The 67,438-nt window shown below is 59.2% G+C and overlaps 3 protein-coding genes across 8 annotated transcripts; 2 read left to right on the top strand and 1 right to left on the bottom strand.

The window, feature by feature from the left end:
* The first annotated feature begins 9,220 nt into the window (after positions 1 to 9,220).
* On the top strand, positions 9,221 to 35,704 carry CACNA1H (calcium voltage-gated channel subunit alpha1 H). 3 transcript variants are annotated; one of them, XM_036303181.1, is made up of 33 exons: positions 9,221 to 9,329; positions 9,447 to 9,580; positions 9,984 to 10,081; positions 11,436 to 11,595; positions 11,944 to 12,262; positions 12,473 to 12,565; positions 13,791 to 14,580; positions 15,771 to 16,213; positions 17,736 to 17,887; positions 18,614 to 18,799; positions 19,407 to 19,524; positions 19,839 to 19,994; positions 20,188 to 20,278; positions 20,422 to 20,630; positions 21,871 to 22,281; positions 22,781 to 22,881; positions 23,029 to 23,152; positions 23,230 to 23,298; positions 23,442 to 23,626; positions 23,792 to 23,918; positions 24,105 to 24,230; positions 24,491 to 24,580; positions 24,799 to 24,991; positions 25,549 to 25,566; positions 26,769 to 26,920; positions 27,833 to 27,942; positions 28,267 to 28,400; positions 28,556 to 28,626; positions 29,782 to 29,860; positions 32,459 to 32,580; positions 32,654 to 33,080; positions 33,203 to 33,363; positions 33,945 to 35,704. In XM_036303181.1, the coding sequence occupies exons 1-33, from the start codon at positions 9,237 to 9,239 to the stop codon at positions 34,914 to 34,916; spliced, it is 6,714 nt and encodes a 2,237-aa protein (XP_036159074.1). In that variant the 5' UTR covers positions 9,221 to 9,236; the 3' UTR covers positions 34,917 to 35,704. The 3 variants fall into 3 exon arrangements, with proteins under 3 accessions (XP_036159074.1, XP_036159075.1, XP_036159076.1); XM_036303182.1 differs by lacking the exon at positions 25,549 to 25,566; XM_036303183.1 differs by lacking the exon at positions 33,203 to 33,363 and having other exon boundaries at positions 33,945 to 34,121.
* A 3,185-nt stretch (positions 35,705 to 38,889) lies between these two features.
* LOC118652903 (tryptase-like) lies at positions 38,890 to 64,380 on the bottom strand. Of its 3 annotated transcripts, XM_036303162.1 has the most exons (7): positions 64,118 to 64,380; positions 42,193 to 42,297; positions 40,320 to 40,380; positions 39,991 to 40,162; positions 39,609 to 39,874; positions 39,290 to 39,453; positions 38,890 to 39,215 (listed from the first exon to the last, which is right to left on the bottom strand). In XM_036303162.1, the coding sequence occupies exons 3-7, from the start codon at positions 40,378 to 40,380 to the stop codon at positions 39,051 to 39,053; spliced, it is 828 nt and encodes a 275-aa protein (XP_036159055.1). In that variant the 5' UTR covers positions 42,193 to 42,297; positions 64,118 to 64,380; the 3' UTR covers positions 38,890 to 39,050. The 3 variants fall into 3 exon arrangements, with proteins under 3 accessions (XP_036159055.1, XP_036159052.1, XP_036159054.1); XM_036303159.1 differs by lacking the exons at positions 42,193 to 42,297; positions 64,118 to 64,380 and adding an exon at positions 40,582 to 40,650; XM_036303161.1 differs by lacking the exons at positions 42,193 to 42,297; positions 64,118 to 64,380 and adding an exon at positions 40,493 to 40,599.
* Positions 48,251 to 51,114, top strand: LOC118652902 (tryptase beta-2-like). Of its 2 annotated transcripts, none has more exons than XM_036303158.1 (6): positions 48,251 to 48,440; positions 48,930 to 48,990; positions 49,148 to 49,319; positions 49,429 to 49,694; positions 50,553 to 50,716; positions 50,791 to 51,114. In XM_036303158.1, the coding sequence occupies exons 2-6, from the start codon at positions 48,930 to 48,932 to the stop codon at positions 50,953 to 50,955; spliced, it is 828 nt and encodes a 275-aa protein (XP_036159051.1). In that variant the 5' UTR covers positions 48,251 to 48,440; the 3' UTR covers positions 50,956 to 51,114. The 2 variants fall into 2 exon arrangements, with proteins under 2 accessions (XP_036159051.1, XP_036159050.1); XM_036303157.1 differs by having other exon boundaries at positions 48,388 to 48,529.
* Positions 64,381 to 67,438: the final 3,058 nt, after the last annotated feature.

The raw sequence follows: 67,438 nt of genomic DNA, 5'->3' as shown, positions 1-67,438 counted from the left end.
GCCCAGCGGCCCCAAGATCTGCATCTGAACATCCTGACCTGGGCTGGGCCCCATCAATGCAGTTGGAGTGTAATTAATTAATTACCTCACTGATTAACCAAGAGCTCTATGGAATAATTGTCCCCAGCCACTGGGGAAGGCCCATCGAACCTGGGGGCTGTGCTAGTGCTTCAGGGGGGGCCAGCTCCCCCAGACGGGGGCAGAAGTGTTAAGGCCTCAGGGGGCTCTTCCTGGACCCACTGGTGACAAGATGGAGGCGGGCAGTGGGGAATGGGTGATAACCCACCCCACGGGGTGTAGGCAGGGTCTACACCCTCTGCCCAAAGGGGGTTTTCAGTGTCTCAAGGATGGGAACCTCCCCCCAAGGTTGCCACACAGGCTGGGTCCCTGAGACCAGGAGCAGAACCCTGCCTGAGGCTCTGGCCAGGTCTGCGTCCCGAAGTCTTTGGGCATCACTTGCAGGAGCGGTGAGGCCTGCGAGGGCCTGGAGTGCAGGGCTGGAGCCTGGGACCTGCTGGGACTGGGGGACCACACCTGACTCTGGGGTCAGAGGGTGGATGCCACGCGGCGTGACCTCGGCACCCTGCCTGCAGCTACGGCTTCACCTTTGAAGGCGCAGAGGGCCTGGCCCCCCGTTGGTTAGACTCAGCCCTGCCTGCTGAGAATTAGCTGCAGCCCAGCTGCTTGTCACACTCCCGAGCCCCTCACCCTGGCTGGTGGCCATGGAGGTCTGGGGGGCGTCACTGGACTCTGCTGCGGGACCTCACCCTCCCTGGGCATCTGGACCCACCCGTAGGAGGCAGATCTCAAACAGCATCACCATCACCCAAGGCTGGTTGGCGAGAGGCCACCAGGAGGGTTCTGGGGTGCTGGGGGCTCCCAGGGCATGCTGGGGAGCACATCACCTAGAAGGTGGCATGCATTCAGGTTAGGGGGCTGCTGCACCCTGTGCGGAGGCCGCATGGCAGAAGAGCCAGGGCGAGCCCCCTCTGTGCTGCCCAGGTGCTGGGTCTCTGTGTCTCCATCCTAATGGTGGGGCGTGCACCGCCAGGCCTCCTTCAGGATCCCTGCAGGTGTGAGGCGAATGCAGGCCTGGGGTACAGGCAAGACAGAGTTGTTGAAAAGAGAATTCCAAATACACCAAGTCTGACGATTGTTCAGGTGAAATTCATATACCACAGTTAGCCATTTTAAAATGAGCAGTCCAGTGGCTTTTAGCACAGTCACAATGTCCTGTAATCACCACCTCTGACTGGTTCCAGAACATTGCCGCCACCCAAAGGGAATCCCATCCCCAACCTCAGGAGGCCACGAATCCGCTCCCTCTGTGGATGCCCCTGTCTGGACATTTCATGTCTATGGCATCATATAATGCGTGTCCTTTTGTTTGGCTTATCCCACTGAGATAACATTTTCAAGGTTCATCCGTGTCTAGCGTGCATCAGTGCTTCGTTCCATTTCGTGGCTCAGTAACAGTCCACTGAGTGGATCTACCACATTTTGTTTAGCCACTTGTGCATTCATGGGCATTTGGCTTGTTTTTACCTTTTGGCCGCAGTGAATCGTGCTGCTGTGAGCACGTGTGTACGGGCACCCGTCGGAGCACCGTTTTCAGTTCCTTTGGGTGCGTACCCACACGTGGCATTGCTGGGTCACATGTGAGCCCTAGGTTTTATGATTAGCTTCCAGCTGTGTTGAGGCGGCATCTCGGACAAGCCTTTGCGTGGGATCTGCACTCAGACGGTGTCGCTGCGTCCTGCCAGGAGCCATCTGAGGTCCGTGGAGAAATGACCATTCACAGAGGGCCCTGCTGCCCCGCTCAGAAGTCACCCATCCTGTCTGCCTTCCTGAGGCTCCCTGGAGGTGCTCAGAAAAGCCCTCGTGTGGCGCATGGGAGCAGAAGGTGGGAACCGTCGCAGGGCCACAGTTCCGGGTCTGGGGCGTGCACCGCCAGGCCTCCTTCAGGATCCCTGCAGGTGTGAGGCTGGTCCGGGAGAACCCCCTCGTCAGTGTGTATGTCTCAGCTCCCTGTTCAGATGCCCGGCCGACCGAGGGAAGAGGCTGATAGGAGTCTGTTGCCGTGGCAACTTGGAAGCTCTGGGTCACCAGCTGAGGCGCTGTGCCTGCTCTGGGTGGGTAGGGAGCCCCCGCGTGCTAGGGGAGCCCATTAGGCAGGGGACCCTTCCCCCACCCCACTTATGCCACCAGTTCTGCAGACCACACAGCTGGGCTTTCTGACCCCTCACTTCTGTAACCGCACAAGCAACGCACAGCCACACTGTGGGGAGGCCCAGACAGCAGAGGTGGGGGGAGCAAAAGTGGCCTCTTGACTCCTCCCGAATCCACTCCCTGCCTATGCCCCTATCTCACCCCCTCCCCACAATGAGCCATGGTTCTTCCTGTTGGAGGGGGCTCTTCCAGAACTCCCTATGCCTTGTGCTCGCATGTGTTAACATGTTCTACAGAGGCGTTGTTCCGAGCTGAGGCTTTTGCATCGATGGGGTCACCTGTTCTCCCACCACTGGCCCTTCCACTTCCTCCTCCCAGGGTGTGTTTCTGTGCTGATACAGGCAGGGCTGCTGCCTCCTTTTTAGCTGCCTGCGTTCTGTGGCCTCACGCACCTGGCAGTAGACACATTCTAACAGGGTTTTTTAAAAATACTTTTATTGATTTTTTACAGAGAGGACGGGAGAGGAATAGAGAGTTAGAAACATCGATCAGCTGCCTCCTGCACCCCCCCTACTGGGTATATGCCCACAACCAAGGTACATGCCCTTGACCGGAATCGAACCTGAGACCCTTCAGTCCGCAGGCCGACGCTCTATCCACTGAGCCAAACCGGTCAGGCCACATTCTGACATTTTTTAACCTTACGAGATAGCAGACGGTGCTGCTGCCTGGCTCGCTGGGCCTGCGCCCCGGCCAGGGGGACTTAGGTGGCTGGTCCTGGAGCCTCGACAATTCCCTGGAGCTGCCCTGGTTCTCAGGGGACGTGCAGACAGGGCCGGCAGGGTTGGGGCTCAGGAAGCTGTGCTGCTTTCTGAGAAGGGGCTAGTTCTCCGAGTCTCTCCACTGAGTGTTGCCCACTGAGCCCCTGAGTCCGCGACCACCTTGGCCTCGTGTGGGGTACTCTTTTGGGCCCTGGAGCTGCCCTTCTCGCTCCAGCCCTGCTGACCCTCTCACCTGTGTGCGCTCAGTTCATGTTCCCTCTCCCGTGGCCCAGGGTCATTTATTTCTGCAGGATGGGCTTTCTCCCCCGAGGAAACATGTTTTTCCTCTCAAGCAAATTGGAAAAGCAAGGTTGAATGCCCCTGGGAATGAAGGGGGTGGGGGAAATGCTGGCAGGCATGGGCACGCAGGCTAGGGGGGTGGCAGGCCCCCCATGCAGAGCAGGGGGGCAAGGAGGGTTTTGCCCACGCTAAGCGGGGAGCATTTGGCCTAGGTGCTGGGCCTCGGGCCCCCACGGTATGTCTGGGAGCAGGCGTGCATGAGTATGGGTGCCCCGGACCTACTGGACGTTCATCCTTTCAGCTTGTCCTTGCAGCTCTCTGCCGGCCGGATCACTTGTCCACCCCACATGGGAAGACCTGAGATCCCGAGTCTGATCAGGGTTGGAGGTAGACTCTGATTGCAGCCCCCCACATGGTCAGTGTCCCTGCGCTCACCAGCCCGAGGCCCTCTGTCTGCTGGTAGAGATGGCCCCGAGCAGAGGTTCCCAACCTTTTCTTGGCCACACCCCACCTAAGCATCTCTAAAATCCTGACTGTCAACCCCCGCCCGTGACATAGAATTCTTATTATTCAAAAAGTGAACTATTCACGTGGAGGAAGCCTAAAAGGCCATTAACTTGGCCTAAACAAGCTTCCAAAGAACATGGCATCCATGAAAGAGAAAAACAAAAGAACGAAAGGACAGTTGAGGTACTGAGGGAGAAATCACTAAGAAATTGTTAAAAAAAAATAATAATAATATATGAAGTGATATGAAAAAATAGAAAATAAAGTTTCAAAGCATAATAGAGAACTGAAATGCATAAATATGTCACAATAGATAGTTATAGACTGTATATGGCCGCCAGAACCATAAGAAATGCAAAATATTCACTGTTAATAACTCATTCTCAAATTGCCCCCCTGTGGGGCATGTGCCCGTGTTGGGAACCCCTGGCCTAGAGCCACCTCTCTTGCCCGGGGGGCGGGGGGCGGTGCCCAGCCAGGAGGCTCTGGCAGTGGAGTGGGGAAGGGTAGGGGGCTGCTGTGGGTACAGGGAATCAAGACCTCAGTGGTCCTGGCAGGAGCCAGTGTGGCCTGGTTGGGTGTCCTGAGTGGCAGGCTCTGGGCTGCCCCTCCCTGCACTCCCCCTTCTTCCTTTTGCATGCCCTGGTGCCCATAGGGGCTCAGGGAGCTCACATCAGGCTGTTGTAGATTCTGCCTAATGGAGCTTAGCTGGCTGAGCAGATTGCTCTGGGGGGTAGCGGCAGGCAGTGTAGGGCAGGATTGGGGCAGCTGATACCTTCTCCTCCTCCCTGACCCAGAGCATCTGCGTGATCTCATGACAGCCTGGCAGGGAGCCGGCCTGTGGGCCTTGTACCTACACAGCCTGCTCTTACCATGGGGGGCCAGGCAGCAGCCCTGCCTGGGGACCACAGCCCGTGCACCACTGTGTTCCCTGTTTTGTCTATGGCCCTGGGGTTGGAACCGCATCTTAGTGAGGGATGCCCGCTTACCCGTCTGTGTCCCACAGAGGGAAGGATCTCCCTGTCCTGACCTTTGTCCTGCAAACAGCCAGCCTGCCACCCAGTGCCCTTGGTGTGGGGGAAATGCCATGTCTCCTCCTTCCGTGTGTCTGGGGCCATCGTGGAGGGGCAGGGTAGTATTCGTCAGGATGAGGGACAAGAAGGGGGGCTTGGAGCCTACTGGACACTTTATAGAAGAGAATTTGGATGGACTCCTTAGTGTCTCTCTTCCCCAACTGAGAGCCGAGTAGTGTGAGAAACCACTGTTCTGGGCAGGCCGGGGGATGCTGCCTGTTAACAGTGAGGATTTGATTCAGGGGCCAGGACCACCCTTTGGTCCACACTATCCTGCACCATGCAGGCTGCCCTGGGCACCCCTGCCCTGTTCCAGGACCCTGGAGGCCACTGTCATTGGTGAGAGCCCATGTCAGGGTCCCCTGCTGTTGTTGGTGAGGGGCTGATGGCCTCTAACATGCACTGAGCGGCCACAGTCCCCTTCTCCTGGCTTCCACGCACGCTCCCAGCAGCCCCAGGAAGTGGACATTTCCACCAGGTAATGACCGTGTGGCCTTTGCACGCAACAAGGCAGCCCTAGGACCTCCTCCTGCACGTGCTCAAGAAGGCATTCGTGAGCCAGCGCCATCTTCAGAGAGGCCTTTGGCGTGCTTTTCTTAGCCAGCTGGCAGTCCAGGAATGAGAAAGGGCTATTGATGGGGTGGTTTCCATTAAAGCCTGGGTGAGCAGTGCCCCTCCCCAGCCCAGAGCATGCCCAGCACAGGGCCACTTCAGCACCACGGACAGCTACCGCTGCCCGAACTGACCCCTGAGCAACATCCTCTTGGCTGAGGGGGCCGGGGTGGGGTGTGTGTGTGTGTATTTGGGGTACTTTGGAGCCATGGTTTAATAGGTAGCACTTCCCCTGGGGAGAGTCACTCCAGGCCCCTCCCTGCCAAGCTGTACACCAGGGGCCTGTTTGGCTGGGGGAGGTCCCTGCAGTCTCCCTCACCTCTGTTTGAAAAGGGGATTATCAGCGAGGTCCCTGGGTCTGAGGAGCCGGGCCCAGGGTAGACAGGGAACTTGGGTCAGGGCCTCACTGCCATCGTTGAGGCTTCCAGGCTGGGGAAGAGCCTCCCTGGCGGCACAGTCCCTGGGAGAGATTGTCTCACTCAGCTGCGGACCCAGGGCCGCGGCCCCTCTGCAGCCAGGCCCCAGGCAGCTGGAGGACCCCCTCCTCAGGCCAGCACGGCCTCTGCCTCCTGACCCTGCGGCAGCCTGGCTTTTTTGGACCCGCAGTAGAAATTGACTCTGATTTGCAAAACTTGGTTCAAAACCTAACGGATATTTTAATTAAGACCCAGAAAATCCATCTGTGTAATTAAGCTCCCGGAAGTCACTGGGCTGCGTGTGATGAGTGTCCAGTTGGCACTGCATGTCCTCAGCCACCCACCAAGGCGTGACGAGGGGACGGCTGTGACGGGTGGAGGTTGGCCTCGGGTGCACACAGGCGGCTGACTGAGCCCTCCCTCCCTGGGCTGGTTGTCCCCAAGGCAGGAAGGGCAGGCTGGCTCCATGGTGTTCCTCTCAGGAGCCAAGCACAGGCGTGTGCACCTTCACACAGACCCAGGCAGGGTCTCAGGGCCCAAGAGCAGGGCCCTGGGGTCTTGCCCCTCCCAGGCATGTGTTTGGCGTGATGTGGGGAGAGGGGTAGGGGTGTATCTTAAGGATAGTAGCCCCCAAAGGGTGCGTGCTTGTAGGGATGGGTGGAGAACGTTCTGGGTGCCTGGGGTGTGCTGACGGGGTTGGTTATTCCAGCCACTGTGGTGGTGTCTCCACTTCTCAGATGAGCCTGTGTTCATGGCCTCCCTGCTGGGTCCTGGGTCACTGTAGCCATGGCTCATGACTGGTGTCCTGCGCTCTCAGGGTGTGCCTCGGGGGCAGGGAGGTACAGTGGGAGCTTTGCTTGTCAGAGGTTTGTGAAGATGTAGACCCAGAGACGCCAAGTTGGCTGTCTTTGCAAGTTGCTGGGGTCCTGGGCTGTAGTTCCTGCTGGGGAGTGGGGCTTCCTACCCCCTGACCTGAGTAGCCTCTCATGGGCCCTGGCCCAGACCAGCTCCAGACACATCCACTCCACCATTGAGGACTGAGGTCCTCAGCTCTACCCAACGCCAGCTCCTGGGTCCGGACCTGATTCCCGCAAGAACTCCCTAGATCAGCAAATTTTTGTATCGGCCCCTTCCATCCATGTCCGGTGCCCGAGGACCAGCTGCCTTGGGTCCCTCAGGTGAGTCACCCAAGCCCCCAGTCTGTGCTGTGGAACTGGACAGTGTCGGCCTCATGGGTTCATCAGGATTCGAGATAGAGCCATTTTGGCGCACAGTAGGGGCAGCATGGGTATTTGGTGCAGGTTTTAGCTGCAGCGCTCTCCTCTTCCCCAACCCCACCCACAGAGACACACACACAGCGGGCTGGCCTCCTGGGCTAGTCTGCAGGCCCCCCAGGCCCCGACTTTGCCATCACCCCGCTAGACCTCAGCCAGTTCCCACCGGGCCCTCCGTGCTGCCCTAGCAGGACACCAATTTCTGCTTTTCCGCAGCCGAATCACAGCAAAGGCACTTGTTACTGCTGAACCCATTAAGTGTAATTATGGCACTCTCGGTGGGAACGTGTAATTACATTGGTGGCTCTGTGCCACGCTGCACATCATGCTGTGGGCCAGGGGCTGCCAACATCAACTGTTGCCCTACCCCCGCCCCTGTCCCTGAGGCTGCGGGGAGAAGGGTCGAGACTGGCTTCCAGAGTCCCACAGAGGAGGGGTACACAGGGTGTGACCTGCTTCTCATCACTGAGCCCGTCCACCTGTAAATGTAGTGGCCCAGGTCCTCCACAGGCCCTGACCCCTCCATGATCCCATCACAGCACAGCCCTTGCTAGTTTGCCACCCATGGGATTGGAGCCCCTCATAGGTGGGGGTGCATGGAGCCCCGGCCCTAGTGCCACCCCATAGCTAGGCACAGGGCGGGTGCTCGGGGCTACCTTATGGAGCACAGCTTCGTGCCAGGCAGGGGTCCTGCTGCCTTGGTCACCTCCTTGACGCACGAAACGTACCACCAAGGGAACGTTGGGGAGGGGAACAGAAAGGCACCAATCTGAAGGCCGTGCTGCAGCTGTCACCCCAGTTCAGCCCCCACAGGCCGGGCAGGGTGGGGGCCCAGAGCTGCCTGCGGACAAGTGGTGTTTCTCTGAGCACCATGCCCAGCTTCACTGTAGGCCGGGCTCTTGCTCTCTCGCCCACCTTGGAGTGGGCGTGGTTCCCGGTGGGAGGGGACCCCGACCTGGGGGTGGTGTGGGGGATACATGAATTCCCCCGAAGCCCTGGGGCCCTCCCAGCCGTAAAGGGTAGTTGCCTGTGTCTGCAGAGTTCAGGTGAACCTCAGCCATCCAGCTGGGGACCCCACACATAGCCCTGGCCCCCCATCCTGGTGGCCCTTCCCTCACACCCGACATGGCTGGCCTGCCACAGGGCTCCCCAATTTCCTGATGAACCAACTGGTGCAGGTGTGGGGTGCAGTCCTGCCCTAGGCAGCCACCGAGGGGACCGCTCCACACCCAGGCCTGCATGAAGCCACGGTGCCATCTGGTGGCCACTGCCTGAATGGGCGGGAGTTCTCACTGAGGTCCTGGGTGGGCTTTTGTTCTTGTACCCAGGGCCAGCACCCCACAGGTGGCTGAGGCACCCGTGCTGAGTATGCGCAGTACCTGGGATGCAGCACCTGCTGCAGGCTGAGCACCCTCAGGCCCTGCCCTGGCTGGGTGCCCTCCTGCCAGCAGGAAGGTGCTCCTGGACGTGGCCCTCCAAGGCAGCTTTTGCTCTCAGGCCCGACTGGCTGGTGGGGGTCAGGAGGATATAGGGGGTGTTCTCCCTCCTTTGGCCTTCACCCACGTCCCGTCACCCTTTATCCAAGCACGCAGGAGGCCTGCAGATCCTCTGGGCCCAGTCACTGCACTGACCCAAAGCTCCCCTCCTCCTCCTCCATCTGCTGGAGTCACATGGCGGGGGGGGGGGGGGGGGGTGCAGGGCCATGGAGAGGGGGCTCTGAGGCCCCCCTCAATCTGAGGGCACCTGCAGCACCTGCTGGAGTCCAGGCTGCCTGTGAGATGCTCACCTGTGTGTGTGACCTGTTTAGTTGGGAGAAACCTGGTGGAGGGGCAGCAGGTGGTCTCCAGCTTCCATCTAGAGTCCTAGCCTGTGCCTCAGTTTCTCCTCTGTGCATGGGGGTTGACAGCGGTATTTGAGACTGGTGTCAGGGCTCTGTCCCTTAACACACAGATGATGGGGCTGGTGCAGGGTGTGGAGGGCTTGGCACCCTGGCAGTGGTGGGGGGTTGGGGCAGGTCCTGGTGTCTAGCTCTGCCCCCCCCACCCCTTCCCCATGGCTATCCACCAGCCTCCTTCATTGACCCTTAACCCAGCTGCCTGCCCCACGTGGTTCGAGCACGTCAGCATGCTGGTCATCATGCTCAACTGCGTCACCCTGGGCATGTTCCGGCCTTGCGAGGACGTCAGGTGCCGCTCGGAGCGCTGCAGCATCCTGGAGGTGGGGCCCGGGCAGGCGGGGGCTGGGCTGACCCACTGGCCATGAATGACCCTCAGGGACACCCCGTCCCTGGGTGTGGAGAGCGCAGGTCCCACTCTCAGACCCTCCTCTCACCAGGCCTTCGACGACTTCATCTTCGCCTTCTTCGCGGTGGAGATGGTCATCAAGATGGTCGCCCTGGGGCTGTTCGGGCAGAAGTGCTACCTGGGCGACACGTGGAACAGGCTGGACTTCTTCATCGTCATGGCGGGGTACAGCGCCATCTGCCCATACCCAGCTCTGTTAAGCCGGGGGCCTGACGCACCTGAAGTGGCCCCTTGCCTGACCCCACCTGGCCGGGAACCCCACCCCTCAGACTCCACGGGTCCTCGGGCCCCCCAGGAAGAGGGGTGCAGCAGGTGACTCCTGAGGGGTCCGGGTGCAGCCTGGTCGGAAGTGCGAAGCCAGTGGGGCCTCTGCCAGGGCTGGGCACTTGTCCTGGGGATCCCTGTGCTAGGGGTGCCCAGGAGGGCGAGGAGTGCCCAGTGGTGATTCAGAGTAGTGCTCCTCCTGCCTCAGGGTCCATCCTGGCTGGGTGCACGGCTTGGGGACCAGCTCTCCAGCGTGTGGTCCCCTGCTCCCCACCTGAACCTCCCTCCCTCTGCCCTCCCCCAGCATGATGGAGTACTCCCTGGATGGACACAACGTGAGCCTCTCCGCCATCCGAACAGTACGGGTGCTGCGGCCCCTCCGCGCCATCAACCGCGTGCCCAGTAAGTGACGGCCCCTCCCCAACCTGGGGCTGGCCTTTGTGTCTTGCCCGCTCTGCTGAGAGCTCTGCGGGGCCCCCTGGGACACGGGACCAGATGCCGCGGTGCCGGTGTGGGTTCTGGACGTGCTGGCCCCGGCGCTGGGGGAGGAGGGCCTCTGGGCCCTGAGCATTTGCCACGGTTGTTCTGGGAAGGGCAGGGTGGCCCTGGGCCACATCGGGGGTGGTGGCCGGCTGTGGGGGTCCTGACTCCTCGTCTGCACAGCATTGAGGGTGATGCTGGGGAGGCGGCCGCAGGCCTGGTGGCTTCGTTTTCTGGCCCATTTCCGTGGTTCTCATGGCCGAGCTCTGCCAGAGGCCCATGGTCCTTCAGGGGCGCGTGGAGAAGCTGCTGGGAAGCTCCGCGGCTGTGTGCTGGGACGATGGCCTGTCCTCACCCTGTCACCTGCCTAAGTGGGGATTTTTCTGTCTTCGGAGTGTTCAGTGCTGTGGATGAATTTGGGGGGCAGGGCCCATGTGACTGTAAGGTTGTGTGTGCGTATGTTGGGGAGGGGGGGGTCTGTGTGTACCATGTAGCTGTGTACACAGCCTCGCTGGCTACCCGGTGGCCTCGGCACCCAAGCCCTGGTTGTTAGGACTTGTCCTGCAGCCCTTCCTAGGAAGCCACACTCCCCCAGGGTAGGGGCTCCCTCCCCCCAGGATGTCCACTCCACCCAAGGGCAGGTGGGTCAGGGTTGTGCTGTGGGAAACCCCCCCCCCCCACCTCTTCGCAGTGCAGTGCTCTGCCCATCCTGATTCCCAGAGGGATGGAAAGACCGCTCTCCAACCCTGTGCTGGCTGCCAGACCCCTAGGCTCCCAAGCGCATAGGCCAGTGGTCGGCAAACCGCGGCTCGCGAGCCACATGCGGCTCTTTGGCCCCTTGAGTGTGGCTCTTCCACAAAACACCGGCTCTTCCACAAAATACTGACTTCTGCGCATGGGCCACGAAGTTTCAATCGCACTGTAGGTGCGCGCCCACACGTGGTATTTTGTGGTACGCCTTAGGCAGACCAAGCCCCAGTTGCTGGGGGTCCCCAAGGCTGCTGTTCCTGTGACGCAGCTGGGGCCGCTGGACTCATGGCCGGTCCTGGGGCCTGCATGGGGCCTGGTCCTGGCCAGCAGCCTTGCTCCCTTCAATGTGGGCCTGACCCGAGGTGTCACTGTCCCTTGGGCCCGTTGGATGTGGGGGCCAGGTGCAGTCCCGGCAGAGCCCACTACCAATGTGAACAGTGGGACGCCTCGGAGGGGCCGGGCCCGGGGGCCTCTCCACAGGTCCCTGTGCCCATGCCTGCTCGCGCCCTCCCCCCACCCCCCGCAGGCATGCGCATCCTGGTCACGCTGCTGCTGGACACACTGCCCATGCTGGGGAACGTGCTCCTGCTCTGCTTCTTCGTCTTCTTCATCTTCGGCATCGTGGGCGTCCAGCTCTGGGCCGGCCTGCTGCGCAACCGCTGCTTCCTGGACAGCGCCTTCGTCAGGTGCGAGCCCTCTCCAACCCCCCAGCAAGTCGGGCCCCAGCAGGCTCTTCTGAGCCACCTGCCCACAGAGGCGCCTCCCCAGCCCTGCCCCCAGCAGGTGCCTTGGCACCGGCCCCAGGGGCACACCCTTCCTGGAGGACCCCCAGCTGGGACCTGGGTTCTGGTTCTGGGTCTCTGGATCTCTTATCTTTGTTTTTACGTCTGTTACTGTCTCTCATTGTCTGTCTCTGATCTGTTTGCTTGTCCCCCTTCTCTCATTGTTTCTTTGTATTTCCCGCTGTCTACCCCTCCCCACCTCCATTTCCCTCTCTCCCTCCCCGTGCCCTTCACCGGGCCGCCTGCCCCCAGGAACAACAACCTCACCTTCCTGCGGCCGTACTACCAGACGGAGGAGGGTGACGAGAACCCCTTCATCTGCTCCTCGCGCCGAGACAACGGCATGCAGAAGTGCTCGCACATCCCCAGCCGCCGTGAGCTGCGCGTGGAGTGCACGCTGGGCTGGGAGGCCTACGGGCAGCTGCAGGCCGAGGGCATGGGCAGCACCAGCCACAACGCCTGCATCAACTGGAACCAGTACTACAACGTCTGCCGCTCCGGCGACTCCAACCCCCACAACGGCGCCATCAACTTCGACAACATCGGCTACGCTTGGATCGCCATCTTCCAGGTGGGCACTGGCTCTAGACTGCGTGGCCCGTGGCCTTTGTTTGCCCACCATGTTGGGTGCTGAGCATGCCCTGGGGAGGGGGTGCCCAGGCAGGGCTTGCTTGCCCTACCAGCCCCTCAGCCGGACCCTGAGGGAACACAGCCTGCCGCCCTCCCAGTGCCACCCTCCCGGGGCCATCTGTGTGTCCAGCCACCTGCCCCCCCCCCCCAGGTGATCACGCTGGAGGGCTGGGTGGACATCATGTACTACGTCATGGACGCCCACTCCTTCTACAACTTTATCTACTTCATTCTGCTCATCATCGTGAGTACAGGGCGCGGGACGCGTCCCGGTTGGCTGGGCAGGACTTTCACAGCCGTGGCTGTTGGAGGGTGGAGGCGCCTCTGAGTCGTGACAGCTGATCTCAGACCCACAGCTCCTTAGTGGATGTCATTCTGGCCCCAGGGTCCATTCATGAGCCTCCTTATGCCGCCAGCGCGCACCCTCCCAGCCTTTGCTGTCCCTCGTGGGTCCCGGCGTTGGCGGAGCTACGAGGTGGGGCAGCAGAGACCCAGGGCTTCTGTGCAGCCCCCGGTGGGAGGTGCTGGAGGTGCGGGAGGACAGAAGCCAGTGTGGGCGGGAGGGGGAGCCCACCTCCAGGAGCCCTCAGGCGGCGCCCCAGGCCCTCCACAGCCAGGTTCTGTCCGAAGGTTGCAGAAGCATCAGGACTCCGCACGTGTACACGAGCTCCCAGGCAGGGCCTTCCTCAGTGCTCGCGGCCCCGCGTGTGGCCCTCGCTTGATCCGGGCAGCTCTGCGAGGGCCCAGGCGCGAACACAGTAGGCAGATGTCTCAGATAATTGCCGTGAGCCGGAGAGAGTGTCCCACGGTGACCATGTCACAGAGGAAGGCCGGCGGAAAGGGCAGGGCGGCCGTAGTCTAGAGCAGCGGTTCTCAAGCTGTGGGTCGCGACCCCTCTGGTGGTCGAACGACCCTTTCACAGGGGTCGGCCAAGACCATCCTGCATATCAGATATTTACATGATGATTCATAACAGTAGCAACATTACAGTTATGAAGTAGCAACGAAAATAATTTTATGGTTGGGTCGCAACATGAGGAACTGTATTTAAAGGCCAGGAGGTTGAGAACCGCTGGTCTAGCGGGTCTCGTCAGGGACAGACCTGAGGAAGAGGTCCCCCACGTGTCCTCCCTCTGTCCACAAGTAGATGAGAAGCAGCTGCTGTGAACCGCCTGTCCCAGATGCTGGCGCAGCATCGAGTCAGAAGGGACCGCACCCATCATGGGGCGCCCCGCTGGCCACACTCAGGGCCACACTCCCGGCCCCGGGAATGGGCGGCACACAGTAGGCCTCAGTATTTCTCTCATCGGGGACTCACTGTTGAATAGAAAGCACGGCCACTGCCTGGCCTCCGGGGCAGATGGGTCTCCGTGTCCCCTCTTCCCCAGTTCCCTGGGGCACACGGCCTGGTGAGCGAGGCTCTGGACGGGCTGCCGGAAGGCTCAACACCGCCCGCCCGCCCGCCACAGGTGGGCTCCTTCTTCATGATCAACCTGTGCCTGGTGGTGATCGCTACGCAGTTCTCAGAGACGAAGCAGCGGGAGAACCAGCTGATGCGGGAGCAGCGTGCCCGCTACCTGTCCGACGACAGCACGCTGGCCAGCTTCTCAGAGCCAGGCAGCTGCTATGAGGAGCTGCTCAAGTACGTGGGCCACATCTGCCGCAAGGTCAAGCGGCGCAGCCTGCGCCTCTATGCGCGCTGGCAGAGCCGCTGGTGCCAGAAGGTGGACCCCAGCAGCCCCCCGCACGGCCCGGGCCTCGGGCACCAGCCGCGGCGGGCAAGCAGGCGTGCAGCCTCCATTCACCACCTGGTCTACCATCACCACCACCACCACCACCACCACTACCACTTCAGCCACAGCAGCCCACGCCGGCCCAGCCCTGAGCAAGGCACCAGAGACACCAGTCTGGTCCGGGCTAGAGCGCTGCCCTCACCACCCTCGCCCAGCCCCGGGCCGCTGGATGCCGAGTCAGTGCACAGCGTGTACCATGCGGACTGCCACGTGGAAGGGCCGCAGGAGAGGGCTCAGGTGGTACAGGCTGCGGCCACCGCCGCCAGCCTCAAGCTGGCCATGGGGCTGGGCACCATGAATTACCCCACCATCCTGCCCTCAGCACCTGGTAGCGGCAAAGGAGGCACCAGCCCCAGGTCCAAGGGGAAGCGGGCCAGTCGGCCACCAGGGGCCGGAGGGCACAGCTCCCTCAGCCTGAGCAGCCACGACCCCTATGAGAAGATCCAGCATTTGGTTGGGGAACATGGTAAGGACCTCACCCTCGCCTGTGTGTGTGCATGTGTGTGCGTGCGTGTGTGCGCGTGCCTATGTGTGTGCCTGTGTGTGTGCCTGTGTGTGCGTGTGTGCGTGTGTGTGTGTGCGCGTGCGCGTGTGCCCTGGAAGAGGGGAGGGGCTTTGACACCTCACACCTTGACATGGCAAGGAGGGAAGAGAGGGCACCCCCTTTGTCCACCCGTGGTATCCCCAAGCAGCCAGTGGCTCAGTGGACCATGAGCGTTTACCACATGGATGAGAATTCTGAAGGTGGCAGAGTATTGCCCCCACCTCGCCCCAGGAGGGACCGTCTGCCCATGTTCACAGCCTGGCAACTTCTGAGGCGTGGTCAGCCCCACGTCTGGGTCGGGAGACTGAGGCAGGGGGGTGGGGAGGAGTGTAGGTTCCAGTGCCACAAAGGGTTTTATCCCACCTGGCACCTCTGCTTCACCCACCTCCCCACCTCGGATGGGTGGTCGAAGGAGAGACACCGGGCCCCGTACAGATTATAAGGCCCTCCCAGTGGTGTGTGCAGGTGTGTAGACACGGTGCACCTGGAGCCGGTAGGGGCGTGGGTGGGGTCATTTTGTGTGCCCTCAGTCACTGTGCCCGGGCTGTGAGAGCCAGCATGCCACGGCCCATGTGCTTCTAGCCCTGCACTGCCCATTGGACGGCCCCGGCCTCGTGGGCCACTGAGCGGTAATGAGTGCAGGCCACAGCTTTGGGTGCAGAGTGTACCTGGGTCCCAGAAACTGAGCCCCCACCGCCCTCAGTGAGGAAGGGGTGCGCAGTTCTCTTCAGTCACTCTCATGTCTGGTCCACGTTGGAGCGAAGATGGTTGATGTGTTCATCTCACCTTTCACATGGCTGCTAAAAAGTAGCTCGTGTTACATTTCTGGATGATGTGGCTGTAGCACAGCTGAGCTTCTCTGCCCCTCTGTGTCCCTGCCCCTGTGTGTGTGCACAGAGCACCCCTGTCCTGTCCAGGGTGTGCATGAGTGTGTCCAGGTGTATGTGTGTGTTCCTAGGTGTGCACATGAGTGTTCCAGGGAAGCGTGTGTTCCTGAGTATGAGTATGCCCAGGTGTGCACGTTCACCCGACAGCAGCCTCTGTGTGGGCGTGGGCCCACCCCAGCTGTCACCGCCGAGCGCCCTGACCCTGCTGTACCCTTCACCCCTCAGGACTGGGCCAGGCCGCCAGCCGCCTGTCAGGCCTGAGTGTGCCCTGCCCCCTGCCCAGCCCCCAGGCGGGCACGCTGACCTGCGAGCTGAAGGACTGTCCGTACTGCGCTAGTGCCCTGGGAGACCCCGAGTTTGAGTTCAGCGACTCGGAGAGTGGAGACTCGGATGGCAACGTGGTCTACGAGTTCACACAGGATGTGCAGCACGGGGACCAACGCGACCCCATGCGGCCGACCCCGTTGGCCGGCACACCAGCCCAGGGCGGTGTGCGGAGGCGGGCACAGCAGCGGGTGGCCTCTGGCAAGCCTGGTGGGCTCGGCCACGTGTGGGCTACCGTCAGTGGCAAACTGCGCCGGATCGTGGACAGCAAGTACTTCAACCGCGGCATCATGATGGCCATCCTCACCAACACCCTGAGCATGGGCATCGAGTACCACGAGCAGGTGGGTGGGCGCGGGGGTACCTGCCCCTGGGAGTCGTGACTGTTGTCATGACCCCTGGGGAGCATGTTCCTGTGTGCCTCCAGATTTTAGCCTCTTGGGGACCCACATTGGGGTGGAGGTTGGGGGACAGGGGCGTCGGAGCCAGATGATGTTCATCAGTTACTCAGCAAATGCTCCTCCTCCTCCTCCTCCTCCTCCTCCTTGGGCCGGGTCTCTGCTGAGTGGTGCACACAGACACCGTGGCTCCGGCCTGGAGTCGCTCTCATCTGGGGTGGGGGGTGGAGACCACCCAGACCCAGAGGCAGTGGGGGCTGAGGGTGGTTACAGGTCATCTGGTGGCTCTTCTCAGGAAGGTACCCGGCCCAGTTCTTGCAAAGAGGCCCCCCTTACCTGAGCCAGACCCACCGGTAGCACCCGATGGGGTGCCTCTTGGTGACCAGAATAGGTGGGGATGTGGACTGGCCCCAGGAGGAGGAATTGTGGGGTGCCCAGCCCCCCAGTTGACCCTGTACACTGGCCAGGACAGGGCCACACCAGGGAGGGCAGCAGCGGGTTTGGCAGGAGAGGTGTCCTCTCAGGACCGAGGTCCGTTCACTTGTAACGACCAAATCGACTTCCTCATCTCCCGCCCATTGGTCCTTTCACGCCACGTAAGCCATTTCCTTTCTTCCTGGAGCAATTTAGGGGAAACCCTAGCAGTGCCAGCCGTAAGCAGGCCCAGGCGGGAGGTGCTTGTTGTGAGGGTGCGATCCAGGCCAGGGGTAGCAGTGGGCTTCGAGGGACCCCTGCACGGAGGAGCCTCCGCCACACGTGCACACAGTGCATACACCGGTACACAATCATACATGTCCACAGATGTACACATGCAAGGCTTACCCATACAGATGTGAACATGTGTACAGACCTGTAACCATGTGCATATCTACCACATGTGTAGCATGTTTTCAGGCATTCACACACAAGCAGGTCACTGGTACAGGCCCAGGCACATGTACAGACACACGCACACACACGCAAGCATTTACGCTAGCACAGGTGTACACCATGCACACACATGCTGGTGCACACACACAGGCAGGATAGAGTGTTCCCAGTACGGTGGGCCTCTGGGGCCTTCTGCCAACAAGGAAGGGTGTGTAAGGGCTCCAGAGACTGGACCAGCTTTTGGAAGCACCCTTACTTCTACTGTCTACACCCCCACGCCCACCCTGAACCCTGGACAGGTTCTCCAGGCCCTGTTCCCTGGGAGTCTTCAGAGCCCTAAGGCACCGACATTCTGGTGGGAAGGTCAGGAAGGACCAGGGGGCCCCGCCAGAGGGAGTGACAGAGGGAAGGCCGGATGGACCAGGGGCCAGCTGGAGAGGCTACCCCTGGGGCCCAGCTGCCTCCTTCAGACGGCCGCCGATAGGCTCCTACGATGCCTGCTGTGGCCTCTGGGCCCGTGGCCCCTTGGTGCAGCCTTCCCTGCTCCCCGTCTGTGGGGGCAGTGGCCCTCCCCTGATGGTCCTGCTGCTGCCCACAGCCGGACGAGCTGACCAACGCCCTGGAGATCAGCAACATCGTGTTCACCAGCATGTTCGCCCTGGAGATGCTGCTGAAGCTGCTGGCCTGCGGCCCGCTGGGCTACATCCAGAACCCCTACAACATCTTCGACGGCGTCATTGTGGTCATCAGGTGGGTCCCCGCTTCCCGCCCGGCCACGGGGTTCCTGGAGGCTCCAGTGTCAGAGCAGAGCCCAGCCAAAGGGAGCGGCACCGCTGGCAGTGTGTTCTGGCGGCTACGGAGATGCTCTGGCGGCGAGTCCCTTCCCGCAGGCAGTGCAGGGCACACACACTTAGGTCAGCTGCCTGTCAGGCGTACGTTTCTAGAATCTACCGGAGCAGTTCCTTTCAGGAATAGAGTGAGTGTTCCGGGTCCTTCCGCCTCCTGCCTGGCCTCTGTTAGGGCTCAGCTTGCGAGAAAGCCAGCCTCCTCTGCAGTGGCTGCTGCAGCAAAGGCCACACAGAAAGGAGCAGGAGACTCTGGGGAAAGTTTCTCCCCAGGAGGAAGTGAGGCCCTTGGGAGTCAAGGGGCCCCCACCCCAGCGGTGGGGAGGGGGGGGGATGTTGAGCCAGGCATGGCTGTGGAAGGTGCAGATGGGAAAGCTCTCAGTTGAGAAGCGTCTGTCTGGGCCAGAGCCAGGATGGCAGCTAGTTCTTTGTCTTCAGAGACGTTGCCACAGCCCCTCAGCCCCTCTGGGCACCTTGATGCAGCCAGACCTGCTGTTCAACCCGGGGTTGAGGGCAGGCCACGGTGGCTCCCAGGCATTCCTGCTTCCAGGAAGAGGAAGTTGGGAGGCAGGGTAGTGCAGGGAGCTGCAGTCAGAGGATGGCGCCTCCTGACCCTGGGCCTGGCCCGCAGCGTCTGGGAGATCATCGGGCAGGCGGACGGCGGGCTGTCGGTGCTGCGGACCTTCCGGCTGCTGCGGGTGCTGAAGCTGGTGCGCTTCATGCCCGCGCTGCGGCGCCAGCTGGTGGTGCTCATGAAGACCATGGACAACGTGGCCACCTTCTGCATGCTGCTCATGCTCTTCATCTTCATCTTCAGGTGAGCCCTCCCCCCCGAGAGGAGGACCCCTCCCTGCGGCACTGGCCTTGTGCTCCTGGCTTTGGGGCTGTGGGGTGGGGGCAGCGGGAGCCTCAAAGGTTCTGCAGGAGCCCAGTAGCTGGATGCCTTCCATGTGCAGGTGTGAGTCACGTGAGTCCGGGCTGGGCTCTGCTCTCGTGGGCTCACAGCTGAATGTGGGGACAGGACGGACCGCCGGATAGATAGACTGGGGACTGAGCTGAGAACAAGGGGACCGGAGAAGGGGCGGGGGCAGCCAGGCTGGAGTTCATCATTTGTTGAGCACCTGCTGTGCCAGCCTGGCCGGGACTCGGGGAGAGGCTGGGGCGGAGAGCAGCCCCGGCAGGCCGGGTGAGGCAGGCAGCCCAGGTCCCAGCCCCTGCCTGGAGCCAGAGCGGTCTCTGGCTGTCCTTCCCTCCCCTGGCCTTGGTCTTCCCACCACGAACATCCCCAGAGACCAGGAAGCAGGGGGCCCGTGGAGGGAGGCCTAGAGGAGCAGCTGCTGGGTTTGAAGGTGAGCAGGCAGAGTGGCCTCACCCCCTCCGCCCCTCCTCTCCCCACCCACCTCACGCCTGCCTCCCACCCTCAGCATCCTGGGTATGCACCTCTTCGGCTGCAAGTTCAGCCTGAAGACGGACACTGGAGACACGGTCCCCGACAGGAAGAACTTTGACTCCCTGCTGTGGGCCATCGTCACCGTGTTCCAGGTACAGCCTGGGCGGGGCTGCCCCCTGGTGTCAGCGCGGCCCCAGGAGAGCCGCAGCCCTGCTCACAGCAGCCCAATGCGTGCGTGGCCTGCGTGAGGCTGGAGCAGCTGAGCTGTGAACAGCAGGGGCAGTGATGCCGTCCCCTGGGTGGTGGCCTGTGTTCTCGCCGGTGCAGAGCTCCTGGTTCTGAGGAGTTGCCAGCATGTCCGGGGGGGTGGGTGGGGCGTTCACCCCCAGTGTCCCCTCTCTCCCCACCACGTCAGCCCCTCCTCGGGCCTGCTCCCCCCTCTCTGCCTCCCTGCCCTTCTCCCCAGATCCTCACCCAGGAGGACTGGAACGTCGTCCTCTATAACGGCATGGCCTCCACCTCCTCCTGGGCCGCCCTCTACTTCGTGGCCCTGATGACCTTTGGCAACTACGTGCTCTTCAACCTGCTGGTGGCCATCCTGGTGGAGGGCTTCCAGGCGGAGGTGAGGGGGCTCCCAGGAGGTGGGAGCCCGGGGCAGACTGACATGGGAGGCCTCCGTCCTTGTCTCATGGGCCTTCCTCACACCCACCGCCACACCAGCCCTACCTCCTGTGGGGCGCTCCAAGGGGGTGCTTGGCACAGATGGCTCCCGCCCGAGGGGAACCTCACACCTGCCTCTGCTCTGTGGGGCGCAGGGCGACGCCAACAGGTCTGACACAGACGAAGACAAGACGTCCACTCACTTGGAAGAGGATTTCGACAAGTTCAGAGACCTCAGGGCCACAGGTATGTGGGGGGTGATGGGGGCAGGGATGGAGGGGGCAGGGCAGGCAGTGCCTGTCCTGACCTGGCAGAGATGGGGCTCCCAGGGGCGACTCCCAGTGGGCAGCTTCCCCTTCCTGAGGCACCAGTGGCCTCTTCCCCTCCAGAGATGAAGATGTACTCCCTGGCCGTGACGCCCAACGGGCACCTGGAGGGCCGGGGCAGCCTGCCCCCTCCAGTCATCATGCGCACAGCGGCCACGCCCATGCCCACCCCCAAGAGCTCCCCGAACTTGGACACGGCCCATGGCCTCCTGGACTCACGGCGTGGCAGCAGCAGCTCCGTGGACCCTCAGCTGGGGGACCAGAAGTCTCTGGTAGGGACTGCCCCCTGCCCTGGCCTCAGGGCACCTTCAGGCTCCATGCACCCAGTTCCTCATGGCCTTCCCCAAAGATGAGTGAGGGTCCCACATGCCTGTCCCCCCTCCAAACCTACTCCCCCCCCCCCCCCCGTTATTGCCTCCTGAGCCCCGGCCCCGAGTGCTTAGATTTCTGTAAACGAAGCAGGAGTTGCTGTGCTGATGGGAGGAGCACAGAGACCAGACATGGAAATGCGTGTTTGATCCTTTTCCTCTGGTAAAGTGTCAGGCAGGAAGTTTAGCTTCCAAATTGCAATAAAAGGAAAGCTGCAGAGCATAGGTCAGAAGGGAAAACAGGAAAGAGGCTGCAGAAGCGTATGAAACAGCACACAGCACACGATGCGGCCGGGGGCGGGTCCTGTGTGTCAGAATCAAGTGTCCCATGGGGGCTTTTCAGACAAACCAGGAAATGCTGTCCCCGGGGACACAGCCAGAATGGCTTTTCGGAAGGCCCGGGCGGGGAGGGCAGAGCAGGACGAGCTGACAACAGAAGGGGCGTGGGGTATGGGCGGAGGAATCTTCCGTGGGTGACGGGACGAGAACCCAGGTGGGCCAGGCGATGCAGCTGCAGGAGCACTGCAGCCCTGAGGGAGGTGGGCGGGAGCGCTGAGCAGCAGTCCGTCTCAGCCATGCTAGACCCAGGAGGTGACGTGAGTCCCGCCAGAGAGGATGGAGGATGGGCACAGCAGGTAAGTCCCTGAGTCGAGGTTGGTTTATCTCATAAGACATCTGCCGAACTTCTCTTTACAAGGCCAGAGTCTGCCACTTAGTAACTGATTTGGGGACCCATCCAGAGATCAAGGTCAGCTGGGACGCTGTCTGAGGATGGTCAAGGGCTGGTCCCAGGCCCGCTGATGACCTGCACCTGCCCGTCCGTCCTCCAGCAGGCACAGCGGCCCGCCCAGCCCAGGGGAGGCCTGCTCAGCCCTAACACTTGCTGGCTGCATCTCCAGCTCTTTGCTAACTGCGCTGCACTCAGGCATCCCCTGGATTGCGGTGTTGCTAGGCTCTCTCTGGCAGGATGGTCGGCATGTATCATCCCACTCACAGGTGTTAATAGTGATGGTGATTCAGGAACAAATCCCACCCATGGAGCAACCCGGTGGGGAACGGCTCCTATGGCTGGGTGCCCTAAAGCCTGGGCTGTTTAGGGGTACTTGAGGACTGGCCCTCCTCCCTTCTCCCCCCTCCCCTGCAGTCCAGCCTCCGCAGCTCGCCCTGCGCCCCCTGGGGCCCCAATAGTGCCTGGAGCAGCCGGCGCTCAAGCTGGAACAGCCTGGGCCGCGCGCCCAGCCTCAAGCGCAGGAGCCAGTGTGGGGAGCGGGAGTCCCTGCTGTCGGGCGAGGGCAAGGGCAGCACCGACGAGGAGGCCGAGGACGGCAGGCCCAGGGTGGGCGCCTCGCCCTGCGCACGCGCCACCCCGCTGCGGCGCACCGAGTCCCTGGACCCCCGCGGCACGCTGGACATGCAGCCCCTGCGGCCGGCCACCCTGCTGCCCACCAAGCTCCATGACTGCAACGGGCAGATGCTGGCCCTGCCCAGCGAGTTCTTCCTGCGCATAGACAGCCACAAGGAGGACCCAGCCGAGTTTGATGACGACATGGAGGATGTGAGTCGGCGTCGGGGCACCTGCCTCCCTCCTGCCGGGGGCTGGTTCCCGGAGCAGAGCCTGAACGTCATTCGTGGCGGGGAAAGGGGGGGTCCTCAGAAGAAAGGGGAGAACGTGGGCAAGCTGAGCTGGACCCGACCCAGCTAACGGGCCTCAGCTGATCCTCGAGAGCTCTGCAGCGGGACTGGCGCCAGGTCAGGGTCAGCCCCACCTCCAGCTGAGGGCCATTTTGAGCCCTTAGTTAGCAGCTGCTGCTGGGCCTTCATGGAGGAGAGGACGGGCCACCTTCTCAGTGAGGCATTCACTCCACTGCCCACAGGCAGGGGGCAGCTGGGATGGGGCGGGGGGTCTGAGCACGTCTATTGACCTGGCCCCGTGGGCTCCCAGCATGGGTCACTCACCCTGTGCCTGCCCGCGTGGGAGGGTGAGCTGGGACCCCAGGGTGGAGGGCCGGCCGGGAGAGGCGGGGACCCTCCTGAGGACCTGCACCCTCCCCCAGAGCTGCTGCTCACGCCTGCGCAAGGTGCTGGAGCCCTACAAGCCCGAGTGGTGTCGGAGCCGTGAGCCCTGGTCGCTGTATCTGTTCTCCCCGCAGAACAGGTAAAGGGGGCCCTGGGTGGGAGAGACATCGCCCTTTGGGGACCCCCAGTTTCCCAGAGGTTAGTGAGCTCCCTGGGCCTCAGGGTCGCAGGGCTCTCCCCGGGCCCCTCACCCAGCGCCCTCGCCCCCCCCGTCCCCGCCCCCCAGGTTCCGTGCCTCCTGCCAGAAAATCATTGCTCACAAGATGTTTGATCACGTCGTCTTGGTTTTCATCTTCCTCAACTGTATCACCATCGCCCTGGAGAGGCCGGACATCGACCCCGGAAGCACCGTGAGGCCCCTTCTCCTGCGGAGGGGGGGGGGGTCTCCTGGGTGCGGCCGGCCCCTCTCACCGCCCTGTTCCCGCAGGAGCGCGTCTTCCTCAGCGTCTCCAACTATATCTTCACGGCAATCTTCGTGGCTGAGATGACGGTGAAGGTACCTGCCCCTCAGAGAGCCCCGGGGTCTGTCCTCGGTTCTCACACCCCCTCCTGCCCAGCAGCTCCCACTGCTGCCCCCTGCCCCCACCCCGTCTGCGGCTGCACCTCAGCCCTGAGCCCTCCTCCCCCGCGCCTGGATAGGTGGTGGCCCTCGGCCTGGTGTCTGGCGAGCACGCCTACCTGCAGAGCAGCTGGAATGTGCTGGACGGGCTGCTGGTCCTGGTGTCCCTGGTCGACATCATCGTGGCCTTGGCCTCCGCTGGTGGCGCCAAGATCCTGGGCATCCTGCGTGTGCTGCGCCTGCTTCGGACACTGCGGCCTCTGAGGTGGGCGGGGTGGGTGGGTGGGGGATGGGGATGGCCAGGTGAGGGGACGGGACAGATGGGGGGGAGTGGGGCCGGAATGGGGGGGGTCTTTGCGTGACCTGCGCCTTCTGCACAGTGGCCACTCCCTCGGCATGCCCAGCAGCAGGTCCCCTCTGCCCCGTGCAGGGTCATCAGCCGTGCCCCTGGCCTCAAGCTGGTGGTGGAGACCCTGATATCGTCCCTCAGGCCCATCGGCAACATCGTCCTCATCTGCTGCGCCTTCTTCATCATCTTCGGCATTCTGGGGGTGCAGGTGGGCGGCCCCGCTTGCCGTGGGTGTCCCGCCTGAGAGATGGTGGTCTTGTGGTCGGTAGCCAGTGGGCAGCCCCAGGAAGGCTCAGCCTTGCCCCTCGCTCTGCTGTCCCAGGAGGCCCCTTGTTGGGGCTGGCGGGCCCGGGGGCACTGGGTTGGCCCTCTGGGTGACCACCTGCCCTGTCAGCTCTTCAAGGGCAAGTTCTACTACTGCGAGGGCACTGACACCAGGAACATATCCACCAGGGCAGAGTGCCGGGCTGCCCACTACCGCTGGGTGCGGCGCAAGTACAACTTCGACAACCTGGGCCAGGTGGGCAGGGTGAGGGTGGGGCCGGGAGGGGAGGGGAGGGGGGGAAGGGGTGGTTGGGGGCAGGGCCAGACCTGGAGTCCCCTGAGGTCCACACCCAGGAGATCCTTGATGGCCTCGCCCTGGTCTTCGGGAAGAAGAAATGGCAGGACCACAGGACGCCAGAGCTGTGGGCGGGTCTGCTGTGTGGGAGGCCTGTGGGGTCTCCGGGGTCGGATGCAGGGCCGACAGGAAGCAGTGACCACCCTGCTGTGGCCCCACAGGCGCTGATGTCCCTGTTCGTGCTCTCCTCCAAGGACGGCTGGGTGAACATCATGTATGACGGGCTGGACGCGGTGGGCATAGACCAGCAGGTGCGGGCAGGCCGTGGGCAGCCCTGGCCCTTCCCGTGGACCCTTTGGGTATCCTCTGGGTCGCCTCAGGGAACCACCTCTGAAACCTTCCGGAGAGTTCCGTGTCATAGGGCCCCTTCTCTGGCCCTGCAGGCTGCGCACCGCGGGGCCCTGAAGCGTGGCTGTCCCTGGGCAGAGCCCTTGGGCCGCAGGCGCCCACGCATCCTCATGTGTTACAGCCGGTGCCCAACCACAACCCCTGGATGCTGCTCTACTTCATCTCCTTCCTGCTCATCGTCAGCTTCTTTGTGCTCAACATGTTCGTGGGCGTCGTGGTGGAGAACTTCCACAAGTGCCGGCAGCACCAGGAGGCCGAGGAGGCGCGCCGGCGAGAGGAGAAGCGGCAGCGGCGCCTGGAGCGGAAGCGCAGGAGTAAGGCGCTCCCCGCGGCGGTGGTGGGTCGGTGCCCGTGCGCCTGTGGGAGGGTGGTGGCCGCAGGGGCAGCAGGGACGAGCCGAGGGACGGGCTTTGAGGCTGGGTCTCTCTTGCACTCCAGTGCAGTGGGCACCTGGAGCGCCCTGCCTGGCCCTGCGCCCCTCGGCCTCCCAGCCCCAGCCTCCCCCAGCCTCGCCAAATGGCTCTGCACGCTGCCCGCCTTGCCTGGGCCTGCATGGTGGCTGGGCCCTCCAGGGGGAGCCGGGCAGGGGAGGGCAGCTGCAGCAGCAGGCAGGGGTCCCCACCCAAGTGGCACAGGAGAGGAATGAGACCCCAATTCTCACCCACCGTCACTACCGAAAAGGGTTCACACCCATGAGTGAGGCCACGAGGGTGGGGAAACTAGCAAAGTTGTCCAAGACAGAGAGAGAGAGAGAGGGTCTTAGGGAGGCCCTACCCAGCTTGGGAGCAAGCAAGGAGGGCTTCCTGCAGGAGGGGGCCGCTGAGTGTCCCGCCCACCGCAGCCAGCTCAGACCATCTCCTTGTCTTTCCAGGCACTTTGCCCAACCCAGGTATCTGCCCCCCACCCCGCATGCCTAAGCCCCTTGCTTCTGCCAGCCCCTGCACGGGGCTGCAGGCTGGCCTGGCCTCTGCCCGTGTGGAAGGGCAGACATCGCAGGCGGGTGCCAGGCCTGCTGGGGTCTGCTGCAGGGTGGGCATGGGACGGCCAGGGTTGGGCGCCAGGCGTCAGTGGGGGGAGGGGCATCCTCTCCCTGCCTGGTGTCCAGGCCGCTGCCTGCGAGCTTGAGTGTGTCCCTCTGCCCGGCCTGCATGCTGGCTGCTTCCCTGCCGTGCTCTGGGATCCTGCCGGCTCGTGGCTGCTCCGTGTCTTCAGCGCTGGCCTGGCCCTGCTGGCTGCCGGCCCCTTTGGCTGCTCGAGCTGAGCTGACCTCTTCAGTAACCGCATGCCAGACCTAGGAGCATGAGGGTCCCAGGTCGGGGTCAGTCCATAGGCCCTGCTCTCCCAGGCTCTGGGACAGTTGCCCCCTGGCCCCCATCCATGCATGGTTCTGTGGCTGAGGCAGGTCCTCATGTGCAGTGGTGGCAGCTATGTCCTCGCCCAGTGGGAGCTCAGGGGACACTGATATGCCCTGAGGGGGTTACTGCAGGGAGAGCATTTAGTGCAGACAGACCAGCTGGTGGATGCATGGCTCCCCAGGTGATGGCCATCGGATGGACCAGCAGCCAGGCCGGCCCCAGGCCAGAGGCAGTGGCCACTGGCCACTTGGAAGACTAGGAGGGGAGGGGCTCTGGGCCTGGTGGCCAGAGGACAGCTCATGCCCAGACGGGGGTGGGGGGAGAGGAGGTGACCCTGCCCCCTAAGAAAGCTCCCATCTGCTGAGTGTCTCAGAACCCCAATGCCAGCCCAGGAGCTCACCATGAAGGCCCCAACGTGGGAGCCCCTGGCAGGACGGGGTCTGGACAGGGCCCCAAGACAGGGCCAGGTCAAGTCTCAGCTTCCAGGGCCACTTCTGAGGCTCCCCACCCCCCCACAGCTAAGGGAGTCGGTGGGGGGCCTGCCCCTGAGGCCCAGACCTCCCACCCTGGGTTGTCCATCAGATTCACAGGGAGCTACCCCTTACCTAAATGGGCCCCCTTTCTTGAGAGAAACCCCTCCCGCACCCCCCTGCGAACCCCCCACATCTGAGCCCGGGGCCCTCCCCCGCCCCACCCCCGCCCTCTAGCCCCGGTCACAGGCGCCCTCTCCCTGCAGAGGCCCAGCGCCGGCCCTACTACGCTGACTACTCGCCCACCCGCCGCTCCATCCACTCGCTGTGCACCAGCCACTACCTCGACCTTTTCATCACCTTCATCATCGGGGTCAACGTCATCACCATGTCCATGGAGCACTACGACCAGCCCAAGGTGGGGCTCAGGGTGCCAGACCCTGCCCACCCTGCCCAGGACCTGTGTGGGAGATGAGCCCCAGGGTGCCACGGGGGCAGGGGGGTCCGGCCCCCAGTGGGTGGCCTGGTCAGGAGGCGCTACCCCAAGAACCGGGAGGTCTTAGGTCTGCAGCCCTGGGTGAGCCCTCCCTCGGGTTTGTGAATTGCGGTTTGAACAGAGGGTCCTCCTTTTAACATCAGTTGAAACTCTCAGGGCCACCTGCCCTAGAGAGCCCTCCCCACCCCACCCGTGAGTGGTTCCACCCTGAAACTCTGGCTGTTGAAATGTCCCTGAGTCCAGCTGCCCAGGCTGTAGCTTTCACAGTCCAGGAAACAGCCGGACAGAAAGAGCTGGCAGGAGACGGGTGGGCATACACGGTCAGCTTGTTGCTTCACTCCAGTTACATCTGCATCGCCATCATTTCATTCAAGAAAGGGCACCGCCTCGCCCGCCCCCTCCACGGAATGGGAGGAGTCTCAGGGTAGCACAGCCTTGGAGTCGGAACCCACTCAGCTATTCCGGAAGCTGAGCTCTGGCTGGCAAGGGCTGGCCCCTGCCCCAGACTGTGGGTGGGGCCTGGGCAAGGCAGGGCCAGAGTCTGGGCTCAGAGGGGCAGGTTCCCCCAACCTGAGCGTTGACCTCAAAATGCTGGAAGGATCAGTCCAGGTGATGCCTCCCAGACCTGGCACAGGCCGCAATAGTAAGCACTCAGTAGCTGGGCCTCGGACCTGTCCTCGGCCTGGAGGCACCCAGGTTGGTACAGGAGAGAGATGGGGCAGGGTGGCCAGGACCCAGGCACTGGGTGCCTCGTGCCATGGTGGGATGGTGGGGGAGGAGGAGGAGGGGCAGCCCAGGCAGGGTGACCTCCACAGCCTGGCACTCTGTCCACAGTCGCTGGACGAGGCCCTCAAGTACTGCAACTACGTGTTCACCATTGTCTTCGTCATTGAGGCTGTGCTGAAACTGGTGGCGTTTGGGTTCCGGAGATTCTTCAAGGACAGGTGTGTGGGGCGGGGCCACCTGGTGCCCTGAAGGACCCATGGTGCTTTTGGGGGAGGGAGCAGGTGGGAGCCACAGCACTCCTCTTGGGTGGTCCCAGCCTTCTGTCTGCAAAGGTGACGGGGGTGTGGGATGCACCCCGGGGTGACACCAAGGCATGCCTGTGGGTGACAATAGGATACCTCCAGAGTGATACCAGGGTAAGCCCCAGAGTGATAGCAGGACGCTTCCAGGGTGATAGGGAGGGGACTCCTCCTGCTCTAAAGGGCTGTGGGGGGGGGGGGAGCAGGGGGAGCAGCATGACACTGAGCCCAGTTGGTGCCCAGGTGGAACCAGCTGGACCTGGCCATCGTGCTGCTGTCCATCATGGGCATCACACTGGAGGAGATCGAGATGAGCGCGGCACTGCCCATCAACCCCACCCTCATCCGCATTATGCGTGTGCTCCGCATCGCCCGCGGTAGGCACCCTCCTCACCGTGCCCCAAGGCCTCAGCGGGGGGCTGGTGCTGGTGACAGGAACGTCAGGGATGGGTGGTCCTGGGGCCCGGCCAGCTGGGGAGGGTCAGACTGGCCCGGCCCCAACCAGGCCCTGACACTCGGCTCTTGGCCCTAGTGCTGAAGCTGCTCAAGATGGCCACAGGCATGCGGGCCCTGCTGGACACGGTGGTACAAGCCCTGCCCCAGGTAAGCGCATGGCTGCCAAGAAGACAAGACCCTGCTCATTGTCATTCATTCAGTCGTCTGTCAGGCATCTGCACTTGTGATAACCACACTTATCACCCCCACATGTGCAGGAAACGGTAGCTGTGCTGGGAGGGAGATGGCTGTCTGCCTGCTGGGCCCCAGTCCCTCTGGGGAAGATGGACAGCCAGTGCCTGCCCGCCTCGGTCCAGCGCTGGGCACAGTGGGATGAGGGCAGAGGACATGGCCAAGGTGGTCTTTCGAGTTCCGAGAAACCCAAAGATCGGGTGTTGGCTGAAGGCCTCGCTCCTCCTTTGGAGCTAACTCAGGCCCCGTGTCCTCACTTCCTGTGTCCACAGTCCCCACGCTGACCCTTTGTGACCTCTTGAACAGAAAGAATCCCTTTGCCCCATCTGTGCAATGTTCAGTTCTTCTGCCAACCCAGCCTGTTCAGCCATGTGTCCCTCTGTCCATGGTTCTCTTTTGGCCAGCCATCCGTCCACCTAACCACCCATGTGTCCCTCTGTCTGTTATCCAGCCAGCCACTCACCCCACAGCTGCGTGTCCATCTAGCACCTTCTCTCTCAGTCACCTATTCACCCACATGCCTGTCTGTCCACACACCACGCGCCCTCCAGCCCTTTGTGCCCGTGGGAGTGACAGGAGGGGAGGGAAGCCTGGGCCTGGCCGTGCCCCAGTGTCAGGGGCACAGGAGGTATGTGAAGACAGGGCACCCTGCCTGGAGGGCAGCATAAGTGCTGGGAGGGTGTGTTGGTGAGATTCTTGGGAGAACCTCGGCCTTGGCCTCCCTATGGGGGGCCCCAAGGTTGGAGGCAGACCCTACGTAGAGTCTGCCAGAGCCTTGGGGACCTCCTAGGTCCTGGGGAGCAGAGGTACTGCAGGCAGGGTGGTCCGGGGTGCAGGGTGGGCATGAAAGGCCAAGGAGGGGCCTTGAGCACCAGGTAGGACAGGGAGCCCCTAGGGACCATGGGAGCCAGGGCCAAGGGGGGTGGGTTAAGGACGAGGCTTCACACCTCACTGGGAACTTGACCTCCTGCCTGGCAAGAACTGGGGGTGAGGGTGGCTGGTGGGCGCCAGGCACTGATTGCACAGCAGGCGGGTTGAGGCCTGACCTGGTTCTGCTTCTCTCCTGTGTAGGTAGGGAACCTCGGCCTACTTTTCATGCTCCTGTTTTTTATCTATGCTGCCCTGGGAGTGGAGCTGTTCGGGAGGCTTGGTGAGTTGGGGTCCAGGCAGGCGCAGCCACCCCCCCCCCCACACACACACATACACATACATGTCCGGCAGGTAGATCGGGCCACTGGCCAGACCAAGGCAGGGCCCCTGCTCCCTCAGCCCTTCACTGCACAGGGCGAGCATGACAGCGACACATGCAGGAGCATCTACGCACACGCAGACCCATGGCACACACACGTGCACGTACACACCCAGTGTACTTACAGCCCAGCAAGGGAGGCAGAGCCACACGTGAGCCCGAGCACGCATCCACATGCAGATGCGCACATGCCTCCCTAATCGGCACTGGTCCCAGGGGACAAACGCTGCAGCATGCCCTTCACTGTCACCAAGGGTTTTCTTAAACCCCGTCTGGCCAGTCTGGGCAGGGGGCAGTGGGGGGCCCTCTGTGGAAGCCCACTTCCTATAGGGCCCCTCCCCTTCCTGCCGGGGTCTTCTGAACAGTCGGTGACTGAACACGCAGTGGCTTCCAGGAGCCACAGGGGGCCTGCCTGAGGCGGCCGAGGTGGCTGGCAGTTTGGGTTCTGCCCAGGAGCTCCTGGGACCCGGCAGCTAATGCCCCAGACCCCAGGCCCGACTCCTGGCCCCTGGCCCCGCCTCAGGCTCCAGGGTGGCCCCGTTACTCCACTGAGGCCTGGGGGTGTCCTGACCCAAGACAGGGCCTGGGAAGCAAGCAGTGCTGTCCCCTGGGGCTGGACCAGAGTGGGCTGGCCCCCAGGCCGCGGCTTGTCCACCCAGAAAGCCCTCGATCCAGAACAAGCTGGGCTCCGGGCAGCTCCCAGGCCAAGGAGGACGCCCCCCCCCCAACTCCCCATTGTGAAGAGACATGCCCCTCAGGTGCCTCCTTTGGGTGCCCACCTGCCATGGACCCCCAAGCTAGGCAGTCACTCCGTGCTCAGAGGAGCACGACCTTCTTCCTGGTGGGTCTCAGGCTCCCAGCCAGCGTGTGCCTGACCCCAGTGTGTGTGCCTGACCTCAGAGGGTGTGCCTGACCTCAGAGCGTGTGCCTGACCCAGCGTGTGGCTGACCCCAGAGCGTGTGCCTGACCCAGCGTGTGCCTGACCCAGAGCGTGTGCCTGACCCCAGAGCGTGTGCCTGACCCAGCGTGTGCCTGACCCCAGAGCGTGTGCCTGACCCAGCGTGTGCCTCACCCCAGAACGTGTGCCTCACCCCAGAGTGTGTGGCTGACCCCAGAGCGTGTGCCTGACCCAGCGTGTGGCTGACCCCAGAGCGTGTGCCTGACCCAGCGTGTGGCTGACCCCAGAGCGTGTGCCTGACCCAGCGTGTGGCTGACCCCAGAGCGTGTGCCTGACCCAGCGTGTGGCTGACCCCAGAGCGTGTGCCTGATCCAGCGTGTGGCTGACCCCAGAGCGTGTGCCTGACCCAGCGTGTGGCTGACCCCAGAGCGTGTGCCTCACCCCAGAGCGTGTGCCTGACCCAGCGTGTGGCTGACCCCAGAGCGTGTGCCTGACCCAGCGTGTGGCTGACCCCAGAGCGTGTGCCTGACCCAGAGCGTGTGGTGACCCAGAGCGTGTGCCTCACCCCAGAGCGTGTGCCTCACCCCAGAGCGTGTGCCTGACCCCAGAGCGTGTGCCTCACCCCAGAGCGTGTGCCTCACCCCAGAGCGTGTGCCTGACCCAGCGTGTGGCTGACCCCAGAGCGTGTGCCTGGCCCCAGAGCGTGTGGTGACCCAGAGCGTGTGCCTCACCCCAGAGCGTGTGCCTCACCCCAGAGCGTGTGGCTGACCACAGCGTGTGGCTGACCCAGTGTGTGCCTGACCCCAGAGCGTGTGCCTGGCCCCAGAGCGTGTGGTGACCCAGAGCGTGTGCCTCACCCCAGAGCGTGTGCCTCACCCCAGAGCGTGTGGCTGACCCAGCGTGTGGCTGACCCAGCGTGTGCCTGACCCAGCGTGTGCCTGACCACAGCGTGTGGCTGACCCAGTGTGTGCCTGACCCCAGAGCGTGCGGCTGACCCCAGAGCGTGTGCGTGACCCAGCGTGCGCCTGACCCAGCGTGTGGCTGACCCAGTGTGTGCCTGACCCCAGAGCGTGCGGCTGACCCCAGAGCGTGTGCGTGACCCAGCGTGCGCCTGACCCAGCGTGTGGCTGACCCAGCGTGCGCCTGACCCAGCGTGCGGCAGACCCCAGAGCGTGTGCCTGACCCCAGAGCGTGTGCCTGACCCAGCGTGTGCCTGACCCAGCGTGTGCCTGACCCCAGAGCGTGTGCCTGACCCAGCGTGCGCCTGACCCCAGAGCGTGTGGCCCACCCAGCGTGCGCCTGACCCCAGAGCGTGTGGCCCACCCAGCGTGCGCCTGACCCCAGAGCGTGTGGCTGACCCAGCGTGCGCCTGACCCCAGAGCGTGTGGCTGACACAGCGTGTGGCTGACCCATCGTGTGCCTGACCCCAGAGCGTGTGGCTGACCCCAGCGTGTGGCTGACCCAGCGTGTGGCTGACCCAGCGTGCGCCTCACCCCAGAGTGTGTGCCTGACCCCAGCGTGTGTGCCTCACCCCAGAGTGTGTGCCTGACCCCAGCGTGCGCCTGACCCAGCGTGTGGTGACCGGGGGTCTCACCCTGCAGAGTGCACTGAGGACAACCCCTGCGAGGGCCTGAGCCGGCACGCCACTTTCTCCAACTTCGGCATGGCCTTCCTCACGCTGTTCCGCGTGTCCACGGGGGACAACTGGAACGGGATCATGAAGGTACCAGCCCGAGCCAGGCCGGCGGCGAGGGGGGGCCGGCCTGCGCCCTCCTGCAGCTGCCCTTCGCCCACAGGACACGCTGCGCGAGTGCGTCCGGGAAGACAAGCACTGCCTCACCTACCTGCCCGCCATCTCGCCCATCTACTTCGTCACCTTCGTGCTGGTGGCCCAGTTCGTGCTGGTCAACGTGGTGGTGGCCGTGCTCATGAAGCACCTGGAGGAGAGCAACAAGGAGGCCCGCGAGGACGCCGAGCTGGACGCGGAGCTCGAGCTGGAGATGGCGCAGGGGCCGCCCGCGGGTCCTAGGCCCGCAGCCCCGCAGAGCCCGGGCACTGGCCCCGATGCCCCCAACCCCCTGGTTGCTCGAAAGGTGTCTGTGTCCAGGATGCTCTCTCTGCCCAATGACAGCTACATGTTCCGGCCGGTAGCGCCCGCCTCAGCCCCTCACCCCCACCCGCTGCAGGAGGTGGAAATGGAGACCTACGTGGGCACCACCTCTGGTAGGACCCCCAGAGACAGCTGGAGAAATTGGGCAGAGGGAGGCATAGGCAGCAGGACTCGGGCGGGTCGGGGGGCTCAGGGCTGGTGACAGCTGCCTGCTTTAGACACCCTCCTGCCCCAGGCTTGACCTCCGTGGAGCACGTGCCACCTGTGGAGTCCTGCGCCTCCCTCCAGGCCTTGCCAACTGCGTCCTCCCCTGCCAGGGGCAACAGCACCCTCCTCACCCTGCCCCCTCGGGGCACGGCCCGCTCCCCCAGCTTTAGCCGCCTGCTCTGCAGACAGGTAGGACCCCCCCGCCCCAACTCCTGCACAGCCTGAGGGGGTCCCTCTCCCCATTGAAGGATGAGTGACAGGCACTGGGAAGCGGGTGCTTTATCCCTAGAGCTCGTGATGACAGAGTTCCCAGCCACCAGGACCACATCCTCCTTGGACAGCAGCCGCCGTGCCCCCCCACACCCCGCAGTGGTCCCTGTGGGCCTCAGGGACCCACAGACCACCTTTCTAGCCTCAGGGTGCCACGCTGGGCTGGTGGTGCACAAGGTTGCCTCGGCCCAGCTCTGTGCCCAGCAGGGTTTCCAGGGCCCATGACAGACTCTCCCTACGGGCTGCAGCCCTCTGCTCCTCACGGCCCCTCCCCTCGTGACAGGCATGGGTGGTTGGCACCCGCATACAGAGTGGTCTCCAGGGTGGCATGGGTGAGGCTGGAGGACAGTGACACACACACCAGGAGCTCTCGGGCCCATCTCACCCTGGATCCCCACCTCAGGGGTGTCGGAGCTTACTCTGCCCAGGTGGGGAGGAGTCTGCGCCCCTGGCTGCTGGCGGGGCTCTGCCTGGTCTCACCCGACCCCATGCCCTTGCAGGAGGCCCTGCACACCAACTCCCTGGAAGCCCAGGCTGACGGCCCTGTGGACTGCGGCCTGGACTCGGGGGAGCCTGACGGGAAGACCCCCACCAGACAGGCGTCCCTGGGGGACTCCCTGCGGTCCCCAACCCGCTCCCCGAGACCCGCCAGTGTCCGAGCCCGAAAGCACACTTTCGGACAGAGCTGCATCTCCAGCCAGCTGCAGGCCCCAGCCGGGGAGGTGGCGGAGGCCCCAGACCCAGCCGACGAGGAGGTCAGCCACATCACCAGCTCAGCCCGAAGCCCCTCGCCCGAAGCCCACAGGGTGGTGGCTGGCAAGCCGGACCTGTGCAGGCTCTATGGTGTGGACGCCCAGGGCCTTCTGGACCAGCCCGGCCGGGCAGACCAGCACCGGCGGCCCTCAGTGGAGCAGGGTGGAGGGGATAGCCGCTCTGAGCCTGGAGAGGTGAAGGCCCCGGCCCTGGAGGCTGAGCCGGCACTGGGGTCGCGCAGGAAGAAGAAGATGAGCCCCCCGTGCATCTCCATTGACCCCCCCGTGGAGGACGAGGGTGCAGCCTGGCCCCCTGCAGCAGAGGGTGGCAGTACCACCTTGCGGCGGAGAACGCCGTCCTGTGAGCCTATGGAGGGCTTGGGGGTGGACCCTACCAGCAAGGGGGAGCGCTGGGGCCAGGTTCCCTGCCGTGCAGAGCACCTGACCATCCCCAGCTTTGCCTTCGAGCCGTTGGACGTGGGGTGCCCCAGCGGGGACCTGTTCTCGGACAGTGGTCACAGGGTGGCCCCAGAACCCAGAGCTTCCTCAGGGGTCACAGCACCTGCCGAACCCCACAAAACAGAGTCTCCCATGCCCTCCAGCGACCCCCCAGAGAAGGGATGGGGGCTGTACCTCAACGTCCCCGAGAGCCCTCCAAAGAAAGCAGGGTCCCCCCCAGCCAGTCCCACACCTGGTGACAGTGCGGATGAGCCTGTGTAGCTGGGGACACGATGCCACACAGGCTTGGCACTGGGGTTGGGGTGTATCCAGTGGGGTGGCCCCAGGCAGGGCCATGCATGGACCCCAGCTCGGGCCCTACGCTGGGCAGAGGAGCCGGGAGGACGTCGGCCCGGGGAGAGGGAGGCAGACGCTGTTCTGGGTGAAAGGCGTAAGGTTAGCTCCTCAGACTGGGAGCCTGTCGGCTCAGGTTTGGTTTTTATGCGTTTGGCCGCTGTGGTCAGACTGCTGGCAGCCTGGTCAGCAGTCCCTTCACGAGAGGGGACCAGGGACAAGGACCAGAAAGCAACCCAGAGGAAAAGGTAGAGGCTGCCTGGCAGAGTCCCGTCCTCACATCCACTTACTTTTAGAGGGAACTCACGCTTGGGGCCATTGTGCCCTCGTGGGTGGCAGCTCAGAAACCGGGGTCCCCGCCCCCGTGCCTCACCATCACTCACAGTCTGAGCTCCTGTCCGTTTGTCCCGACCGCTGCCATCGCTGTCTCTCCACCTGCCCCTCTTGGACCCCTCCCCACCATTCTGTCCAGAAAACACCCGTGGACTGGTCTCTGAAACGCCGGATCACCAGGGAATGGGAGCCAAGACCCCGAGGCCAGCACCTCCAACGGCCGCCCTGGGGTCTGAGCAGAGCCGTGCCCGCGGGTGCCCCTTTGTTTCATTTTGTTTCTCTTATAAATTCAGGTTAAAGTTGCAATAATCCGATGCAGAAAATTCAGCTTCTGAAGTTGAGGGCATGGGGGGCAGAGCAAAACAGAATAAACGTTAACTTATTTAAGGAACAAGAGGGCGACCGGCAGAATCTCAGTCCCGCGCGAGGGTGGGCGGCTGGACGGTGACTGCCACCCCAGCAGAGCGGCAGGGTCCTCCCCCGAGCACCTGCGGCTGGTGGCCCATGGTTCCCCCACTCGGGCAGTTTGTCAGGAAAAGCTGAGCTCATCATAGCCGCCGAGCACACGGCATTCCCACGCTGCAGAAGCTGCATCTGACAACGTAGGGAGAAGTTGCCAGAGCTTCTGACGGGGGTGGGTGCTGTGGGGGGTCCCCTCGGGGAGAGCTTTCCAGCTGGGCAGTCGGCTTAGGGCTGCAGAAGGCACCCACTCTCGCTATCTCCCTGCGCTGAAGTCTTTGACACCCTAGCCCTGACCCTTGACCTTGCCCCATGTCCTGCTGGCCTCTCCGACCAGGGCTTGTCTGCAGCCCCATGGTCCCTTGTTCTCAAAGCCTGATCTTGGGGATCTCTCAGGACAGTTGCAGCTCAAGGCCAGAAACGTCTGAAACCCCAGGACTGGAGTCTCGCCAACCCACCCTCCCCACTGTCCCTGTCCCACATCCGTCTTGCAGTTCCATGATCTCCACCACAGATCTAACGGACACAGCATGGGGGCACCCGTATCTTACCATCTTGTTTGGCCAGGGCCTGATGACTGAGCTGTTGGGGGCCTCTGGGAGGGACTGCAGTCTCCCACTCCCAGCTCCCTGCCCAGCTCCAAGTCATAGGCCTGGGTTGTAGGTGACTCTGTGTCACTGATCCACTTTTAGGTGTGTGTGGGGGGGGGGGGGGGGGGGGGGACAAAGGTACATGGAGGGTGAGAGTGAGGACCAGGCTTCTCAGGGCACAGACTTGCCTCCTGCCAGCACCCGGCCTGGAGATGTGGCTCGAAAGTTCCTGTGCCACATTGCCCTGATGATGGACAGGGATGGCGGTGGCACCATCTCTGAGTGACGACTGCATTGAACCCATCACAGGAACGGACCTGGAAGGGTGCCCAGGAGGAAGGGGGAACGGCCCCCTGGCCTGCACGCCCAGCCTCTGAGGGCCTGATGTCACCCAGTGTGTGGGTTGGGGGCCGGGTCTAGAGGACCCCAGGTTCTCTGTGCTTCCCGGAACCCCAGTGACTTCCCTGGTCCCCACAGGATGAGCCTTCAGGGCATTCATCTACTTTCGGTCATTTCCCTCCAGCACTGAGACCCCGCTCATTCCACCAGCACCCCATGCATGGTTTCCTGCAGCACCCACACCCCCAGGACCCCAATCACCGTGGGTGTGGACCCCACGATGACTGACAGGCCTCCTCTGTGCCCATTTTCCAGGAGGGGTGGCGTACCCCAGAGTGCCACCCCCGCCTGGACCTGGGGTGCGGGTCACCAGCAGCCAGTGAACGTGGCCCTGCACGGGGCTCCCTCAGGAGGACCCATGTGGACACACAGGAAGCGCTGTCCCCCCGCAGCCCCCCTGGCCCAACGGAAGGCCCGCTGGACCCTCCCTGATAAGCCAACACTCACTTTATCTGTCACTGCCTCTGGCTGAGCTCCTCCAGATCCCAGGGCCAGATAAGGAAAGTGGGTGCCCGGCCTCCTCCCTGCTCCCCCAGTGTGGGGGTCTCAGCCCCAGGCCCCCCCCCACGTGCCCTTCCTTCCTCGCACCCCCCACCGGAGGAGCCCCTGTCCTCAGTGTCTCCAGCATAGCCCGCACCGAGAAAAGTGTAAATGCGCTTGTGCAAGGCGCGTGATCCAGGCAGCGGCAGCCCCAAGAGTGTGGGGCGGAGGGAGGGAGGGAGGGAGGGGGTGGCGGCCGGCCCATCTCTGCCTTCACACCCAGGAAGGACAGTATCTGGCTGCAATAAGATGAGGAAGGATGAAATGAGGGGGTGAGCCCTCCCCACCACGGTGTCCACAGCGGGGAGGCCCAGGGTGAGTGGGCAGAGGCCCTCCCACGGGGACCGGCCAAGTCTGCGCCGTGGGCAGGGAGCTCGGTCATGGGACGCTGTGCCCAGGAGACCAGCTGAACGCACAGCAGCCGGATGCACAAAACCAGCGGCCCCGGTGCCTGAGCGAGGACAGGAAGCTCGCTCTCTGGCCGCACATCCCAGAGGTGGAAGCACTGGCCATGGGCCTGGGCCCGTCAGTGTTGCAGGCGGACACCCGCCCCCTCTCCTGCCGTGGGCGCGACAATGTGAAAGAGGTTCCCACACCAAACCCATAAAATGCTGATTAAAACTCAGTGAGATGCACCCCCCCAGAATGGGGTGTCGGAGGGTGACAGGCCTGGCCCCATGGCTGTGGGGGGGGGATCTGGCTCCCAGGAAATGGAGGTGCTCGGACCTCAGGCCTGGCTCCCTCGCTGGCACAGGCACAGACATGCGGGATGTGCGCACAGACAGCCGCCCTGGTCCTGAGACCCTGACCGGGCTCCTCTGTCCCCTGCAGCGGCCTGGACGCAGGCTCCCTGGGAGCCGACACGCTGACGGTGAGAAACGGTGTCCTCCCCACACGCAGCCGCAGGAGGACAACCCTGCGTGGTGTTGGGTGTGACGGAGGCTCCAGCCTCATTCCATCCGCCTGCACCTGTGACACTCAGGCAGCCGCACAGCGTCCACATGTGCGAGCTCAGTGCGGCCTGAGAGCTGAGGGCGGTGCTGGGTCGGTGGGCAGGGCACTGAGTGGTCGGAGGCCCCAGGGTGTGAGGCCAGGGGTCTATTGTGACCCCGTTACTGGGCACCTGGGTGCCCCCAGAATTATCTTTTTAAAAATATTTTTTATTGATTTCAGGGAGGAGAGAGAGAGAGACATCCATGACGAGAGAGAATCACCCATCGCTGCCTCCTGCACGCCTCCTTCTGGGGACTGAACCCGCAACCTGGGCATGTGCCCTGACCAGGAATCAAACCGTGACCTCCTGGTTCATCGGTCTACACTCAACCACTGAGCTGCGCTGGCTGGGCAAGAATTACCTTTTCAATGTTCTGTGTTGCTTTATGTGATCTGAATACACACGACCGCTCCCCAAGGAGACACAACTCTAGGAACCAGGGGCTGGGGAGGGGGTGTCCCCACAGCAATGCCCAGTGCTCAGGGCCAGGGGTCCCCACAGTGACACACAGTGGCTGTGTGGCTGCCCCTGGAGCCGTCCCTCCCCCTCAGTGACGCCCACACCTGGACACACGGCCACAACCACATGTGCTCATCACACACTTTAATGAGGGGCAGTGCCCACCACCCACTCCCTGGGCTGGGGGAGCTCAGGGCAGGGGGCAGGGTAGGTGGAGAGGGCAGACACCTGGGCAGGAAGCAGTGGTCGGGGTCAGGAGGGCGCTGGGTGGCAGCCCGAGGGACGGGCTCAGGGCTCCTCGGGGACGTACTGGTGGATCCAGTCCAGGTAGTAGGTGACACGGGTGTAGATGCCGGGCCTGTGGGGCTGGGCACAGCCGTCACCCCAGCTGACCACACCCGCCTGCATCCAGGTGCTGTTGACCGTGCAGACCAGGGGCCCTCCAGAGTCGCCCTGGGGAGGAGAGGGGTCAGCAAGTGGCTGGAGAGGCAGATGGGGTGGGGACTCGGGGGAGGACACGGGCCCACCTGGCAGGAGTCCTTCTTCTTGGCCCCGGCACAGATCATGTTGTCACGGACGATCTGCACGTTGTCCCCCGTGTAGAGGCCGGTGTGGTATTCTGCGTCACAAATGCTGTTTTCCACGATGGGGACCTCCACCTGCTTCAGGGGGAACGGCGGCGGGAGGGGTACTGTGCGGTGAGAGGAGAGCGTTCGACACCAGTGGCAAGGCCATCACTGACCCGAGCCTGCTGTCGGGATCCCTCCCCCAATGGAACCCCAGAGTTGGGTGGGTTTTGTGACTGGCCCCCACTCCCCAAGCCCTCCAACTGTGCCTGACACTCACCTCCATCTCGCACATTACCCCAGCCTGTCACCCAGCACGGGGTCCCCGGGGGGAAGGTCTCCGAGGCAGGGGGCAGAGCGACCAGCTGGGCGATGTGCTTAGTGCTCACGGGGTCCTCCAGCTCCAGCAGCGCGATGTCTGCCCCGTTCTCAAATGAGAAGTAGTTGGGGTGCACGATGACCCGGTTGATGGGCAGCAGCCTGTCCCGGTAATAGAGGTGCTGCTCCCGCAGCTGCACCCTCAGGTCTGCGGGATCTGTGATGTCCCTTGAGGGAGGGGCACCTACTCAGGGACTGAGCAGCCTCCTGTTCACCCAGGAGGGAGTGCGGATGAAGCCCAGGCCCCCCCCCCCCCCGCCCCATCAGGCCCCATGGACACTCACGGTCCCAGGCAGTGCGCAGCGGTCAGCACCCACTGGGGGTGGATGAGGGAGCCGCCGCAGAAGTGCATCCAGTACTGGTGTCTGAGTCTCAGGCTCACCTGCCAGGGCCACTTGCCTTCAGAGGCCTCCTGCCCCCCCACGATGCCCACTCTCTCCAGGTCCTGCCTTGGGGCTGGGGCAGGAAACACCCTCAGGGCAGAACAGGACACAGCCCAGCCCCTGCACCCACACAAACCTGGGCTTCTGTGAGCCCACCACCCGTGGTGGAGCCTGTGGGGTGAGGGGCAGGGGCAGGGACAGGGACAGGGCTGAGCAGGGTCAGGACTCACCAGGGGCCGCGTGGCCCAGGCTCCGCAGGAGGGCCAGTGCCAGCACCAGCAGACTCAGCATCTGGAAGGAGCCAGGAGGGGCTGCCTGACCCAGGGGGGCTGAGCCAGGCGGGGCCTGCAGGGTGTGGGTGCAGATGGAGTCGAGGACCCCGGGATGAGGGGTCAGTTCAGACCTGAAGTCTGAGGTCTTGCTGCTCCAGATGTGAGGCTCAGCTACTCAGTGCACGAACCCCAGATGGTGGGGTCTGGTTGGGGTGCTTACCTTGACCGGTCCCTGCTGCTATTGCCCAGCCCACTCTTTCTTTCCCATTTATCCTTCCAGATCAGGGGGTGGGGGGGTCAGAGGTCAGAGGTCAGAGGAGGGGTTGCTGGATCCTCCAATCCAGAGTGGAGGAAGTGGATGATTCAGACAAAGGCTTCCATGTGACATATACCCCCACCACCAGGCACCCATCTGGGAGCCCACAGGTCACATGGGTACGGCATGCAGCCAAATAGAGGACAAGCCACCACCACTCCACCCCTAGTGGTTCCTGACTCCTGGACTCTGGCAGCTGAGATGCCTAGTTCAGCCTGATTCGGGTTGGGGGTGTGGGCGACCAGATCAGCAGGGGAGGGCTGTTGGGGGCGAGCAGGCTGGCAGGGGAGGGCAGTTGAGAGCATTAGGCAGGCATGCAGGTGAGTGGTTAGGAGCCAGTGGTCCTGGATTGCAAGAGGGATGTCTGACTGCCGGTTTAGGCCCGATCCCCGGACATACCCTGAGGGATCCCAGATTGGAGAGGGTGCAAGCTGGGCTGAGGGACACCACCACCCCCTGCACGAATTTCGTATACAGGGCCTCTAGTTAAAATTATAAAACATCTAGGAGAAGCCGTAGCAGAAAATCCTCACAAGCTGGAGGAAGGCAGAGGGGACTCAAAAAAGAAAAAATTGATAAATGGGACTTCATCAAAATTTAAAACTTACACACTTAACACTGTTAAGATAATAAAAATATAATCCACCACCGGGAGAAAAAGATTTGTAATATATGCATCTGGCAAAGAACTTGTATCCAAATTTATGAAGGAAGGAAGGGAGGAATGGAGGGAGAGAAGAAAAAGAAAAGGAACTCCTACAGCTCACTAAGAAGACACCCAACTCCATTAAAAAGGGGGCACGGGCTTGTGCTGATAGCTTATCAAAGGAGCTGTTCAAATGACCCAGAAGCACATGACAGGAGGCTCATCCTGCTAACTCATCAGGAAACTGCAGTCTAGATGGTCGCCGTTACACACACACACACACACACACACACACACCCGCAATGGCTGGCATGTTTCGGGCTCTCCCCACTCTTCTCCCTCCCCCTCCCTTTCCTTCTGAATGGAGCAGCCCAAAGCCTGGCGGAGGGCAGGGCAGATAGGCCTCTGGTTGGGTTGGTGCTGGGGACTGCGCTGGCCCAAGTGGGGTCAGAGTCCACTGGGGGGGATTGACCAAAAAAGACAATGCCTTAAGGGCAGAAACCAGGTCTCACATGCCAGAGAAGGCAGGCCAATATGAAGAGGAAACAACTGGAATAAACTGGTTTGGGGTTGGGGAAGGCTCACATTTCAATATAGATATAGAACTATAAAGGTGTGGGGGCATGTACATGTGTGCGCATGTATGTGCGCTCGTGTCTGCCGAATGCATGTGCACGTGTGTGTGTGCATGAGCATGCACGTGGGTGAGTACACGTGTGCACATACACACATTCTCTGGCTCGGCGCCAGAGCAACCAGCAGCATCTTGGATCTGAGTACCACTTGCCCCTGAGAGGAGCTTGGCCACCCGGAGAGGTGACGGGAGATGGAACGTAGAGGGGCCAGGGATACCCTGTTCCAGGACTTACTCAAAGAGACGGAGAGGGACCTCCACAAACACACTTCAACAGGGATGTGCCCACATCTTTATCGGTAACAGCCCCGACAGGAAGCAAGCAGACGGTCAGCACCAGCTGAAAGGAGAAACACACTGCGGTACATTCCTGCAGTGGGATACCACCTGGCGATAACAAGGAACACATGCAGAAGGTGACAGAACATCCACCTGCATTGCCAGTGCATGAGACAAGCTCACTGGAGGGCGTGTGGCCGACCTGAGCCACTTGGGAACGAGTGGCGACTGTAAGACTCAAAGCACAGGGACTGCCTGCAGCACGGTGCTCTGGTTGACAAAGTTAATTCCCACAGGGGCAGGGTGACAATCCGGTACTGCTACGCTGGCAGTGAGCAGTGAAGCTCATGGATGGAGGGTGCTTGGAGCTGGGTGGGAGGTTGGGACAAGCATGGAGTAGGCAAGACTGATCTCTGTGGTGATGGGTTAGAACTGGAGACACAAGTTTGAGGTCTTAATTAGCTTAATAAAGATCCATAAGAAGATAGTTATGCATATGTGTCTATACACCAGTCAGTGCACACACATTTCCTTGTTCTCTCAGCTGAGGGCCTAGAACAGTGGTTCTCAACCTTCCTAATGCCGTGACCCTTTAATACAGTTCCTCATGTTGTGGTGACCCCCAATTTCCTTGTTACAAATTGAACATAACTAAAGCATAATGATTAATCACAAAAAATATGTAATTACATATGTGTTTTCTGATGGTCTTAGGTGACCCCTGTGAAAGGGTCTTTCGACCCCCAAAGGGGTCACGACCCACAGGTTGAGAACCGCTGGCCTATGGCAGGGACCCCCGCCCTGGCAACCAGCACAGCAGGGCCCAGACTCGGGTGTCTAACAGCATCTCCCACACAAGGAGCCAGGGTCCTTGGAGAAATGGCTGATTCTAGAGCTGAGGCAGCCAATGTTCAAGATGAGCCAGGTGTCTGAGGAGCTGTCCCAGCCCAGAGGGCCCTAAGGAGACGAGACGATTAGATGTCATGTGGGGCCTGGATGGAATCCTGGGACAGAAAGAGGCCATTGGTGGGAAAGGAAGGGCATCCGAATAAGCCAGGGATTACAGTTAGTATAGTGTATCCTATCGGGTCATTAGTTATAACACATAAATCATACCATTATAAGATGTTAATAATAGAGGAAATTGGGTGCAGGGTATAAATCTAAACCTGTTCTAGAATTTAAAGGTATATTTCTAAAAAAGAAATACAGACAGAGAGTTCCAGGCCCAGCTGAGCCTGGCAGAGACAGCGCAAGGCCTGTGCAGTGTGGCCTCAGCCGCCCCCGGGTCCCATGGTCTCCACCACAGATCAGACAGGCACATCACCAGCTACCCTGCCGGGGGCAGCCCTTCCTAACGGTCGCCTGTCCTGCCAGGACCTGATCGCTGAGCTGATTAGGGGGCCCTGGGAGGGGCCGGGCCTTTCCTGCCCCCCTAGCTGCCAATCACAGGCTGAGTGGGAGGTCCCTCTAGGTCAGTGATCTCCTCTTAGACCTGGGAGAACTGAGACATGAGGAGGGGTTTGCCTGATGATCCAGGACCAGTCTTCTCGGGGCGCAGACCTGTCTCCTTCCCACCAACACCTGCCAAGAGCTTCGGCTCAAAAGTGGGTGTTCCACATTGACCCTGGTGATGAATAAGGGTAACAATGGCACCGCCTGTCCAGGCCTCCAGGGGCCTGATGTGGCCCAGTTTAGGGGGTGGGGGTGGGGGTGGGTCTGCAGGAACACAGGTCATCCGCCTCCTGGACCACCCAGTGCCATCTCCAGGTCCCCACAGGAAGGGAGAGGGGGCCCTCACCTGTCCCACCCCAACTAGCCTCCAGCACTGGGACCCTCTCTCCCCACATGCAGCCCATTCTGCATGGGAGGCAGAAGGATAGCCCTTCCAAGATGTCCTCGTCCTCACCCCTGGGCCTGTGACTGTGGCTCATGGGGCAGAGGCTTTTGTGTACATGACTAAGGCGGTGGCCTCGAGATAGGAGAGTTTCCTACGCCATCCGAATGGACCAGTGTCCTCAGATGAGTCCTTACAATCACCGAATCTTCCCAGCTGTGGGCAGAGACGTGAGGATGTCGGAGAAAGGCACCCAGCTGCCTTTGGAGATGGAGGACAGGCCAGGAGCTGCAGAACTTGGGGGGCCTCTAGAAGCTGGAAAAGGCCAGGAAAGGATGCTCCCCTGGAGCCTCCTGCCCACACCCGGACGTTAGCCCCGTGAGACCCAGGACATACCTCGGACCTAAGAATCATGAGAAAATAAATGTGTCATGACAGCACCGAGTTTGTGGTAATTCCAAACCCAGGTGATTTCCCTGGGAAAGTTATCCAGCATATAAGAGAGAAATAATATCAAACCGACATGATCTCTCCCAGCTGGAGAGAACACTTCCCAACTTTTTTTTAAAATGAAATCTTTATTGTTCAGATTATTACAATTGTTCCTCTTCCCCCCCCCCCAATAGCTCCCCTCCTCCTGGTTCCCACCCCACCCTCTGCCCTTACCCCTCCCACTGTCCTCATTCATAGGTGTATGACTTTTGTCCTGTCTCTTCCTGCACCCCCACACCCCTTCCCCCCCCCCCCCGAGCATAGTCAGTCCACTCCCTTTCTATGCCCCTGATTCTATTATATTCACCAGTTTATTCTGTTCATCAGATTATTTATTCACTTGATTTTTAGATTCACTTGTTGATAGATGTGTATTTGTTGTTCATAATTTGTATCTTTACCTTTTTCTTCTTCTTCCTCTTCTTAAAGGATACCTTTCAGCATTTCATATAATCCTGGTTTGGTGGTGATGAACTCCTTTAGCTTTTTCTTATCTGTGAAGCTCTTTATCTGACCTTCAATTCTGAATGATAGCTTTGCTAGATAAAGTAATCTTGGTTGTAGGTTCTTGGCATTCATCACTTTAAATATCTCTTGCCACTCCCTCCTGCAAAGTTTCTGTTGAGAAATCAGCTGACAGCCGTATGGGTACTCCCTTGTAGGTAACTGACTGTTTTTCTCTTGCTGCTTTTAAGATTCTCTCTTTGTGTTTTGCTCTTGGCATTTTAATTTTGATGTGTCTTGGTGTGGTCCTCTTTGGGTTCCTTTTGTTTGGGGTTCTCTGCACTTCCTGTACTTGTAAGTCTATTTCTTTCACCAGGTAGGGGAAGTTTTCTGTCATTATTTCTTCAAATAGGTTTTCAATATCTTGCTCTCTCTCTTCTTTTGGCACCCCCATAATTTGGATGTTGGTACGCTTGAAGTTGTCCCAGAGCCTCCTTACACTATCTTCATATTTTTGGATTCTTTTTTCTTTTTGTTTTTCCGGTTGGGTGATTTTTGCTTCTTCGTAATTCAAATCTTTGACTTGATTCTTGTGATCCTCTAGTTTGCTGTTGGAACTCTGTATAATATTCTTTATTTCAGTCAGTGTATGCTTAATTTCTAGTTGGTCCTTGTTCATATCCTTGAGGGTCTCACTAATTTTATCAGCAGTTTCTAAAAAATTCTTGAAAAACCTTATAAGTTTGGTTTTGAACTCTATATCCAGTAGTTTGCTTTCCTCCATTTCTGTCATTTGTGACCTATTTCTTTGTCTCCGCATTTTGGCTGCTTCCCTGTGTTGGTAGAGTGGCTTTGTGTGCTAGGTGTCCTGTAGGGCCCAGTGGCTCAGCCTCCCCAATTACCTGAGGTGGACAGTCTTGGTGCACCACTTTGTGGGCATTGTGCACAGTCTTGTTGTAGTTAAGCCTTGATTGTTGTAGGTATCACTGGGAGGAATTGACCTCAAGGCCAATTGGCTGTGAGAATCAGCTGTGTCTATGGTGGGAGAACTTCTGTGCTGGAGACACCCTTCTGGGGCAAGACTTGCTTCAGTGGGGCTTTTGTGCTCACTGAGTCTAACCCTGAGTGTGTCCCTTATGGATCTGAGGAGTTGTAATCTGGATGGTCCCACTCTGACCCCTGGGTACGCTGTCTCTTGGATCTCTAAGGAGGTGCTAATTTAGCCTCTTCCTGAGGCTACCCAGCAGGAGTTACGGAGAGATCTGCACATTCGTCTTCTTTGTTTGAGATTTGGAGGTGCCCAGATGAGGCCCAGCTGTGAAGCAATGTAAGCTGCTGTGGGGCCTTGGGCCTTCTTTTGGAAGTTTTGGACCTGTCTGACCCAGTTGCACTTTGTTAGGTAATTTTCAGGTTGCAAAGGGCCAGGCCTTTCATATGCAAAAGCCTCTGCGCACAGCTTGGGTGGGGCAGGGTCTCAGGGAATCAACAGGACGGAGCAAACAGCTATGGCTGATCCTCAGTCCTACCCTAAGAGGCCCCGGGTCTCAGTGTCCCACGGTAATCGCTGCAAGCACCTCTGAGAGAAAGCCGCCCTCGAGTTCTGCCCGATGCCAGACAGTCCAGTTTCTCCCCATATGAGTCTGGGTCCCCAGAGACTCGCCCAGAACTGGAGTTCAGAGCAGTTGGGAGCTTGAGACTCCCACCCGATTGAAAAAGACAACCGCATCCTCAATTGCCAGCCCTTTCTGCGTGCGCCTCCGTACTTCTGCAGTTTACTTCTGCACCTCCTCTGAGTCTCAGTGTGCTTTTCTCTTTCCTTCTAGTTGTAGAATTTCCACTCAGCCAGCCTCCTGTGGTTCTGGATGATGTCCGTTTTGTCTTTTAGTTGTATTTTTGAAGTGGTTGTGCGAGGCAACAATTTCCGGTGTTTACCTATGCCGCCATCTTGGTTTCTCATCCCCAACTCCTTTTTATAGGATCAGGATTACCCTGGTACCAAAATTACTCAAAACCATTACATAGCAAGGTAACTACAGACCAATATCCCTCATCAGCGTAGACGCAAGAATCCTCAACACAATATTAGCAAATTGAATCTAGAGCTATATATATGGGATCTAGATAATGCATCATGACCCAGAGAAGTTTGGATAAGAAAACCAAAGATATTATAAGAAAAGCAAACTAGAGACCAGTGTCCCTCCTAGAAAAAGCCACCAAAATCCTTAATCCAATTTTGGCAAATTGAATTCCTCAAAATATGGAAAGGCTGACACATCATGGTCAAGTGTAATTCATCCCAGGAATGCAAAGTCGGTTGAACATGTGAAAATCAATCCACACAAGTCATCATGTTGACAAACTCTAAAAGAACAGCTATCGTCCTATGCTTAGAGGCAGAAAAAAAGTTTTTTACACAATTAACTATAGCACACTGTCTCGATTAGTTTGCTGAGAATTTCTGTTGAATTGAAATGGGTGTTGAATTGTGTAAAAAAAAATTCTGCCTCTAAGCTTAAGACAATAGCCATTATTTTATAGTTTGCTAATATGATGAAGTACATGGATTGATTCTCACATGTTAAACCAACTTTGCATTCCAGGAATGACTTACACTTCTTTGAGAAAATCAGAGCCAGGGCCCGACCCCACATCATATCCAAGGCCTGGGTCAGCGCAGGTTGCAGACGGCTGGGAAGAACATCACTCACAAATGCAAATCAATGCATTTCTGGACCCTGAGGTCACAGGGCAAAGAGCTGATCCCAAATCTGGAGAGAAGCAGGACCCAGCACTTGGCCACCTGGGACAGATGCTGCAGGAACCAGCCAGGGACAGATGGGTCCCAGAGCCAGGCTGGTGTCTGGTCAGGGTAGAGGGCAGGCTGAGGCTCCCCTAGGCCACAGGAGGGGCCATCTGGATGGCAGAGGGTGACACAAAAGGATCAGAACACTGTGGGGTGAGGGTGAGGGTGAGGTGGGCTGGAGCTTCCAGTAACCAGCAATCCCAGGGGACTGAGGAGCTGGGTGGATGAACAGGCAGGGATAGCGGTCATCCCTAGTTATGGAGGTCGGGGGCCAGGGGTAGTAGGGCCTGGTTGGGGAGTGGCCAAGGGAACTGGCACTAGCTGCTTGTCATCTCACTCTCACTTCCATCTGCCTGTCCCTCACTGATGATACTCAGATCCCAAGATAACAAGGTACCGTGGTGATCAGCAGAACTGCTCAGATAACACCCAGAAACGGACATTGCCGAACATCCAAGATAACCTGGGTGCAAGAGCAGGGCTCTGGGTCTGAATCATCCATTTCCTCCACTCTGGATTGGAGGATGGAGCAAACGCTCCTCGGACCCCCCCCCCCCCCCCCAATCTGGAAGGATAAATGAGGAGGAGAGAGCCGACTGGGCAATAGCAGCAGGGACCGGTCAAGGTAAGCACCCCCACCAGACCCCACCATCCGGGGTTCGTGCACTGAGTAGCTGAGCCTCACATCTGGAGCAGCAGGACCTCAGACTCCAGGTCTGAACTGGCCCCTCATCCCGGGGTCCTCGACTCCATCTGCACCCACACCCTGCAGGCCCCTCATCCCGGGGTCCTCGACTCCATCTGCACCCACACCCTGCAGGCCCCTCATCCCGGGGTCCTCGACTCCATCTGCACCCACACCCTGCAGGCCCCTCATCCCGGGGTCCTCGACTCCATCTGCACCCACACCCTGCAGGCCCCTCATCCCGGGGTCCTCGACTCCATCTGCACCCACACCCTGCAGGCCCCTCATCCCGGGGTCCTCGACTCCATCTGCACCCACACCCTGCAGGCCCCTCATCCCGGGGTCCTCGACTCCATCTGCACCCACACCCTGCAGGCCCCGCCTGGCTCAGCCCCCCTGGGTCAGGCAGCCCCTCCTGGCTCCTTCCAGATGCTGAGTCTGCTGGTGCTGGCACTGGCTCTCCTGCGGAGCCTGGGCCACGCGGCCCCTGGTGAGTCCTGACCCTGCTCAGCCCTAGCCCTGTCCCTGTCCCTGCCCCTCACCCCACAGGCTCCACCATGGGTGGTGGGCTCACAGAGGCCCAGGTTTGTGTGGGCGCAGGGGCTGGACTGTGTCCTGTTCTGCCCTGAGGGTGTTTCTTGCCCCAGCCCCAAGCCAGGACCTGAAGAGAGTGGGCATCGTGGGGGGGCAGGAGGCCCCTGAAGGCAAGTGGCCCTGGCAGGTGAGCCTGAGACTCAGACACCAGTACTGGATGCACTTCTGCGGCGGCTCCCTCATCCATCCCCAGTGGGTGCTGACCGCTGCGCACTGCCTGGGACCGTGAGTGTCCATGGGGCCTGATGGGGGTGGGGGGCTGGGCTTAATCCACACCCCCTCCTGGGTGAACAGGAGGCTGCTCAGTCCCCTGAGTAGGTGCCCTTCCCTCCAGGGAAAAGAAAGATCCCGCAGACCTGAGGGTGCAGCTGCGGGAGCAGCACCTCTATTACCGGGACAAGCTGCTGCCCATCAACCGGATCATCGTGCACCCCAAGTACTATGTCGTCCAGGAGGGGTTTGACATCGCCCTGATGGAGCTGCGGGACCCTGTGAACACCTCCTGCAACGTCCAGCTGGTCGCTCTGCCCCCTGCCTCGGAGACCTTCCCCCCGGGGACCCCCTGCTGGGTGACAGGCTGGGGTGATGTGGACAATGGAGGTGAGGGTCAGGTACAGTTGGAGGGCTTAGGCGGTGGTGGTGGCGGGGGGACCAGTCACACCCATGACTCAGCTCTGGGGTTCCCTTTTGGGGATGGTTCTGATGGGCCAGCTCAGGGAGTGGGAGTTCGGTGAGTCTGGTCGGGGAGAGCTGGCAGAGGCAGGGTGTACCAAGAGGGACTTGGTGCCTGAGCAAGGAAGTCACTCAGGGCCTCCATGCCTCAGCTTCCCCTGGCACGAAAGGGTACAGTCACCGTTGGCATTTCACGGACGGGATATAGGAAGAGAGAAAGCACACACAGAAGGTGCCCTTATTAATCAGGGAAAGCGACCCGTGCCCGCTCCCGCAGGCTGGCCTGCATCTTCTCCCTGCGCCCCCCGCAAGGAGCCCGAAGCAGGAGCCGGGGTGCAGTTGGATGAGCTCGGTCTGACCCCTCCAGCACCATCGTCTTGTCTCCCTTGATCCACAATTCAGCGCAAAGCCTTAGGGACACTGAGCATGAGCAGGTGCCCTGTGGGAGGCACGTCCTCTGGGAACCGGATTGTGTCATCGCCCAAGCCCCTGTGGAGACACAACCTCCAGCCCCGAAAACTGAGTCCTGGGGTGAGGGCCGGCCTGGAGGCCGAGCGGGGAGGAACCCGGGCCTGGCTCCCGCCCCTTCCCAACAGGGACGTGAGTGAGGTCAAGGGACGCAGGCCAAGCCTTGGGGGAGAAGGTGGCGGGTCAGCAGCGTTCAGCCCTGGCACCAAGGAGGCAGCAGCACCCCCTGCTGCCAGCCCCGGCCCCGCCGCCATCCCATGGCAGGCTGGCTGAGCCGCCCAGTCCAGCCTGCTTCGTCCTTCTCCTCTCACCGCACAGTACAACTCCCGCCGCCGTTCCCCCTGAAGGAGGTGGAGGTCCCCATCGTGGAAAACAGCCTTTGTGACTCGGAATATCACACGGGCCTGTACACGGGGGACAATATCCGGATTGTCAAGGACAACGTGATCTGTGCCGGGAACGAGCAGAGTGACGCCTGCCAGGTGGGCCCGTGTCCTCCCCCTAGTCCCCACCCCATCCGCCTCTCCAGCCACTTGCTGACCCCTCTCCTCCCCAGGGCGACTCTGGAGGGCCCCTGGTCTGCACGGTCAACGGCACCTGGATGCAGGCGGGTGTGGTCAGCTGGGGTGACGGCTGTGCCCAGCCCCACAGGCCCGGCATCTACACCCGCGTCACCTACTACCTGGACTGGATCCACCAGTACGTCCCCAAGGAGCCCTGAGCCCATCCCTCGGGCTGCCACCCAGCGCCCTCCTGACCCCGACCACTGCTTCCTGCCCAGGTGTCTGCCCTCTCCACCTACCCTGCCCCCTGCCCTGAGCTCCCCCAGCCCAGGGAGTGGGTGGTGGGCACTGCCCCTCATTAAAGTGTGTGAAGAGCACATGTGGTTGTGGCCGTGTGTCCAGGTGTGGGCGTCACTGAGGGGGAGGGACGGCTCCAGGGGCAGCCACACAGCCACTGTGTGTCACTGTGGGGACCGCTGGCCCTGAGCATTGGGCATTGCTGTGGGGACACCCCCTCCCCTCCCCAGCCCCTGGTGCCTAGAGTTGTGTCTCCTTGGGGAGCGGTCATGTGTATTCAGGTCACATAAAGCAACACAGAACATTGAAAAGGTAATTCTTGCCCAGCCAGCGCGGCTCAGTGGTTGAGTGTAGACCGATGAACCAGGAGGTCACGGTTTGATTCCTGGTCAGGGCACATGCCCAGGTTGCGGGTTCAGTCCCCAGAAGGAGGCATGCAGGAGGCAGCGATGGGTGATTCTCTCTCGTCATGGATGTCTCTCTCTCTCTCTCTCTCCTCCCTGAAATCAATAAAAACATTTTTAAAAAGATAATTCTGGGGGCACCCAGGTGCCCAGCAACAGGGTCACAATAGACCCCTGGCCCCGCACCTGGGGCCTCCGACCACGCAGTATCCTGCCCTCCCTCCCAGCACTGTCCTCAGCTCTCAGGCCGCACTGAGCTCACACATGGGGACGCTGTGCAGCTGCCTGAGTGTCACAGGTGCAGGAGATGGAATGAGGCTGGAGCCTCCATCACACCCAACACCACGCGGGGCCGTCCTCCGGCGGCTGTGTGTGGGGAGGACACCGTTTCTCACCGTCAGCGTGTCGGCTCCCAGGCAGCCTGCGTCCAGGCTGCTGCAGGGGACAGAGGAGCCCGGTCAGGGTCTCAGGACCAGGGCGGCTGTCTGTGCGCACATCCCGCATGTCTGTGCCCGTGCCAGCGAGGGAGCCAGGCCTGAGTTCCGAGCACCTCCATTTCCTGGGAGCCAGATGCCCCCCTACCCCACAGCCATGGGGCCAGGCCTGTCACCCTCCGACGCCCCATTCGGGGTTGGGGGGGCGGCATCTCACTGAGTTTTAATCAGCATTTTATAGGTTTGGTGTGGGAACCCCTTTCACACTGTTGCACCCTCTGCAGGAGAGGGGCGGGTGTCCGCCTGCAACACTGACGGGCCCAGGCCCACGGCCAGTGCTTCCACCTCTGGGATGTGCGGCCAGAGAGCGAGCTTCCTGTCCTCGCTCAGGCACCGGGGCCGCTGGTTTTGTGCATCCGGCTGCTGTGCGTTCAGCTGGTCTCCTGGGCACAGCGTCCCATGACCGAGCTCCCTGCCCACGGCGCAGACTTGGCCGGTCCCCGTGGGAGGGCCTCTGCCCACTCACCCTGGGCCTCCCCGCTGTGGACACCGTGGTGGGGAGCGCTCACCCCCTCATTTCATCCTTCCTCATCTTATTGCAGCCAGATACTGTCCTTCCTGGGTGTGAAGGCAGAGATGGGCCGGCCGCCACCCCCTCCCTCCCTCCCTCCCTCCGCCCCACACTCTTGGGGCTGCCGCTGCCTGGATCACGCGCCTTGCACAAGCGCATTTACACTTTTCTCGGTGCGGGCTGTGCTGGAGACACTGAGGACAGGGGCTCCTCCGGTGGGGGGTGCGAGGAAGGAAGGGCACGTGGGCGGGGCCTGGGGCTGAGACCCCCACACTGGGGGAGCAGGGAGGCCGGGCACCCACTTCCCTTATCTGGCCCTGGGATCTGGAGGAGCTCAGCCAGAGGCAGTGACAGATAAAGTGAGTGTTGGCTTATCAGGGAGGGTCCAGCGGGCCTTCCGTTGGGCCAGGGTGGTTGCGGGGGGGACAGCGCTTCCTGTGTGTCCACATGGGTCCTCCTGAGGGAGCCCCGTGCAGGGCCACGTTCACTGGCTGCTGGTGACCCGCACCCCAGGTCCAGGCGAGGGTGGCACTCTGGGGTACGCCACCCCTCCTGGAAAATGGGCACAGAGAGGAGTCCTGTCAGTCATTGAGGGGACCACACCCATGGTGATTGGAGTCCTGGCGGGGGTGGGGGGGTTGTGGGGGAGGTCCTACAGGAAACCATGTATGCGGTGCCGGTGGAATGAGTGGCGTCTCAATGCTGGAGGCAAATGAGCTAAAACAGGTGAAGGCCTGAAGGCCCATCATATGGGGTCCAGGGAAGGGCCTGGGGGTCCAGGAGGCAGAGGACTGGGTCCCTCCCGACCTGCCCCACCCCCGAGGCCTGGGAGAGCCGGCCCGGGCTCCAGCCCCACTCCTCTGAGCTGGACAGAAAGGGCCGTTTCCCCTTTCCCAAGCATCACCTCCTATGTGTATGGCTGTCACCGGTTCACACAGGCCCTGCACCCAGAGGTGGTGCCACTCGCATCCGTGTCCATCAGAGCAGACGTGGCTCACGCACTTCTGAGCTGAGGCGCTGGGCGGGTGCCTGCGGGAAGGAGACCAGTCTGTTCCCGGAGCAGCTCGGTCCTGGTCGGTCATCAGGCAGCCTGCCCCCGTGCCTCAGTTTCCATGCATCTCAGAGAGGACTCTCCCATCGGGACTGTGACCTGGAGCTAGGCGGGGAGCTGGGGGTTGGGACCGGAAAGTCATAGCCCTTCCCAGAGGCCCCTAATCAGCTCGGTCATCAGGCCCTGGCCAGACAGAGGACCGTTTGGGAGGGCTGCCCGTACCTGGGCAGCGGGTGCTGTGCCCGGCTGATCTTGGTGGATTTCACAGGACCTGAGGATGGGGATGGGGATGGGGACTCTGGGAAGGGTAGGGAGAGGGGGAAGAGTCTGGACACAGGGCCTGAGCTGTCTCTGTGGGTTCAAGCTGGGCCTTGAGCTGGGACCCTTGTGCGGAAACCCAAGACCAGGCTCCTGGAGGACAGAGGAGCCAGTGTGCCCACGGGAACTGTGGGGACCTTCCAGGAGGGGCCAGCACTGACCACCACCTTTGTCCAGGTGAGGAGGAAAGGCTCAGGTTTGCAGCCAGGATGTCTGGGGTGATGATTGGTCCTGCTGTGGTCTCCCCCCCAACCCGCCCCCCCCCCCCCGCCAAAAAAATATTTTTTTATTGATTTCAAAGAGGAAGGGAGAGAGAGATAGAAACATCAATGATGAGAGAGAATAATGGACTGGCTGCCTTCTGCATGCTCCCCAATGGAGATCGAGTCCACAACCCCGGCATGTGCCCTGACAGGGAATTGAACCCTGACCTCTTCGTTCATAGGTCGACCCTCAACCCTGAGCCACGCCGGCCAGGCCTGCTGTGGTCTCGATGGTACATAAGAAGAATAGAGCCACAGTCCTTTAGTGATTATTCACCTAACTATAGATAAGAAGTTTCCTTACAGACCAGGGAAACTGGAGGGTGAAACAAGGCTGTAAAAAGATAAGCTGCCTCGGTGGGTCAGTTACTCAGAAAAGAAATACATTTTGAGAACAGACCATGGACAGGACACGCTTTGATTTGGTGGCTGTGCCCAGACCCTGACCCCCTCCGGAGTTTGCTTCAGGAACGCTGACCATCCTCCGGTCCCAGGAACGGGCTGAGCTGTGTGTAACATCACAGAAGGTTGGCCTCCTTGTTATGGGACTTGGAGCTCCCGGAGGATGGACTGCAGACCCTCCCCATTTCCTGTTACACGTGCAGCTGCACGTAGCTAGCTTCTCCCTCGTGTGTATATAACCAGCCAACGGGCGAGGGCGTCAGAGCAGAATTTCCAGGGTGACTGACTGCTCTCCCCACACTGCCGGCATTATTGGAATAAACACTCATATATGATTCAACCGTGTCTCTGCTGAATTTGGCTCAAGTAGTGACAGGCGGCCTCGGACCCACTGTGTCCGGTTTCAGCCTGACTGTGCGCCCCTGAGACAGCCACTCGCTGCCTGGACTGTAGGGTCCATGTGGGGCAAATGGAGGTGATAAGCCCTCACTTCAGGGTGTACACAAGGAGCAGTTGGGGCCTGACCTCAGCTCCTCCTCCATCCTCCCTCACTCCTGGGTCTTTCCTGCCCCCTCCCCAGCTGGCGTGTGGGGACTGATTGCAAAGGATGCTGGAATGTTGTATCATTGGACTATGGTGGTGGCTATGTGACTGTATGCATTGGTCCAACTCAAATTGTGGGCTTAAAATGGGCTCAATTTAATTATGTGTGCATGCAAGATAAAGCGAATTTAAAATTTTTCATCATGGGAGTCTTTTCTTTTTTGTTTTTAATCCTCACCCGTTGAAATGCTTATTGATTTTAGAGAGAGGGGGAGGAAGAGAGAGACATCGATGTGAGAGAGAACATCGGTTGCCTTCTGTACATGCACAGGAATTGAACCCGCAACCTTTCGGCACACAGGACAATGCTCCAACCAACTGAGCCACACTGGCCAGGGCTAGAAGTCTTTCCTTAAAGATACTTGTCTTGAAAGATCTGAGCATCAACCCATTTTCCTGCCAGAAAAACAGTAATTCACTGTGGCCAAGCTTTGGCGCACACGGCTCTTTAGCTAATGAGTATTAACGAAGCCTGCGGTTATTATTCCCAGCTGAGCGATCCCAGGCCCGCGAGCAAAATCTCCCGAAACCTCACAGCATGTTGCATCTATACACGGTTGCTCCTTGGGAGTGTGGCCGATGGCTGTCTGCATACATAGGGCCTGAGGGGTGCGACACCTTCAGATGGTGGGTGTCCCTTCCTCCTTCCTCATTTCTGGACCTTTACTGCTGGGCTGGCCTTCTGCAACCCTGGCTGCACCCAGGAGAAATCCTCCAGGGGCCTAAGCCATCCCCATCGTTCCCTGTTCCCTCTGGATTGTTCCCGGGTCTCTCCCAGCCCCACCCCCACCCCCACTAGCCCTTCTCATCTTCCCTTCCTTCCGGCCCTTTCCCAGCTCATAATAGCAGTTTGCTCCCAAGGAGGGTGTGGCTAAGACCCCGGGAGACAACGCATGTGCCCCAAGGCTCCATTCAGTGCCTACCCTGAACCCCAGTCAAGAGGGGTGACCTACCTGCTATAAAAAGGATGAGCTTGACAGGAACTCAACCAGGTAATGCTTAGGTAAGGGTAGCCAACTGCAAAGTTGGAATCAAGGTATAGTTAACCACATATTGTATATAAGCAATGGCTAAGCCTCCCTTCGGGAAGGTGGGCCTGTGAATGTGAATCCTGTCTCCTTTACTTGTTGCAAACAAATAAAACTACCTAACTTCAACCACACCTCCTTCTTGAGGAGAACACCCCATGATGAGCCCCTGTGGTTTGCATTAATGGGAGATGAATGGGCGCTGGGATGGAGGTGGGGGGAAGGTACCTTCCTGAGGCCACACAGATGACAGGGGAAGCAGGGGGTGGGGGGTTCTCAGGATCCATACAGTCCCTCCCTTCAGAGCCTGCGTTGAGCCTCTGCCCCCTGGTGGCCAGTGCACTCCCACAGCCAACCTCCCTCAGTCCCTCCCCCTCGCCAGCCAGCCCGATCAATCGATCAATCAATCGGCCCCAATCATCAGCCAGGCCGAGGGACCCCACCCGTGCACGAATTTGTGCACCGGGCCTCTAGTTAAACCATAATCATGAAAATGCACCATGTGTAGAAGGGAGGACAAATGCCATGACACTTCTGGAAGGGACCATATTAGGAACAAGACTCCTACCCAACCTGAAGTCAGAGACAGAATCTGGTGCTACGAAGTTCAAAAACTGGGGTCACGTAAAATCCCGGGAACTGAATGACCGCGGCAACCACTCACTTGCGAGTCAGCCCACGCCCACGAGGACGTGTGCTTTCACTTCCTTCACAGTGGCTGCCTGTGAGAACTGCAGCCAGGGGTGGCATCCAGCCGCTCAAGCCCTGAGCCTGTCTCCAGGAACCCGTGTTCTCGCCTTTTTTCTCTACCTGAATAAAACTGGCTTTCGCTCTCACTCAGACTGCTTCCTGAATTCTTTCCTGCACAAGTCAAGAGCCTGGAGGTCGGGGACCAGGCTGTATGGCAGTAGAAAATTACCAGCCCTACACGGGGAAGTGCAGAACTCGAAGCAGCACCAGGGATTTATAGCCCCGGACGCTGAGAACCGGCTGAGGGAGTTAGGCTCTGATTAATTGTTAGGATAAGCTGGATGTGAGAGTACCAGGCAGGAGTGATAAACTCCCGTGCCATTAGGACACAGCACAGACCCCTTTGGAATTTCTTTGTCCCCCCTTTTACTCCCTCCTGAGTGAGAAAATTTATAGTCTGGCCATCTGGCCCGGGGTCTTGACTGGCAGGTCAAACTGACCTAACGAGCAGGATGTCTTATCAGGTAATAACAAATGTCCCAGGAAGCCCCTGGCCGATGCGTGAACCCTCTTTGTCCTCGTTACCCCCACCCCTATTTTGAGTTGTGTATAAAAAGCTGTAACTGTAACCGCTCGCTGCTGCTCCCTGCGTGCGTCCTGCCGCGGCGGCAGCCCGGATTCGAATCTGTTAATAAAGAAACTCCCTCCCCAGATTGGCAAGGGAGAGGATCTGTTTCACCAAATTCTTGGTTTGCCGTGGTTTCCTGTCTCGCGGGTACTTTCTCCTTATAACACAGGCCAGGCCAGGGCCAGCCCCCAGCCCTGAACCAGTTCGATGATATTCTTCCATGGCAAGCCAGCCAGGAAGCCTTCGCTTTTTTCTGTGTTGGTCCCTTTTCCTGTCACTTTTGTTGGTGGGAGTAAGTCTCCTGCCTGAGGGAGCAAGTCCATCGGAGCAGCTAGCCACTGCCACAGCCTGGTAGGTCTGCCCTCAGGCCATGGGGTAAGCGCATCCACATGACCGTCCCCGGGTGGCTCCCAGGTGACAGGGTTCCACGGGAGCTGGGACTGAGCCCCTAGCCACCAAATGGACCCACCGTTCGCTTCCGCTTTCTACAGCACACCTTCTGTTTTGGCTTCGCTCTCTTCTTTTGAGGACTGGATATTCTTGACCTTGTTCAGCGCTTGGCCTCCTGTTTGAACAACTCTTGGGGATGTTGCGTGTGTAATTCCTTGAGTTGTCGCAGAGACTTTCTTTGTTTCCACCCCTCATTCACAGCCTTTGAAACTTTCATTCTCATCTTCCGCATCTTGCCTCTTGTCACTGTGTGTGTGTCTTCCTGACCCTCGGAGGACCCCGGCATCTCAGTCTTAACCTGGTCACCAGCTGATCGGTCTCTCACAGCCTGAAGTTCTATGAGGCTGAAATAATTGAAGAAAACAACTGGCACTTTTATTTATTTTTAAACCTCACCAGAGGATATTTTCCCATTGATTTTTACAGAGAGAGAAAGAGAGAAGGAAAGGCAGAGAGAAATATCGATGTGAGAGAAACACATCGATTGGTTGCCTCCAGTACATGCCCTGACCAGGGCCCGGGCTGGGGAGGAGCCTGCAACCGAGGTATGTGCCCTTGACCAGAATAGAACCTGGGACCCTTCGGTCCTCTGGCTGACGCTCTATCCACTGAGCCAAACCGGGCGATAACCGGCCCTTTTAAAAAGTATGAGCAACCCTAGCTGGTTTGCCTCAGTGGATAGAGCATTGGCCTGCGGGCAGAAGGGTCCTGGGTTTGATTCCTGTCAAGGGCACATGCCTGAGTTGCAGGCTCAGACCCCAGGAGGGGGCGGGGGTGCAGGAGGCAGCCGACCGATGATTTTCTCTCATCATTGATGTTTCTATCTCTCTCTCCTCTCTCTTCCTCTGAAATCAATAAAAATATATTAAAAAACAAACAAAAAACCACGAGCAGTCCAGCCTGCGTGGCTCAGTGGTTGAGTGTCCACCTAGGAACCAGGAGGTCATTGTTCAACTCCCAGTCGGGCACAAGCCCGGGTTGTGGGCTCCATCCCCAGTGCAGGAAGCAGCTGATCATTAATTCTCTTTCCTTGATCTCTCTCTCTCTCTCTCTCTCTCTCTCTCTCTCTCTCTCTCTCTCCCCCCCCCTCCCTCCCTCCCGCCCCCTTCTTCTCTAAAATAAATAGAAATATATTTTTAAAAAAGAAAAAGGCAATTATTTAAAATAAAATAAAATAAAATAAAAAGCAGGAACAGCTAAAGTTGCCCCTCCTGAGATCTTCCCTCCCTCTTCTTCAGCCGCCCTAAAAGTTGTCAAGGGCAAATGAAAAATCTGTGTCTTCTCTACTTATTAGGGATTGATTCTCTTTATGTCTTAATTTGTGATGTCTGTGTCCGTATATTGTATCTGATGTGTTTTCTGCCTCTGGATTGCAATCACTAGGTTGTAATATTTTATTGGATTAAATGAATTAAATGCTTTTATAAATTAAGAAATAGAAACGAGCCCTAACCAGTTTGGCTCAGTGGATAGAGCATCAGCCTGGGGACTCAAGGGTCCCAGGTTCGATTCCAGTCAAGGGCATGAACCTTGGTTGTGGGCACATCCCCAGTGGGGAGTGTACAGGAGGCAGCTGGTCGATGTTTCTCTCTCATAGGTGTTTCTAACTCTCTATCCCTCTCCCTTCCTCTCTGTAAAAAATCAATAAAATATATTTTAAAAAAGAAAGAAAGAAAGAAATAGAAACGATCCGAAATGTTTTTCAGGATCATATGATCTGGGAAAATATTTTATATTAAAGCTGGCTTAAGTCTAATTCTTTTAGAGTTATTAACATGAAATATATGTTTGCTTTTCCTGGGTTTACAAAACTAAGTTCATGTTATTTATCTCTGTTACAAATTTGTCAAGAAAATGTCTTGGGTAATAATTGACTTTGAAATATCATAGAATTGCTAAGAACTAATAAATAGTTATAACTAAAGTAAAGAGTTTTTTTATAAAGCTGTTCAGTAATAATTACATATTACTAAGCGCAGTTTTCCAAAGTCTTTGGTAACTTGAAACTTTAGAGTTTTACTAAGTTAAGTTAAATGACAAAAATTACTGACTATCTGGACATTTTGAGATAACATGGGATACTAAAACATTGATTGATCTATGTTTACCTACTGTGGGCTTCTTATTACACAGAAACTAGAAAATGGATTTGGATGTTAATGAATGTATTATAATTTGTCTGAAGTATGTCTCTTGAAAATGTGAATGTATTTGCCAATAAAAGAACCTGTTTCTTTCTATAAGTTATGAAATGCATTCATAAAGTTGCCAATCTAAAGAATACTTACTATTTAGTTGTCGCTAGAGATTAAGGTTTCTAAGAGTTAAGAATTCGCATTAAATTGGAAAGAAAATGCATGGTTTTGGTAATAAAAGGTACCTTTTAAGGAACTAGGAAGAAAATGGCTTGTTCTAAAGTTGGTTATTTCTGAATGAGTTGAGAAAAGGCAAACGAAAAGGGACTAGGAAAGTTGTAGAAGGTTTGTGAAGAGAAATCTTGAAAGGAAATTGTATATGGTTAAGCTAAATAATATTGGAATAAATTTAATTAAGTAAATGAATCCTATATAATAAAAGCTTAATATGATAAGTGTCCGGTCGTCTGTTCAATCAATCAAAGCGTAATATGCTAATGATATGCTAAGGCTGCTCAACTGCTTGCTATGACGTGCACTGACCACCAGGGGGGCAGATGCTCCAACCAGTAGGTTAGCTTGCTGCTGGGGTCCGGCCAATTGGGACTGAGCAAGAGGGGCTGGACATGCCCTGGAGCCCTCCCCGAGTCCCTCCCCGGCTGGCCAATCTCCCACGTCCCTCCCCAGCCCTGATCGTGCACCATTGGGGTCCCTCAGCCTGGCCTGCACCCTCTCACAATCTGGGACCTCTTGGGGGACGTCGGAGAGCTGGTTTCAGCCTGATCCCGCAGGCCAGGCCAAGGGACCCCAATGGTGCATGAATTCGTGCACTGGGCCTCTAGTTTAAATATAAAAAGTAAGCTAATACAGAATTGGTTTAGTTCTTTTTCAGTCTTTTAAGGGGAAAAAGTTTTTCCTGTATCTGCCTAGAAAGAAAGATTCTGTTTTATTAAAAGAGTTATATTGTGTTAATCAGCTATTTGATTACTTAAGAAATTCATCCTTTCAATCCTAAGAACTAAAGTTTTGCTAGCCTGTATTTATGTTTGATCTCTTTTATTGTCACTTTGGGGGAATAAATAATTGAATAATATTTCATAATGATACATGATCTTTTGGTCAAGTATGTTTGATAACCTTTCCAGGGTTTAAATTTTAAGAGACTTTTTCTTTACCTAGAAATGGCTTTGGATGATTCCTATGGGCCCGTGGAATACCTCAAGGATTTGTTCTCTCTCCTTATAAAAAAGAAATTTAAAACTTATTAGGTCTGTTTGATATGCTTAAAGTTCATGGGAAGCTTTAAATACATAACTAATAACTATGCTCTATTTGTATACATATATTTTTGAATTTTTATTTATTGCTTTTGAGAGAGAGAGAAAGAGACATCGACTTGTTGTCCCGCTTATTTATGCATCATTGGTTGCTTCTTGCATGTACCCTGACCAGAGATCAAACCCACAACCTTGGTGTATTGGGACAATGCTCTAGCCAACGGAGCTACCTGGCCAGGGCCTTTATGCATATGTTTTTATTATTAAAGTGGATATTCTAGAGATTATATTAAAATCTCCAAAAGCCTACCAAGTTCTGATATAACTGCATTTGTAAGTCTAATTGTTATTTTAAAATGTTACAGAGAAGCGATTTCCTTTTTCAGATCTATAGCCATGACATTTTAAGTTGTTGTTTTGTTTGTTTGTTTTTGTCATGGTTTTACTCTGATGCTTTTGCAAATGTTATCTCGTCAGAAGATCCCTGGAAAGGATTGACATTTTAACAGACTTATTCTAAAATATAGGTTTCTGAGAATAAATTTTCATATCATACCTTTGAACTGGATGAAGACTTATAGAACTCTAAGGAATTTAACTGGATTCATGAAATACTTGCAAATAACCAGGATAAACAAGAATTGTTTTATTTTTTCCTCCCATCCTTTGACTTGAAATTACTGAGAACTAAAACTTGAGCCTTGCAATCGCAGACTAAGCTAAAGGACACGGCGTAACCCTGAGAAATCACCACTGCAGCTCACACTTAAACAGTCTCAGTGGCTGCTGCTGTGCAAGCCGTGCAGAATCGTCCTGAGCACCCAAGGACATCACTAGAGACATTCAAACTGCAACCAGGACAGGCTATCGGGTGGTCACTGCCTGCCTTCATTCCAGAAAATAAACTTGGAGCCTTACTAGTACATCTAGAAATCTTCTTGACTGGCAGCCTTCCAGACTCAGAAACTGGTTTATAATTTGCTCTCATCATTAACCCCTTTTCCTTCTGTTTTCATAGACACGCCCCTTATTAATGCCTAATTACTTGCTTACACAATACAGGCCTCACGTGGGGAGCCCAGCTGCATCACCGCCTCCTGACATGAGATTCATCAATTTAACTGAAATGACTTATTCGAACGGAATGATTGAGTCAATGAAACATGTAGCAATCTACTAATTTACCTTCTAGAATGTGAAACTTTATTATTTAAAGTCTCCAAGGTGGGACTGAAGGGACCAAAATTCTGCCACCCTGAAGCTGCTTTCTGGGGATACTGATTGGGACTGTTTATTAGGAAATAAGACTCAGAGGGAACCTTTGACCCTTTCCCCTTCCTGCCTAAGAAAGCCAGAGAGACCTGCTTCAGGAAGGAGATCCCCTTAGATCCACGGAAACAAGAGAGCTCTGAACAGCTAAAAATTCCTCCATAAAACCCCATGAGGAGATGTTGGGACTCCTGAGGGCCCTAACACTGCAGGGAGGTAGCAGCAGTACCCCCAGCGGCCACCAGAGGGGGTCTGTGCTGTCATTGATGAAACCTGTTGCACCTACAGTAACACCACTGGAGAGGCTGAAGAGGATAAAAACGATTTATGATCAGGCAACATGGCTACACCCCTTCGCCCAGGGAAACCCTCCGCCAACTTAATCTGAGACGCCGCAAGGTTGGTCCTTTCCTCTACCAGCTGGTCCTTGCCTCGCCTCAGATCTTTAGTTGCCACCATTCTCATTTTGGGTCCATGCCTTTTTAACCCTCCTGTCAGATCTGTCACTTCTAGGATACAATTCCGATATTAGCGAGTTATGACCATAACATTAGAAAGTGACTACCCACCACGGACTGCTTTTAATTAAAAAGCTTTCATTTCAGCCCTCGCCAGACGCTCAGTGGTTAGCATATCAGCCCATGGACCAAGGGGTCGCGGGTTTGATTCCTGGGTTTCAGGATCCCTGCCCCGACTGGGGGCTCATGCGGGAGGCATCCTATGGATGTGTCTTTCTCATATCAAAGTTTCTCCCCGCCCCCCACCCCTTCCCTTCCACTCTCTCTAAGAAAAATGATGGAAAAAATATCCTCAGGTGAGAATTAACCAAAAAAAAAGTTTTCATTTCAGACCATCCTAGGTGGTTACTTTAGGTCTCTGAGTCTGTGGGGCTGCCACACAGGCCTCCCCTGAGCTTGCAGGTTTAGTACTGGCCCCTTCTCAGGCCCCTCCTCCCTCAGCACCCCTGAAAGCATCCAGGGATGGAAGTGTCAGGAGGGAATGAGGATAGTTCGGAAAACTCCCTACAAGTGGAATGAGGACGTAGGAGCAGACATCACAGGCGAATAAGCCCCCAGGTTCTCTCATCAGAGCCCCTCCCAACCCCCCCCCCCCCCCCCCACACACACACACACACTGAAGGGGAAGAGCACATGGCAGGAAACCCCTGCTGTGGTCGCAAGGTCAACAACAAGGACTATAAAAACAGCTCAATCCAGGATGGAGGAGAAACTGACTCCACTGGTAGAAGGTGGGGTGACGAACGCCAGGACGCTTCCGGAACGGACCGCATTAGGAACAAGATCACAAGATCACCCTCCCAACCCAAAGGCACCACAAAGTTCAAAGACTGGGAACTCGGAAAATCCCAGGCGCGGACTGGTCGCAGCCTGGAGCTGGGCCTGTGCGCACTCACACGCGCACCTTCGCTTCTTTCCCCGCAGCCAGCCCCGAGGCCAGCCGCGCCCAACCCCTGACCATCTCCAGGAGCCGCGTCCTAGCCTGTCTCCTCCTGAATAAAACCCGCTTCCCTCTCACTCGGACTGTTTCTTGAATTCTTACCGGCCTGCGTCTAAGGTCCGAAGGCTCCAGCCGCTTCCGGGGCAGGGCCAGCCCCCAGCCCTGAGCCGGCCCAGTGACCAGCACCTCCGACTCCTCCTAGTCTGCGCCTGGCAGGAGGAGAGGAAAGAAGGGGAGAGACGACGGAGCGCCAGCGGGACCCTTGGGCCACTGCAGCGGGATCCCCAGGAGAGGTGTGCCTGCACCCCCAGATGCACGGAGTCCAAACTCCCCCGCCTTTGGCAGCCTGGCCTGTGGGATCAACGGGCTGTGTCTGGGGTCCTGGGGACTCCCAGCGCCCACGGCGGGGCTGGAGACAGAGCACAGCGCCCTCCTGCGGCGCCCAGCTCCGCGTCTCTGTGGCTGCGGAACTTGGGACCAGGAGCTTGGCCCCACCCAGGGAGGCATGGGGCGGAGCCTCTTACAGCGCAGAGCTCAGATCCAATCACTTCATTATTATTCCAAGTCTGAGTGCTTCCTCTGAGCCCTGCTGCCTCCCTTATAACCCACCTCTCATTTCTGCACCTGGACCCTGTCCCTCTGCCCCTGTGGACCTGCTCACACCCCTGGGACAGCCAGAGCCTGAGCGCCAGCCCTGAGCCACACATGTGCACATGGTGTCATGGAGCTGGACCATAAGGTGCTCCCAGCCCAGGACCCAGCCTGCCTAATGGGGTCACTTAGGATTAGAAGGGTGACTTGGGGGGGGGCCTTTTGCTAAGCACGGAGGAGGCACACCACAGATCCCCTGTGAATGGGGGGCTCTGCTTCCTGTTAGGTTAGGTGGCTCAGGAGGTGGCGCAAGAAATAGAGAGTCCAGTGAATCAGAAAAGAAAGGAAAGGAAAAGGTTTATTTCTGCGTCCCCGGGAGACCCAGGTACCCCCAAAGACAGGGCACGTGGATTCACGCCAACAGGGAGGGGGGCGCTTTTTTTATACTGCGGTTGGGTGAGGGGCGGGGACATGAGCTGAGGGATTCAGTTGAGGAAGTTTCAGCTGCAGGGGGTCAGCCAGGTATTCAGGAAGGAGTCAGTATCTGTGTGGGGGTCGGTGTGGATTCAGGGAGAAGCCAGTATCTGTGTCTGGCACGCTGATCTGTTAGACATGCCAGGGGGAGTCCATTATCTCGTCACATGTCTGCATGTATTCGATCCTGGGCTCTCTCCGACCCAACACTTCCTCACCCACATACTGAATGGGGAACTGAGGCCCAGAGGAGTCAGTCTGGTGACTCTCCCAGCTCCCCCAGGGCTTAGGGGGCTGAGCGCAGGCCAGGGGAGACTGACCTTGCAGAAGCCCTTTTGGCCCTGGAAGTACCCAGCGCACAGCGTCTCCTTGGTGATGGGCTCTGGGTCCTAGAGCCTGTGACAGACAGCCTTTGTGGGTCAGGCAGGGCCACTGCAGGCAGAGTGGACGGCGAGTGGGAGAAGGGGAGGTGTCTTAGGGGCCCTCAGAGGCCGCTAGACAGCAGGTGCGGCTGTGCCCATTCTCTGGGAAACAGCCAGGAGCCGCAGGGCCTGACCGGTTCCGTCCCCCGGGCAGGGCAGCTCATCTGTGTGGGCAACGAGGCAGATGCCTGTCCAAAGCAGGTCAGGGTGGGCAGGATGAGGTTGCAGGATCCCTGCCCTGACTGGTCAGAGGCAGAGAAAAGGGGGGCCTCATGCACCCTGGTAGTGCCTTCTGCTCCTCCTTGGGCAGCTGCCTCTAGCTCTAGACCCCAGCGACTCACCCACCATTCGGCCTGATGTCCCTGTAGCCAGTCACCCAGCAGAGGCTGCCCTCAGGGGAGCAGGAGCTGGGCAAGGCCAGAGGGGCAGCCTGACAGTGCAGGAGACAGGCACGGGGCGTGCCAGCTTCAGCAGGGCTGCGTCTCCACCCTACAGTGCGTTCCATTGGAGGAGGGTGCCGGCTGACGCCTGCCATGGCCACAGCGAGGGGGTCCCAGGGATTGGTGTGCAGGAGCTGTGCAAGAAGCAGGAGGGGACATGACAGGCTGTGAGGACAGTGAGGCTGGTGGTGTGGGCTCTTGGGAGAAGGGCAGTGGGATTGGGTGCTTCATTCAGTCCCACAAGGACCCTCTGCTCGGCCCTGGCCCACTAGTCAGACCCAGGCATTTTCACACTTTTTACACTTCCTCCCCGGCCCGATTGAGTGTAAAAATCCATCTCTGGCCCTTGCTGGTTTGGCTCGGTGAATAAAGTGTCGGCCTGCGGACTGAAGGGTCCCAGGTTCGATTCCGGTCAAGGGCACATGCCAGGGTTGTGGGCTTGGTCCCCAGTGGGAGGCATACAGCAGGCACCCAATCAGTGATTCCCTCTCATCATTGATGTTTCTATCTCTCTCTCCCTCTCCCTTACTCTCTGAAATCAATATAAATATATTTTTTAAAATATCCAGCTCTTTGTGATAAGATGCTTCATCCTTTCGTTACTGGGAAGGGGACCTTGGCAGTTGGCGAGTCTGCCCAGGACGGCTGGTAGCATGTGGGTTCCTGACTTCGTGCAGGAAACATTTCACAACACGAGCCTAGGTGACTGTGGGGGGCACTTACTAAAGCTGGGGACAGTGAGACAAAGGGCTTAGCGTAGAAGCAACAGGAGAGCCCAGGCTGGGCTGCCCTCGCTCGTGGGAAGTCAGAGGAAACGGGGCGCGGGGATCAGGTTCAGGACAAGCTGCTGCTGCCCATTGCTCCCCTGGTTGGAAGCCTGATGGGGTCCTTAGGGTTTGGGAGATGCATGCCTGGGAGGGAGGGAGAAGAAGTGGGGAAAGAAGAAGGGAAAGGGAATGGTGGGGGCTGCTCCCAGCAGGAGAGCAGGAGCTGGGTCGTTGGTCTGAGGCTCTATGTCTTTCTCAGGTGGGAATTGTAGGGGAGGTCACAGGGGAGGTTTCAGCAGAATATTCATCAGTGTCTAGGGGTGCTCCTCCAGGCCTGTAGTCTCCACCGATAGGTCAGTCATCACAGCTGGTCCTGGTGTCACCCACCCGGTTCTGCTGCTTTCCTGGGTCTGGAACTGGACTACAGTTGAGGCCTAGATGCCATTTCTGGGGAGGAGGCCTTCTGCATCTGCTGGCAATTGCTGCCAGTTTGTTCAGCTGCCTGTCTCGGTTTCACTAGGAGCCTTCCAGCAGCAGGGCCTGTGAGGGTGGGGGTTGGAGTGGACTTGGCCCTACTCTTTCTGGCCAGATGGACAGCCAGGGAGGCAGTGCCAAGATTGAAAGGGCAAGGCCAGCGGTGGGCAGCCAAGTGGGGCCTGCGCTGGAGAGCTGGGTAACGAGAGTGGACACGGCGGCCTCTATGAAGATGGGGGGTGGAGGGGTGCCAGC

Source organism: Myotis myotis, unplaced genomic scaffold (assembly GCF_014108235.1).
Source record: "Myotis myotis isolate mMyoMyo1 unplaced genomic scaffold, mMyoMyo1.p scaffold_m19_p_35, whole genome shotgun sequence".
NCBI lineage: Eukaryota > Metazoa > Chordata > Mammalia > Chiroptera > Vespertilionidae > Myotis > Myotis myotis.
This window is presented reverse-complemented; position numbering and strand designations above follow the sequence as displayed.

What these genes read in the sequence shown, in the direction of transcription:
- CACNA1H (XM_036303181.1), top strand. Translation starts at nt 9,237, where the DNA reads ATGCTGGTCATCATGCTCAACTGCGTCACCCTGGGCATGTTCCGGCCT. An exon ending in AGCGCTGCAGCATCCTGGAG is followed by an intron (nt 9,330 to 9,446) that starts GTGGGGCCCGGG and finishes TCCTCTCACCAG; the next exon opens with GCCTTCGACGACTTCATCTT. An exon ending in CTGTTCTCCCCGCAGAACAG is followed by an intron (nt 22,882 to 23,028) that starts GTAAAGGGGGCC and finishes CCCGCCCCCCAG; the next exon opens with GTTCCGTGCCTCCTGCCAGA.
- LOC118652903 (XM_036303162.1), bottom strand. Translation starts at nt 40,380, where the DNA reads ATGCTGAGTCTGCTGGTGCTGGCACTGGCCCTCCTGCGGAGCCTGGGC. An exon ending in CCTGGGCCACGCGGCCCCTG is followed by an intron (nt 40,163 to 40,319) that starts GTGAGTCCTGAC and finishes TTCCTGCCCCAG; the next exon opens with CCCCAAGGCAGGACCTGGAG. An exon ending in AGAAGAAGGACTCCTGCCAG is followed by an intron (nt 39,216 to 39,289) that starts GTGGGCCCGTGT and finishes TCTCCTCCCCAG; the next exon opens with GGCGACTCTGGAGGGCCCCT.
- LOC118652902 (XM_036303158.1), top strand. Translation starts at nt 48,930, where the DNA reads ATGCTGAGTCTGCTGGTGCTGGCACTGGCTCTCCTGCGGAGCCTGGGC. An exon ending in CCTGGGCCACGCGGCCCCTG is followed by an intron (nt 48,991 to 49,147) that starts GTGAGTCCTGAC and finishes TTCTTGCCCCAG; the next exon opens with CCCCAAGCCAGGACCTGAAG. An exon ending in AGCAGAGTGACGCCTGCCAG is followed by an intron (nt 50,717 to 50,790) that starts GTGGGCCCGTGT and finishes TCTCCTCCCCAG; the next exon opens with GGCGACTCTGGAGGGCCCCT.